At 48.3% G+C, this 64,225-nt stretch overlaps 2 protein-coding genes and 1 long non-coding RNA gene across 7 annotated transcripts; 1 reads left to right on the top strand and 2 right to left on the bottom strand.

The window, feature by feature from the left end:
- Window positions 1-4,679: 4,679 nt before the first annotated feature.
- LOC123638842 (putative tripartite motif-containing protein 75) lies at window positions 4,680-6,086 on the top strand. The gene has a single exon (XM_045552651.1). The coding sequence runs from the start codon at window positions 4,680-4,682 to the stop codon at window positions 6,084-6,086; it is 1,407 nt and encodes a 468-aa protein (XP_045408607.1).
- Window positions 6,087-13,654: 7,568 nt separating this feature from the next.
- On the bottom strand, window positions 13,655-15,244 carry LOC123637727. The gene is made up of 3 exons (XR_006735038.1): window positions 15,211-15,244; window positions 14,046-14,110; window positions 13,655-13,692 (listed from the first exon to the last, which is right to left on the bottom strand). It is a non-coding gene; the product is annotated as an uncharacterized LOC123637727 (long non-coding RNA).
- A 15,251-nt stretch (window positions 15,245-30,495) lies between these two features.
- LOC123638720 (tripartite motif-containing protein 60-like) lies at window positions 30,496-53,992 on the bottom strand. 5 transcript variants are annotated; one of them, XR_006735470.1, is made up of 5 exons: window positions 44,655-45,191; window positions 44,078-44,204; window positions 43,883-43,994; window positions 38,460-38,541; window positions 30,496-30,702 (listed from the first exon to the last, which is right to left on the bottom strand). XR_006735470.1 is itself a non-coding variant. In XM_045552555.1 (3 exons), the coding sequence occupies exon 3, from the start codon at window positions 47,886-47,888 to the stop codon at window positions 46,473-46,475; it is 1,416 nt and encodes a 471-aa protein (XP_045408511.1). In that variant the 5' UTR covers window positions 47,889-47,892; window positions 49,169-49,228; window positions 53,967-53,992; the 3' UTR covers window positions 45,987-46,472. The 5 variants fall into 5 exon arrangements, 1 of the variants encoding a protein (XP_045408511.1); XR_006735468.1 differs by having other exon boundaries at window positions 43,883-44,204; XR_006735469.1 differs by lacking the exon at window positions 30,496-30,702 and adding an exon at window positions 31,175-31,311 and having other exon boundaries at window positions 43,883-44,204.
- Window positions 53,993-64,225: the final 10,233 nt, after the last annotated feature.

The following is a 64,225-nucleotide window of genomic DNA, read 5'->3' as shown; positions in this document are numbered from 1 at the left end:
AGCTTGGGACCAGGGCTTTGAGACCAGCCTGAACAACACAGCCAGGCCCCATCTCTACAAAAACCAGAAGCAAAATTAGCTGGGTGTCGTGGTGTGGGCCTGTAGTCCCAGCTCTTTTTAAAATGTTATTATGCAAATTTTAAAACTTAAACAAAGTAGTGAGAATAGAATAATTAATCTTTATGCAGCCAACATCCAGTGTTATCAATATTCTGACTTAAAAGTCACTTTAGGGTTGGGTTCGGTGGCTCACACCTGTAATCCCAGCACTTTGGGAGGCCGAGCCGGGACCAGGCGTTCAGATTGTAGTGAGCTATGACCTCATCACTGCACTCCTGCATGAGTGACAGAGGCTGTCTCTAAAGAAATAAATAAAGAAGAATAAAAATCACTTTAGAATTATTTTTTATATATAGCAGACAGAAATGACAGATTATTTTTCAGATATGTCCTTGTGAAATCGCCGCGTGCGGGGGCCAGTGCTCAGTGCACAGGGCACGCTCCTCTGTCTCCTGTAGGGAGGGCCTCTCAGCAGGCGGCCCACCTGCGGGCTACAGGTGGAAATCTCCGTAAGGCTGGGAGCGGGCACCCCTCCCCTCCCTAATGAAAAAAAAGAAAAAGCCCAGGAGACCTGCTGAGAACAATGCCTGCTAGGCCCAGCTGAGTTAAAAGGATAACCACACCTGGATGGTGCTCCTGGAGTCCCTCACGGTTCCTGGGGTCCACCCATACCACCAGCCCCTCCTATTTCTGCACACCTGCCCTAAAACTGCAATGGCAAATTCCTTGCTCTCCCCACCATAAATCTTTCTGCCAAAGAAACCTCCACTCCCCAGCCCTAAAACATATATAAACCCACTCAGACTTCTGGGGAGGGTGACTTCTCGGGTCTCTCTCTCTCTCTCTGCCCCCCGGGGCCTGGGAACCTTGCCCGGGCCCCCCTCTCTTGGGACCCGTTACCCTCACTTGGGAGCGCTCCGATACAGCCTCTTTACTTATGCCTTTCAGCTCTGCTCGTCTTTCTTTCTCTGGTGCTGGCCAGTCCAAAAAACCTTACAATCTCCTTTCCTCTTTTTCAATTTTTCTGTTCCTCAGTTCGCTCATCTAAAAAATGCAAGTAACTGCAGAACCTGCCCTACTCCGTTATTACAAAAAAAAAAAAAAAATCCGAAGTTCTCAGGTGAAGGCCAAGGACACTTAAGCACTTACAGAAGAAGACCTCCCCCCGCCCCCGCCCCTCCCACTTCCAGGTGGAGCCGCCTTGCTGGCTGCCGTGCTCACGGCCTCGCCTTCCCCACAGCCAGGGCCCAGCGCGTGGCCTCCTGCACCGACGGCGGTGGCTGCGGACGACCCCTGCTCCAGGTACGCGGGAGGCAGGACCCTGGGGGTGCGGGAGGCCGGGGCGCAGCGGGACCTGGGGCCTCCTGTGCACCTCGCCAGGGAGCCCGAACTCAGCATCAGCTTATTTTAAAACATAGGCTGCTTATTTATTAATGGTTCCTGGTTTCTCTAGTAGTCTTGTCCTAAGTCACCTCCATGCTGGCTAGGAATATGTAAAGCCAGACCCCACCCTGTCCTAAGGAGTCAGGAAAGGAGGTGACCAGTAGCCCTGTCTGGCATCGCATTGCAGAACGTGGCAGTGAGGGGCACAGCTTGGTGAGGAGGTGGGCAGAGGGGAAGGACGGGAGCCCTGATAGGGGCTCTAATGTCCCTGGTCCTCAGGCCCTTCACGGGTTTGATCTTCCTTAGCTGAGCGGTGAGCGTGCTCAGGGCAGCTGACCCAAAGCCAGTTTGTAAGGGAGCACCAGGGGCTTAACTCAACGGAGTGCAGGGACTGCCCATTAGGTCCTGGGCCCTGGGCACGCTCCTTAGGGACCCAGCTGTAAGAAAGGAGGGTACAGTCCTGCTACTTTGGTAGTTAGTGAGGAAGACAGCCGTGGACCTCAAAGATACTTACATTTTACAAAGGAGAGGCCGGGCGCAGTGGCTGACACCTGTGATCCCAGCACCCTGGGAGGCCGAGGCGGGAGGATTGATAGAGCTCAGGAGTTTGAGACCAGCCTGAGCAAGAGCGAGACCTCGTCTCTACTAAAAATAGAAAACGTAGCCAGGCACGGTGACACAGGCCTGTAGTCCCAGCTACTGGGGAGGCTGAGGCAGGAGGATCGCTTGAGCCCAGGAGTCTGAGGTTGCTGTGAGCGAGGCTGAGGCCACCGCACTCTAGCCCAGGGTGACAGAGGGAGACTCTGTCTCAAAAACAAACAAAACAAAACAAACAACAACAACAAAAACAAAGGAGAAAGAGAGGTGTCTGAACTGAACCTTGCAATCGGATGATGAGGGCGCAGCGAGTGGGAGATCTGAGAGGAGTGGAGACGGCTGAGGAAGGGAACTGGTGGCAGGACCAGGCTTTGCAGAGGCTTCAGGTCATGGCGTGGAGACCCACTGGGGCCAAGGAATACACAAGCACTGTGCCCCATAAATGGTTGCTTTTGTTGTGTTTTGTGTGTTTGCTTCAGAGACAGGGTCTCACTCTGTCCCCCAGGCTGTAGTGCAGTGGCCTCATCATAGCTTACGACAACCGGGAACTCCTGGGCTCCCACGATCCTCCTGCGTCAGCCTCCGAGGTAGCTGAGGCTACAGGCGCGCCACCACGCTGGGCTTAGTTTTTTTTTTGTAGAGTCAAGGTCTTGCTGTGTTGCTCAGGCTGTTTCCACTTTTTTGAAGTTCAAACTAGGGCTGAAGGGAACGTTTTTGTGCATATTTCTAAATATTTGCTCAAGTTATATGTGTTTTTATAGGATTAGTATTGTGGAATTACAAGGGCAACTCAAAGACTTTTAAATTTTTAATGGCTATTTCATTATTGCTTTCTTTAAAAAAAGGTATCGACTTCACGTCTCCCTCCTTAACACCCAAAACAAGGTATTGTGGATAGGCAGCTTGTAATTCTTAGATCATTAGCAATGTCTGTGCCTTCCCATAACTGTTTCTTCTATGCCCCTTTATCCCCATTGGCAGTATGTTCAGTTTTTGTCTGTTTATTTTACTTTCCTATCTTGTAGGTATTCTTTGTTTAGAGATAAGGACATTTTAATAGTAAATACTGAAAATAATTTCCGAGTTATTTATTTATTTACTTTTTATTATGTGTATTTTTTGGTGGGGCAGGGAGAAGAGAATTTTGGACACCAGGGAGCGGGGAGACCTAATTTATTTATTTTTGAGAAAGGTCTCACTCTGTCGCCCAAGCTGAAATGTAGTAGCACAATCATAGCTCGCTGCAGCCTCAAACTTCTGGGCTCAAGCAAACCTCCTGCTTTAGCCTCCAGAGAAGTTAGGACCATAGGCGTGAACCACCACACCCAGCTAATTTTTAAATATTTTGTAAAGACACGGTTTGGCCATGTTACCCAGGCTGCCCTTGAACTCCTGGCCTCAAGCAATCCTCCCACCTTGGCCTCCCAAAGTGCTGAGATTATAGCCAGGAGCCACCGCGCCCTGCCCCATTTATATTCAGTTCCTATGTTCTAAATGTTATCTCCTGAGTTTCTTTTCACAAATAGATAGGTCTTCTGTGGCATATTCAGCTATGTAGAGAAGCAAGGCTGAAAAATGCAAACTAAATTTGGAAAATGTGAATTCTGAGCCATCAGAAATTGGCCAGGCGCAGTGGCTCGCGCCTGTAATCCAAGCACTCTGGGAGGCCAAGGTGGGAGGATCACTTGAGGTCAGAAGTTTGAGACCAGCCTGAACAAGAGCGAAACCCCGTCTCTACTAAAAATAGAAAAAACTAGCCAGGCACAGTGGCGTAAGCCTGTAGTCCCAGCTACTCGGGAGGCTGAGGCAGGAGGATTGCTTAAGCCCAGGAGTCTGAGGTTGCTGTGCGCTAGGCTGATGTCACGGCACTCTAGCCCAGACAACGGAGGGAGACTCTGTCTCAAAAAAGAAAAAAAAGAAAAGACATAGCTTATTTTAAGGCCCCAAACTGAGGAGGGCTTTCCTTAAGTTCTTCTACAGTCTCACAAAACCAAAGTTGAAAGGGAGATTATTATCCTTATTTACCTGACTGCAAGAATTCAGGATGTGAAGTAAACTTCTCCAAGTTACGGAGATAGTGACGGGGGGGCTGACATGCCTCAGAGCCCCTGCCACTCCCAGGGCCCGGCTGCGGGGACTGGCAGGTGGTGGCATGTGGGGGTCCTGGTGCCAGGTGGGTGGGAGGCCAGAGCACAGGAGAAAAGAAAGGCCCGGAAGGATGGGAACGGAAGACCGGGGAAAGGGGAGGGTAACCTATGATTAACCAGGGTATGGCAGAGGGTAGGACCCCCTGAAATAAAGTCAGGATTTTGTTTCATTTCGTTTGGTTTGCTTTTTTAAAGGAAAGAAGCACCTTGCCACCCATAGCAACCGAGGCAGCAGCCGAGCAGCCAGGGCGACAGAGCAGGTGGCCCGCGCGGCCGCGGGTGCGACTCCCCGCAGCAGCCAGAATTAAGGCGCCTGAGGACTCAAGACTCAAGCGCTGCCACCACCGGGAGAAACCAGTGGGACCATAGCGAGATCGCCACTGTCTCCAAGAAGGACGGTGAGATCTGAGGGCGTTTCTGCCTCTCACGGGGACCCGGAGCGCCAGCGCCCGAGGAAAGCGCACCGCAGCCGCGACCTTCCCGCACAGCGCAATGGCAGCAGTGGCGGCAGCGGTGGCAGGGTTCCAAGCGGAAGCCAAGTGCCCCATCTGTCTGGACTACCTGAGGGACCCGGTCACCATCGAGTGCGGGCACAACTTCTGCCGCTCCTGCGTCCAGCAGTCCTGGGCAGACCTGCAGGACAGTTTCCCGTGTCCCGTCTGCCGCTACCGCTGCGAGGAGGGGCACTTCCGCAGCAACACCCAGCTGGGCAGGATGGTGGAAATCGCCAGGCTGCTGCACAGCCCCAGAGGCAATAAAAAGGGGCAGGAAGAGACGTCCTTGTGCGACAAGCACAGCCAGGTCCTGAGAGCTTTCTGTGAGGAGGACCTGGAGATGCTGTGTCCCCTGTGCACTCAGGCCCCGGAGCACCGCGGCCACCACGTGAGGCCCGTAGAGGAGGCTGCCTCTCATCACAGGAAGAGGCTCCGCGGTTACATGGAGGCCCTGAAGAGGCGATTGGCAGACCTTCAAAAATTAATAAGCATTCAAAGGAAAAAACCCTTGGAACTGAGAGAGAGGGTGGAAAACCAGAGGCAAGAATTATCCTCTGAATTTGAGCACCTGAACCAGTTTTTAGACCGTGAGGAAGATGCAATGCTCTCCAGGTTAGACGAAGAAGAGAAGGACATTGAACAGAAACTCAGCGCCAACATAACAGCATTTTCAAACTACCTTTCCACACTCAAAAGTCAATTAAGTAAGGTCGTAGAGCTCAGCGGGCTGTCTGAAGTGGAAATGCTATCACAAATTAAAGTTTTCTACAGGTCTGAAAATGAGGCTAGCCCATCAGTCTTCTCGATTCATTTGAGGAGAGAAGGCTGCAGTTTTCCTCCCCAGTATTCGGCCCTTGAGAGAATCATAAGGAGATTCAAAGTAGATGTGATGCTAGACCCCGAAACGGCACACCCGAACCTGATGGTCTCTGAGGATAAGAAATGCGTGAGATTTACAAAGAGAAAACAAAAGGTTCGTGCTCTTCCAAGAAGATTTACAGGCAGACTGGTTGTCCTCGGTTTTCCGTATTTTCACTCTGGCAGGCACTTCTGGGAAGTGGAAGTGGGAGACAAGTCTGAATGGGCCGTTGGCGTGTGCAAGGACTCTCTTCCCACGAAGGCCAGGAGGCCACCATCGCCCTGGCAGGGGTGCTGGGCGGTCCGGCTGCAGGACAGTGGCTACGACGCCCCCGGAGCTGTTCCAGCCCCTCTTCTAGACGTGAAGGACAGAGTCATTGGCGTTTTCCTGGACTACGAGCTGGGTGAGATCTCGTTCTATGACATGGCCGAGAAATCTCGCATCTGTACTTTCAGTGACACCTTCAGTGGACCTCTTCGGCCTTATTTCCGGGTAGGACCTGATTCAAAGCCTCTCAGGGTTTGTACAGGAGCAGATTGTGAATGAAAAGTCCCCTGAGGCTGAACCATTTTACTAGTTGTTGTTTTTAATGGAAGGTGCCTACGATAGTGTATTAATAAATCTGTAAATCTAATCCCTCCAATTTTTTCTTTCACCGTTTCAGCATTTCCAAGCAGAAATTTTGTTTGTTTTGTTTTGCTTTTGAGACTGAGTCTTGCTCTGTCACCCTGGCTAGAGTGCAGTGGCGTCATCACAGCTCACTGCAACCTCAGACTCCTGGGCTCGAGCGATCCTCCATCAGCCTCCCGAGTAGCTGGGACTACAGGTGCGCGCCACCATGCCCGGCTAATTCTTTCTATTTTTAGTAGACACAGGGTCTCCCTCTTGCTAAGGCTGATCTCAAACTCCTGACCTCAAGAGATCTGCCTGCCTCGGACTCCCAGAGTACTACGAATACAGGCGTGAGCCACAACACCCAGCCTAAGTTATTCTATTCTTAGAAATGTCCCTGCTAAACACTCACATTTTACTCTTCAAGGGTAAATGGTTTTTAAATTATGGTTTTTTAAAAACCTGTGCTCCAATATAAAAGATTCCTGGTTGTTCGTAACAAAATTCCCTTCCCAATAAACAGATGTAATACTTAGCATCCATTATTCCTTTCACAATCTAAATTACAAAACTAAAAGTATTAGAATATTTAATGGTGCTTTAAAAAAAACCAGTGATCCAAATCATAAAATGTATGCAGTAGCTTAGAACTTTTTACACTACTCTAAATGCTAAAACTATTCTAAACTGAATTCAAAAATAAGAGAGCTATGTGTTTTAGCCTTGAATAACAGGATTCAAATAATCACTTTAAATTGAAAAGCAACTGAGAGCATTGTTAACTATGAAGCCACCTATAACTATCTCTGACAAGTTGGGTTTTTTTTTTTTTTTTGAGACAGTCCCCCTCTGTTGCCCAGGCTAGAGTGCGGTGGCGTCAGCCTCGCTCACAGCAACCTCAGACTCCTGGGCTCAAGCAATCCTCCTGCCTCAGCCTCCCCAGTAGCTGGGACTACAGGTGCTTGCCACCATACCCGGGTCATTTTTTCTACTTTCAGTAGAGAGGGGGTCTCACTCTTTCTCAGGCTGCTCTCCAACTCCTGACTCTACTCTTACCACTTTCTAACCCATCGTCCACGCACGCTATAGCCAAAACGATCCAACACACCAGTGTTTACTTAAAAGTCTTCAGACTTTTCACTGCTTACAGGGTAAAATTTCAGCATCTCAGGACAGCATAAAAAGCCTTTTGTCCTCTGACCCCACCCAGCTGGGCCAGTCTCCTCGCCCTCATTGTCTACACCAGCAATAGCGGCCACCTCCTCTCGGGGAGGCTCTGCCACAGCAAGCTCGGCGGCGACCCGAGTGGCACGCGGTGCCCCGCGCCTGCCCACCCCCTCCGGCAGGCTCGGACTGAGCGCAGGTCCGCCGGCCGCAGCGCCGACAGGAGACGAGGCCGCCCCGCCGCGCCGGTCGCCCCGTCGGCTTCTCCTCCCGGGAGCCGCGCGCAGCCGGCCCGGCGGAGGGACCCGCGCGACCCGCACCCGCTCGGCTAATTTTTCCTATTTTTAGTAAAGACGGGTCTCACCTTGCTCAGGCTGGTCTCGAACTCCTGACCTCCAGCGATCCTCCCAGAGTGCTGGGATGACAGGCGTGAGCCACCGCGCCCGGCCCATTTTTAAACTTTTAAGTCTTTGCTATATCTGAAATGGATATGATTATTGAGGGTGATATATAGAGTTTAACTCTTTTATTGAATAACTTATATTTCCCCCAATTTGAAATTTCTATTTCTTTTTAAATTTTTCGTTTTTCATAGAGATGGGGTCTCCCTATGTTGTCCAGGTGGGTCTTGAACTCATGGCCTCAAGCCATTCTCCCACCGCAGCCTCCCAAATTGTGGGGATCACAGGTGTGACCCATTGTGTCCCAGCTAAACTTTCTATTTGAACATATTCTAGTTCCCCTATAATCACAGAAACATCTTCAAGATTTATTAATAGGAGATTGGATTATTAATGATAGCAGAGCTCTAGAAGACTAAAAAATATTGAATATTTTTTCATACATGATCATCAATGGTGCCTTTTCCCACTGTATTTAAAACTCGTTCTTGATGGTAAGATAGCTGCTGACCTGGATGTTTTACAGGTTGCCACTCTTGCTTTCTAATAGTTTAACAGTCAATTCTTAACTTTTCTAGATATAAAACCATCCCATACACATAGTATTAAATCTTCCCCTTTATCCAAGTGTATTCAATTGATGAGCACTTCAGGATAATAGTAAATACCACTGATTATAAAAAGTATCAGTCTTACCTCTTTTTGTCTTATAAAAACTATCAGTCTTTTATCTATTTCTGATATTGTTATTTTTTATTGTGTCCTAGAGGTGAACTTCTAAAAGAGACCTTTAAAATAATCTCTCAGTTCAGGATTTCCTAAAAAGGAAGTGAAAACTGAGCCCAGGTTAGGGCTGGATGACATAGACGACCTCGGAGCTTATGCAAGAGTCACTTTTCTACTAGATTCAGTGGTGAAATCACTAAAGTTAGTTACATTAATTCATGAGCAAATGTTTGAGTGCCTCCTTGTGCCAGGCACTGTTCCGGGTACGGGGATACAGTAATGAGCAAAGACGGAGCTTGCATCCTAGTCAGGGGAGAGAGACAAGGTTAGTAAGTAAATTACACACAGTAGCCCCCGTGATGGGCAAGGATTCGTTCCAAGACCCCCAGTGGACACCTGAACCCTTACAGTAAGGAACTCTACATACACTATGTTTTTTTCCTATACATACATATCAGGCACAGTAAGAGTTACTAATAATAATTGTAAAATAGAAAACTATAACAATATACTGTGATAAAAGTTACGGGAATGTGGTCTCTGCCTCTCTCACAAAATGTTATTGTGCTATAGGTTCTTAGCAACCTCAGCATAGCATTTTTTTTCTTTCCTTAAGTCAAGAACTGTCACCTTTCCACTTCAAGTAAGCATTTCACAGCTTCTCTGTGGTATATATGAATCACCAGCACCACTGCCGTTGTGCCTTGGGGCCATTACTGAGTAAAATAGGGGTCACTGGAACACAAGCACCTCGAAGCTGAGAAAGTCGACCTGATAACCCAAAGGGCTGCTCAGTGACCATGGGGCAGGGACCACCAACAGTGGGGGATACGCTGGACAAAGGGACCATTCACGTCCAGGGTGGGACAGTGTGGGAAGGCTCGAGATTTCATCATGCTACTCAGAACGGAATGCAATTTTAAACTGATGGATTGCTTATTTCTAGAATTTTCCATTTAATACTTTTGGTCCACAATTGACTCCAGGTAATTGAAAGCCATCCATGGCTAAAAGGGGGTCCGCAGGTGAGCCAGGGGCCGGGTCTGCCACTCACCTCGCGCTCTCCATGCAGGAACTGCTGTGGGACCCTGGTCCCCCTTCCCTGGGTGGGCTCTGGGCCCGGAAACCAGCTTGGGTTAGAGCTGGGCGTGAAAAAGTCATTTTCCACTTGCCCCCACCAAGGCCACCTCGGGCACAGGAGCGGTGACGTCCTTTTGTTCTCAGATGTGGGCCCCAGGGTGCCCTCACTCTCCCCAGCTCTGCACCACCTTTTCTTCCTTGTCTACGGCGGTACCACCCTGATTGCGCCCGGTCTTGGCTGAGCTCGGACGCTAAGCAGGGTCAGGCCTGGTTAGTACATGGTGACCCCACCAACCCCAGCCTTCTGTAAAGGCTGCAGTTGCCCCGCCCTATGGGCGGAAGTCCTGTGGCAACCCCACATGCACAGCCCTCGCTGCGCTCCCTGACTGCACCTGGACAGACCCGGGGCCGGTCCTGGGGCAGGACCCCAGGCACAGGCTCTCTGAATCAGCTCTGGGTGTCTGGAATAGGTTCTCTGCTCCGACCTGAAGGGCATTCACACCCTGCTTCCCGAGGTCCTGGGTGCTCCTTGCCCACAGGACTGGCAAATAGTGGCAAAATACTAAAATTGTCACCTACAGGTACATCTGTAGTCAAGTGTGGGAGGCGAGGAAGTAGCTGCTTCTAAGCGTGTTGCAGAACTTGGGGGGAAAGGGGAAAGCCCCCAGTTTAGCACCAAAGGTCCCGGGCAAACTGGGACAGTTGCCATACCAGATGGAGACACTGCTCCGAGACCAGGGAAGCAGGCTGGGAGCGCCCGAGTCCCAGCCCCTGTTGGTCTCCTGCACAGAGGTGCAAAGTCTCCGGGCCCCAAGCAGCCCGGGGGAAGGAAATCCCTGCACCTCCTCTGCAGCCAGGCCTCTGGCCCAGGCGGTGTGACCCTCAGTTCTCTGAGGCAAGGGACCTCCAGCCAGCCTGGGGCAGGGATCAGGCCAAAGCTCTGCCCACCCCGCTCCCCGCAAGGACTCATTTGGCCTCTGTCGCCTCACCGAACGCTGCAGATGGAGCAGCCTCTGCCAACCAGGGAGGGCTGCATGTTCCCGGGAGGGGAGGGCACTGTCCCAGGCCAGGGCCTGCCTCCCCACCTGAAGGACCGCAGGGCCAGCATGGATCCCATCCCCAGGGTACAGGGGTACCAACCTGGCCCTGACTCCGGCCCTGCAACGGGCACACACGTGGGCATTTAGGGCTGCCCTGGCTCTTGTCCCCAGCAGCGACAGAAGCTGTGATCGAAGCTCTCGCCAGACCCGTCCAAGGCACCCGAAGCCCGGGCTCAGTCTCAAGCTCTGGGTGGACTTGGCTGACCCTGAGCAGGCCGAGCCCCCGTCACTAGGAAATTTACCTAAAATCAGGAACTTGCTCACCACTTCGAGTCCCCTCGACGCTGGCTAAACTAATAGTAATTGCATTTAAAAACGTGTCTGTCTTTACTCTTACCTGAGACTTTGACATTCAAAGCGTCTGTCAGTTCAGTCGTCAAGAGTAGTTACTGCTGTGTCACATTTAGGTGGGTCTAAGCTGACATTCAGGCCAGACGAGGGTCAGGCGAGGGCTGGGTGAGGGCTCAGGCCCAGCTCTGGCTTGTGCTGTCCAGGGTTGGAGTCCCAGGCCTGCTCTGGCCTTTTCACTGGTTTGTGTGTCTCAGTTTCCCCACGAGGACGACCAGAATAGCTAGTGCGTGTTAGCGCTGTCCCCGCGGACCACGAGCACGCGCTGCACGATCTGTTTCCGCCAGCCACGTTCAGCGACTCATTACAACGACCGTCACGATGCTGCTCGCGGGGAGTGTCAGGCTTGGCCCGCCCGGGACCGCGGGGTGCCCCGGCCCCGACCCCACTCCTCTCCCCTGTCCGCCCCGGCCCCGCCCCTCCCGTTCGCGCCCACCCCCCAGCGCCGCGCCGCGGCTCCGCTCGTCCCCCCGCGGCCACACGGGGGCGCAGCCGGGCAGCGGGCGAGGGCGGGGCGGGGCGGGAGGACCGGGATGGGGAGAGGACGGAGAGGGGCGGGGAAGGGGGCGCCGGGGAGGCCGGGGTCTGGCGTGTGGCGGGGCAGGTGGGGGATGGGAGGGGAGGGGGATGGACGGGCAGGTGGAGGATGGGGCGGGAGGCGGGCCCAGGAGGTCGGGCCTCGGGCGAAACATGGGGAGAAGGCCTGAGGGGTCACCGGGAGCGGAGCCTTCAGCCCCGCGGCATTTCCCTGCCAGGGCTGGGGGTGCGCTGGGCCCCACGGCCCCCTGGAAGGGGTGCGGGGTCTCGGGCGCTCCTGCCAAGGCTGCCCCGCCCCGGGCCGCGGGCAGAGGGTCCCAGAGCCGGGCGTGCAGCTGGGGGCGCCCGGCCCACCTGGGAAAGCCCAGGCAGCGCTGGAAAGTGGGAGGCGGGGCCTTTCCCTCCTCCGCCTTTAAGGCTTCAGGTGGCCCTGTGGCCTGGCGGGCCGTGGAAGGCGGAGGAGGTGGGTGTGGTGGCCCCTGCCGGGCACCAGGTGCTCCTCCCAGGCCCAGCGCCTGGCCGGGTGCAGACGGGTGCGCTGCTGTCTGCCCAGCCCCCACCCCGCTAGGTCCGTGGCTCAGGGCACATTCCCAAACCTACCCCAGGATGAGGGCAGCTGCTGCCACACTGCACTGGCTGGTGAGAGGGCGGGGACGTAGGCTCCTTCCTGGGGACCGTCTCCAGCCTGTCTGCCCAGTGCACGCCCGGTGACGGATGCAACCCGGTGTCTCCCCCAGTGCCCCGTAAGCAGGGTGGGCCCCGTCGGGCTGGCACGGCGTCTCCGTCTGAGCCAACCCCGCAACGGCAGGAGCAGCCCCCTCCCCGCTATGACTCAGCACACACACCTGTGCGGCTCAGGCCAGCCCAACAGGTACAATCTTCTCTTCTCTCGACAAAGGATGAAGGTTTCCCTCTGCAGAGCGAGGCTTCCCAAGTCCCTCAGCAGACCTCAGAGTCACCCACATCTCGGACCCGGGGTCTGCGCCTTGGGCCAGGCCCTGCCCCGGGAGAGAAGGGGCAGGATGGCAGGACACGGCTGTGGCCCTGGTCAGCTCCCTGCCTGGCTGGGACAGTATGTTTCCCCAGCTGCACTGACCAATCAGACTCAACCGTATCGACCAATCAGGATGCAGGAGCACTGACCAATCAGAACGCAGCCTCACTGACCAATCGGGACTCACGTGCACTGACCAATCAGGACTCAGCCTCACTGACCAATCAGGCCCCAACTGCACTTACCAATGAGGAATCAGCTGCACTGACCAATCAGAATTCAGTCACACTGACCAATCAGGACACAACTGCACTGACCAATCAGGACTCAGCTGCACTGACCAATGAGGACTCAGCTGCAATGACCAATCAGAACTCAGCTGTATTGACCAATCAGGGCTCTGCTGCACTGACCAATCAGACTCAACTGTATTGTCCAATCAGGAAGCAGCAGCACTGACCAATCAGAACTCAGTCTTACTGACCAACCAGGACTCACGTGCTCTGACCAATCAGAACTCGGCCTCACTGACCAATCAGGACGCAGCAGCCTTGACCAATCAGAACTCAGTCTTACTGACCAATCAGGACTCACGTACTCTGACCAATCAGAACTCGGCCTCACTGACCAATCAGGACACCACTGCACTGACCAATCAGGACTCAGCTGCACTGACCAGTCAGAATTCAGCCACCCTGACCAATCAGGACTCAGCTGTACTGACCAATCAGGACTCAGCTGCACTGACCAATCACGACGCAGCTGTATTCACCAATCAGGACTCCGCTGCACTGACCAATCAGAACTCAGCCGCACTGACCAATCGGGGCACAGCTGCACTGAACAATCAGGACGCAGCTGCACTGTCCAGGTGCTCTGTCCAGCCCTCGCTCCCGTCTGCCCGGACCCCCCATCATGGTGTGGAGGGCGCCCCCCCTGCCCCCCGGGAGGGGAAGGGACCCGCAGTGCCGCCGGCCAGGGTGGCCTCTGCGCACCTGGCTGAGGCATCAGCACCCAGGCGGGCTCTGGGGAGGCCTCGGGAGGGGCCTCCCATACCCTGACCTTCGTTCCTATGTCACCGAGGCCGCACAGGAAAGGAGCAGACACATGACGCCAGAGGTGAACAGGCCAGTCACCCTTCCAATGTCACAGAGCACATGATGGGGACTCCTGGGACTGCAGGACACGGTCTGCCATAAGTGTCCAGGGTGACAGGGTCAGACAGTCGGGGGAAGGCATCTTATTTCCAAACTCCTTTTACTTGGGGGACCAGAGAGCAGGCTGTCAACACCCCGATACATTATTAAGAATGTGTCACCCCCACCAGGAGGCTGCCCGGGCCTTCAGAAGGGGTGGCAGGTCCTTCAGGCGTGGGGAGGCGGCGTGGGTGCCCGTGCTCATGGCCCATTTGCTATTTTAAAAACTACCCGTGACAGGAGCCCCCACAGCAGAGCTGCACCCCTCCCACCGCTCTCCTGCAGAGAGACTCGCCCAGGGCCCACGGGGGTCCGCAGCTGATCCAGGGGCCGGGTCTGCCACTCACCTCGCGCTCTCCATGCAGGAACTGCTGCGGGACCCTGGTCCCCCTTCCCTGGGTGGGCTCTGGGTCTGGAAACCAGCTTGGGTTAGAACTGGGCGTGAAAAAGTCATTTTCCACTTGCCCCCACCAAGGCCACCTCGGGCAGAAGAGCGGTGACGTCCTTTTGTTCTCAGATGTGGGCCCCAGGGTGCCCTCACTCTCCCCAGCTCTGCACCACCTTTTCTTCCTTGTCTACGGCGGTACCACCCTGAATGCACCTGGTCTTGGCTCATCTCGGACGCTAAGCAGGGTCAGGCCTGCTTAGCACTTGGCGACCCCACCAACCCCAGCCTTCTGTAAAGGCTGCAGTTGCCCCGCCCTATGGGCGGAAGTCCTGTGCCAACCCCACATGCACAGCCCTCGCTGCGCTCCCTGACTGCACCTGGACAGACCCGGGGCCGGTCCTGGGGCAGGACCCCAGGCACAGGCTCTCTGAATCATCTCTGGGTGTCTGGAATAGGTTCTCTGCTCCGACCTGCAGGGCATTCACACCCTGCTTCCCGAGGTCCTGGGTGCTCCTTGCCCACAGGACTGGCAAATAGTGGCAAAATACTAAAATTGTCACCTACAGGTACATCTGTAGTCAAGTGTGGGAGGTGAGTACGTAGCTGCTTCTAAGCGTGTTGCAGAACTTGGGGGGAAAGGGGAAAGCCCCCAGTTTAGCACCAAAGGTCCCGGGCAAACTGGGACAGTTGCCATAACAGATGGAGACACTGCTCCGAGACCAGGGAAGCAGGCTGGGAGCGCCCGAGTCCCAGCCCCTGTTGGTCTCCTGCACAGAGGTGCAAAGTCTCCGGGCCCCAAGCAGCCCGGGGAAGGAAATCCCTGCACCTCCTCTGCAGCCAGGCCTCTGGCCCAGGGGGTGTGACCCTCAGTTCTCTTAGGCAAGGGACCTCCAGCCAGCCTGGGGCAGGGATCAGGCCAAAGCTCTGCCCACCCCGCTCCCCGCAAGGACTCATTTGGCCTCTGTCGCCTCACCGAACGCTGCAGATGGAGCAGCCTCTGCCAACCAGGGAGGGCTGCATGTTCCCGGGAGGGGAGGGCACTGTCCCAGGCCAGGGCCTGCCTCCCCACCTGAAGGACCGCAGGGCCAGCACGGATCCCATCCCCAGGGTACAGGGGTACCAACCTGGCCCTGACTCCAGCCCTGCAACGGGCACACACGTGGGCATTTAGGGCTGCACTGGCTCTTGTCCCCAGCAGCGACAGAAGCTGTGATCGAAGCTCTCGCCAGACCCGTCCAAGGCACCCGAAGCCCGGGCTCAGTCTCAAGCTCTGGGTGGACTTGGCTGACCCTGAGCAGGCCGAGCCCCCGTCACTAGGAAATTTACCTAAAATCAGGAACTTGCTCACCACTTTGAGTCCCCTCGACGTTGGCTAAACTAATAGTAATTGCATTGAAAAACGTGTCTGCCTTTACTCTTACCTGAGACTTTGACATTCGAAGTGTCCGCCAGTCAGTTCAGTCGTCAATAGTAGTTACTGCTGTGTCACATTTAGGTGGGTCTAAGCTGACATTCAGGCCAGACGAGGGTCAGGCGAGGGCTGGGTGAGGGCTCAGGCCCAGCTCTGGCTTGTGCTGTGCAGGGTTGGAGTCCCAGGCCTGCTTTGGCCTTTTCACTGGTTTGTGTGCCTCAATTTCCCCACGAGGATGACCAGAATAGCTAGTGCGTGTTAGCGCTGTCCCCACGGACCACGAGCAGGCACTGCATGATCTGTTTCTGCCAGCCACGTTCAGCGACTCATTACAACGACCGTCACGATGCTGCTCGCGGGGAGTGTCAGACTTGGCCGGCCCGGGACCACGGGGTGCCCCGGCCCCGGCCCCCAGTCCCCTCCGCTCTCCGCCCCGTCCCCGCCCCCACCCCTCCCGTCCGACCCACCCCCCAGCCCTGCGCCACGGCTCCACTCGTCACCCCGTGGCCACACGGGGGCGCAGCCGGACAGTGGGCGAGGGCGGGACGGGGCGGGAGGACAGGGATTGGGAGAGAATGGAGAGGGGCGGGGAAGTGGGGGCGCCGGGAAAGCGGGGGTCTGGCGTGTGGAGGGGCAGGTCGGGGATGGGAGGGGTGGAGGTTGGACCGGCCAATCAGAACTCAGCCACACTGACCAATCAGGACAGAACTGCACTGACCCATCAGACTAAGCTGCACTGACCTATAAGAACTCAGCCTCACTGACCAGTCAGGACACAAATCCACTGACCAATCAGGACTCAGCTGCACTGACCAATCAGGACCCAGCTGCAGTGACCAATCCGAACTCAGCCTTATTGTCCAATCAGGACTCAGGTGTACTGACGAATCAGAATGCAGCCTCACTGACCAATCAGGACGAAACTTTACTGACCAATCAGGACTCAGCTGCATTGACCAATCAGAACTCAGCTGTATTGACCAATCAGGACTCAGCTGCACTGACCAATCAGAACTCAGCATTACTGACCAATGAGGACTCACCTGCACGGACCAATCAGAACTCTGCTTCACTGACCAATCAGGACACAACTGCACTGACCAATCAAGACTCAGCTAAACAGACCAATCAGAATTCAGCCTCTCTGACTAATCGGGACACAACTGCAGAGACCAATCAGGACTCAGCTCTATTGACCAATCAGGTCTCAGCTCCACTGACCAATCAGAACTCAGCTGTATTTACCAATCAGGACTCAGTGGCACTGACAAATCAGAATGAAGCTGCAGTGACCAATCAGGACACAACTACACTGACCAATCAGGAGTCAGCTGCACTGACATATCAGAATTTAGCCCCACTGATCAATCAGGACACAACTGCACTGACCAATCAGGACTCAGCTGTATTGACCATTCAGAACTCGGCTCTATTGACCAATCAGGACTCAGCTGCACTGACCAATCAGAATTCAGCCGCACTGACCAATCAGGACACAACTGCACTGACCAATCAGGACTCAGGTGTATTGACCAATCAGGATGCCGCAGCACTGACCAATCAGGAAACAGTTGCACTGACCAATCAGGACTCAGTTACACTTACCAATCAGAATTCAGCCACACTGACCTATCAGGACAGAGCTGCACTGACCAATCAGGTCTCAGCTGTATTGACCTATCAGGACGTAGCTGCACTAACCAATCACAACTCAGTCTTACTGACCAATCAGGACTCAGCTGCACTGACCAATCAGAATTCAGCCACACTGACCAATCAGGACAGAACTGCACTGACCTATCAGGACTCAGGTGTATTGACCTATGAGGACTCAGCTGCACTGACCAATCAGAACTCAGCTGTATCGACCAATCAGGACTCAGCTGCACCACCAGTTTGGCACCAAAACTCACTCCAGCCCAACCTCTGCAAGGTGTGAGCTGCCTCCTGCTTTCTGTGGCTTTTATGCCGTTTTGTCATCGGGGCTTGACGAGTGTCACAGGCAGCCCTGTGCACAGCGCTCCTGACGAGGAGGGCAAGCGTCTGCGAGTGCTCAGCCAGTGGGGGGCGGCAGGATGAGCCCTGACGAGTTCCCGTCCCAAAGGAGGAACGGGTGACACCGCCATGACCTGTCAGCTGAAGCGGAAACAGAGACGGGAGCCCTGACCGGGACACCTGCGTGCGTCGCATGGGGGACACCTGGGGAGAACGCTGGGGACGGGGTGGCCGCCAACACGGGTCACCAGTGGGGCGACCACTTGCTGGGCACACGCACAGCTACGAGCTCAGTGAGACTTTGCTTCAGCACCGTCCAGTGGAAGTTTCCAGATGACGGAATGTTCTACCTCCACACAGCCCAGTGGGCAGCCTCCAGCCATGGTAGCTGCAGAGCCTGTGGACATGGAGCATGCCGGAGGAACCGAACCTCTAACTTTATTTAAGTGTGACTGACAAGCACATTGAAGCCGCCTGGTGCTGGTGGCTGGTCACTGGGGCAGGCCCCCTCATGGTCGGCCCCCCAGCACCATCCCCTCCCCCTGAAACCGGCTGTTCACAGCTCGCTGCCTCGGACAGGGGGTGGTGACGGCCTCCCGGGCTTTGCAGGCCCCACTGTGGGTTACTTCTTTCCTGGCACCCGAGGAAGCCAGGCTCCCCCCACACACCTGGCCCCAGGAGCTCCCTGCCCTGTCCTCCTTCCCCTGTCTCGTGTCCAGGAAGTTGGACACATTCGACTGTATCACCCAGAACAGCAAAAAAGAAAAACAAAAACAAAAAACAATTGGAGAGCAGCAGTGCACATGGAGGAAGGACTTCACCAGGTACTGCTGTCCCTCTGCCTCAAGTCTGTCAAGGGCTGGGGACCCCACAGTCACACTCCTTTGCTTCCCTCCTGGTATGGCCCTAGGACTCTGTGATGTGTGTGCACCTGTCTCTGTGTGAGGCTGCGTGTGTGTCTGTACGGTGTGTGTGGTGTGTGAGGTTACGTGTGTGGCTACAGCAGTTGGGTGTGTGGTCACAGGGAAGACTGAAAGCTTCTCCTGGGACTGGGGACAGCGAGAGCATGCCCTCCCACCACTTTGATGCTGCACTAACATTTCAGCCAGCACAACAGAGCAGGAAAAATGAAGGCATACAGAACACAAAGTAAAACTATGTTTATTTTCAGGCAATAAAATCCTGAAAAATAAATTTGAAAACTAGTTGAAATAATAAATTAGCTTAACAAGGTGCAGGGCACAATATCATGATACAACACTTAGTCATTTCTATACACTGGCAATGGAAAATCTAAGTTCTATTTAAAAGCTGTTCTATTCATAATATTACCAAAAGAATAAATTTAACAGAATTGGTGGAAATATATACCCTGAAAGCTGTAAACCATGGCTAAGAGAAGTTGAAGACAGTCTATTAAATGGAAAGATCTACAGTATTCACAGATTGCAAAAAAATATTGTTAAGAAGCAGTTTTCCCCTAAACTGATCTACAGACTAACCAGGATCCTTACTGAACCCTGGCAACGCCTTTTTTTAGTGGAAATGACAAGCTGATCCTCACATGTGTATGGAAATTCAGAGCATCTAGACAATATGCCAGCCAAAACAATTTTGAAAGAGAACAAAATTGAAGAACTTACACAACCAGACATCCAATTTTACTACAAAGCTATGGCAATAAAGACAGTGTGACGCTGACATAAAGATGGACCTACAGACAAGTGGAACAGAATAGAGGTCCAGACTTAAACCTTTCATTTATGGTCAATCAATTTTAAACAAGGATATCAAGATAATTGGATGGGGAGAAATGACATCTTCAACAAACAGGACTGTCTACAAAGGTCTGTTTGTATATCGCCTATAGTACCAAATTGGCTTATAAATAAATGAGTATTCGTAAATTATGCAAATAAGCCCAGATGCTTTTCAAATGGACAGGACTTAGTAATCTTTTGGCAGATGAGACTGGTCTAATATTGGTTTGATGGGAACGGCTAGGTCTTCAGCTAAATATGCATATATTTAAGGTTCTGACTTTTATGATGCTTTCTTGGCATGAAAATTTAGCCCGGGATGATGGCTATATTTGTCTGATGCCTCATGAAATTTTCCAGGCACAATTTTTAAGAATGAATAAATTGGGTAGATGTGGCTAGGAAAAAAATTTGGAAATAAATTTTTTATAATGGTTACATTTTGTAATATGTTTACTTGGGGAGGTTTCTCAAATATTTTAAGTAAATATACCCTTAGAGTTTTACTAAGTGAAGTTAAATGATGAATATTCATTGAATATATAGATATTATCCAAATAAGAGAATTCTAAAACAGTAATTGAACATTAATTGAATAAGAGTTTAGACTCATATACTTTTGACTTCTTATTTCAAAGAAACAAAAGTTATTTGAGTCTGTTAGTGACCTATGACTCTGTTTAGTGAAGTACTTCAAACCTTTTAACATCTTTAGTATCTTTGGCAGTCCTGACCAATCAGGACTGAGCCGCACTGACCAATCAGACTCAGCAACATTGACCACTCAGGACGCAACTGCACTGAGCAATCAGATTCAGCCGCACTGACCAATCTGGACTCAGCTGCATTGACCAATCAGGTTCAGCCACACTGACCAAGCAGACTCAGCTGCACTGACCAATCAGGACTCAGCCCCACCAACCAATCAGATTCAGCCACATTGACCAGTCAGGACTCAGTCTCACTGACCAATCAGACTCAGCCACACTGCCCTATCAGGACTCAGCTGCACTGACCAATCAGGACTCAGCCACACCGACCAATCAGATTCAGCCACACTGACCAATCAGGACTCAGCCTCACTGAGCAATCACAGTCAGCTGCACTGACCAATCAGACACAGCCGAATTGACCAATCAGACTGAGCCGCATTGACCAATCAGGACTCAGCCTCACTGACCAATCACAACTCAGCCTCACTGACAAATCCGGACTCAGCTGCACTGACCAATCAGGACTCAGCCGCACCGACCAATCAGATTCAGCCACAATGACCAATCAGGACTCAGTCTCACTGACCTATCAGACTCAGCCACACTGACCTATCAGGACGCAGCTGCACTGACCAATCAGGAAGCAGCTTCACTGACCAGTCAAATTCAGCTGCACTGGCCAATCAGGACTCAGCCTCACTGTCCAATCAGACTCAGCTGCATTGAGCAATTAGAAGTAAGCCATACTGACCAATCAGACCAAGCCAGTGAACCCCTCATTTGTATAATGAACCTGAAATTCCTATACGATCAACGCGGACAAAGAAAATCATGCTTCTAAGGAAAACTAAAGCACACCTGCTAGTAGACTGAGGCCCTGTGCACTGTGTTCAAGTCCTTGTTATCTACCTGTGTCCTGGAATGGATCCTAAATCCCCTGAATTCCTCCAATGTTTGGCTACAGCTAAATCCTGGTAAAGTCCCTGGGACTTCTCCCAACAGCAAAGCAGGGATACTCCAGGGACATTCATGGAACACGACCCCTACCCAGATTAACCAACTAAGAGAATTAAATATTAAGATCGGAGAGGAGTTAGATATGACGATTGGAGATGTGGGTGACCCTGGGGCTACTCTGTCTATCCTCAGCCCCGGCACACTGTCTCTGTGCCCTCCGTGGGGTTCTGAGTTCATCTAGATGGTCGGAGTGGCCAACGAATCTATGACAGTTCCTAAATCTCTACCTGTCCTGCAACTAGGACCCCTCGTGACAGCCGTGGCCTTTTGCTTGTCCCGTCAGCCCCCATACATCTCCTGGACAGGGACTTCTTAAAAACCTACCAGGCCCATGCGTCCTTCTCCCAACTAGGGGAAATAATGCTTGAGTTATTTTCACCACGAGACTTTGCCACACAATGGCTTTTACCCAAATTCCCATCCATTCAGTTAGCCTCGCCACCACTACCCACCCTGCTCCGGAAGAGCCACGCGGGAGGCGGGGCACAATCCAACACCGACGATGACCCTCAGGTTGTGAAGATGACAGTTGTGTACAATCCCGAGGACGCGATTCACCCCAGGAGTCGACCCCAGTGAAGGAGCGAGATGGGGAAGGTTTCTGCTGTCCTGCGTTGGACGAGGTTCTGCTTGGGATGACCGTGCGGTCAGAAACCTTTCCCGTGCAGTGAACAGAGCTGCCGAAGGCACCAGGGCGCAGCGGCGGTCCCCAGACGCCCTAGCGGGTCGTCGCAGCCCAGCCGCTGCGTGCGTCAGACCAGCCCCCCCACTGCCCCCCCCCCCGCAGGTGACGTCGTTTTCGCTGCCCGCACTCCCGCCGCACCTGGCTCGCGGGAGAAACCTAAGATCTTGCAGCGGCGACGCTCTGACAGACGCGTCTTCAGAAAGCCTCCCGGCCCGGCCCGAGGCACTGCACTCAATTTCCCGTTCTCAGCTGTTTCCAGGTCCCGTCCGCGCCCCATCCCTCGGGCCCTAAGGAGCCTCCTCGCATCCGGGCTGGGCTGGGCGTCCTCCCCACCCTGCCTCAGCCGTTCTCACGGGCATCTGCGGGAGGCCCCGGACCGCGCCGGCTGACTCTCCGCAGCCGGACCCGCAGCCCACGCGACCCGGAACCGATCCGTCTTTCACAGGCGCTTGGGCGCTTCCCAGGCACACGGCTCGTGGCGCTGCTCGGCCCCTGCGCTGCCGCTGGGGTCCCGAGTGGACTAGGGGGACCGGGCCAGCTGCAGCCGCTGCCCCGGACGGGTCCGGCTCAGAGGCAGAATGCAGACCAATGTGTACCTGAAAGCCCATCCTTCAAGACGGATCCCGAGCAGTCGCCGGGTCTGAATTTAACATGGAACCTGGGGCCATTTGCTGATTGCAGGCTGCGCCCGCACCCGGAGTTCCCCAGAAACCTGAGCCTCGGATCAGCTTTAGCACGTCTGGAGCTAACCTGCATTAAGCAACTAGCACTCTGCTTCACTGACCAATCAGACTCAGCCACACTGACCAATCACACTCAACTGCATTAACCAATCACACTCAGCTGCATTGATCAAACAGGACTCAGGCACACTGACCAATCGGACTCAGCTGCATTGACCAATCAAACGCAGCCACATTGACCAATCAGGACTCAGCTGCACTGACAAATCAGGACTCAGCCACATTGACCAATCAGGACTCAGCTGCACTGACAAATCAGGACTCAGCCACACCAATCAAACTCAGCTGCACTGACCAATCAGATTCAGCCACACTGACCAATCACGAGTCAGCTGCATTGACCAATCAGGTTCAGCCGCACTGACCAATCAGGACTCAGTCACATTGACCAATCAGGACTCAGCAACACCGACCAATCAGATTGAGCCACATTGACCAATCAGGAGTCAGTCTCAATGACCAATCAGACTCAGCCACACTGACCTATCAGGACTAAGCCGCACTGACCAATCAGAGTCAGCCGCACTGACCAATCAGGACTCAGCTGCAACGGCCAATCAGATACAGCTGCATTGACCAATCAGGACTAAGCCTCACTGACCAATCAGAGTCAGCTGTACTGACCAATCAGACTAAGCTGCATTGACTAATCAGAACTCAGCCTTACTGACCACACAGCACTCAGTGTCACTGACCAATCAGAGTCAGCTGCACTGACCAATCAGGACTCAGCCTCACTGACCAATCAGGTTTCAGCTGCATTGACCAATCAGGACTCATCCTCACTGACCAATCAGAGTCAGCTGCATTGACCAATCAGGACTGAACCACATTGACTAATGAGGACTCAGCCTCACTGACCAATCAGGATTCAGCCTCACTGACCAATCAGATTCAGCTTCGGTGACGAATCAGGAGTAAGCCTCACTGACCAATCGGAGTTGGCAGTACTGACCAATCAGGACTCAGCCTAACTGACCAATCAGGACAAAACTGCACTGACCAATCAGGAATTCAGCTGTACTAACCAATCAGAATTCAGCCTACTGACCAATTCGGACACAACTAAACTGACCAATCAGGACTCAGCTGCAATGACCAATCAGAACTCAGCTGCAGTGACCAATCAGGGCACAACTGCACCGACCAATCAGATCTCAGCCACACTGACAAATAAGGACACAACTGCACTGACCAATCAGAACTCAGCCGCACTGACCAATCTGGACACAACCACATTGACCAATCAGGACGCAGCTGCACTGTCCAGGTGCTCTGTCCAGCCCTCGCTCCCGTCTGCCCGGACCCCCATCATGGTGTGGAGGGCGCCCCCCCCTGCCTGCCGGGAGGGGAAGGGACCCGCAGTGCCGCCGGCCAGGGTGGCCTCTGCGCACCTAGCTGAGGCATCAGCACCCTGGCGGGCTCTCGGGAGGCCTCGGGAGGGGTCCTGCCATACCCTGACCTTCGTCCCTATGTCACCGAGGCTGCACAGGAAAGGAGCAGACACATGACGCCAGAGGTGAACAGGCCAGTCACCCTTCCAATGTCACAGAGCACATGATGGGGACTCCTGGGACTGCAGGACACGGTCTGCCATAAGTGTCCAGGGTGACAGGGTCAGACAGTCGGGGGAAGGCATCTTATTTCCAAACTCCTTTTACTTGGGGGACCAGAGAGCAGGCTGTCAACACCCCGATACATTATTAAGACTGTGTCACCCCCACCAGGAGGCTGCCAGGGCCTTCAGAAGGGGTGGCAGGTCCTTCAGGCGTGGGGAGGCGGCGTGGGTGCCCGTGCTCATGGCCCATTTGCTATTTTAAAAACTACCCGTGAGAGGAGCCCCCACAGCAGAGCTGCACCCCTCCCACCGCTCTCCTGCAGAGAGACTCGCCCAGGGCCCACGGGGCTCCGCAGGTGAGCCAGGGGCCGGGTCTGCCAGTCACCCCGCGCTCTCCATGCAGGAACTGCTGCGGGACCCTGGTCCCCCTTCCCTGGGTGGGCTCTGGGTCTGGAAACCAGCTTGGGTTAGAACTGGGCGTCAAAAAGTCATTTTCCACTTGCCCCCACCAAGGCCACCTCGGGCAGAAGAGCGGTGACGTCCTTTTGTTCTCAGATGTGGGCCCCAGGGTGCCCTCACTCTCCCCAGCTCTGCACCACCTTTTCTTCCTTGTCTACGGCGGTACCACCCTGAACGCGCCCGGTCTTGGCTGATCTCGGACGCTAAGCAGGGTCAGGCCTGGTTACTATTTGGTGACCCCAGCAACCCCAGCCTGCTGTAAAGGCTGCAGTTGCCCCACCCTGTGGGCGGAAGTCCTGTGCCAACCCCACATCCACAGCCCTCGCTGCGCTCCCTGACTGCACCTGGACAGACCCGGGGCCGGTCCTGGGGCAGGACCCCAGGCACAGGCTCTCTGAATCATCTCTGGGTGTCTGGAATAGGTTCTCTGCTCCGACCTGCAGGGCATTCACACCCTGCTTCCCGAGGTCCTGGGTGCTCGTTGCCCACAGGACTGGCAAATACTGGCAAAATACTAAAATTGTCACCTACAGGTACATCTGTAGTCAAGTGTGGGAGGCGAGTAAGTAGCTCTTTCTAAACGTGTTGCAGAACTTGGGGGACCAGGGGAAAGCCCCCAGTTTAGCACCAAAGGTCCCGGGCAAACTGGGACAGTTGCCATAACAGACGGAGACACTGCTCCGAGACCAGGGAAGCAGGCTGGGAGCGCCCGAGTCCCAGCCCCTGTTGGTCTCCTGCACAGAGGTGCAAAGTCTCCGGGCCCCAAGCAGCCCGGGGAAGGAAATCCCTGCACCTCCTCTGCAGCCAGGCCTCTGGCCCAGGGGGTGTGACCCTCAGTTCTCTTAGGCAAGGGACCTCCAGCCAGCCTGGGGCAGGGATCAGGCCACAGCTCTGCCCACCCCTTCTCCCCCGCAAGGACTTATTTGGCCTCTGCCCCCTCACCGAACGCTGCAGATGGAGCAGCCTCTGCCAACCAGGGAGGGCTGCATGTTCCCAGGAGGGGAGGGCACTGTCCCAGGCCAGTGCCTGCCTCCCCACCTGAAGGACCGCACGGCCAGCACGGATCCCATCCCCAGGGTACAGGGGTACCAACCTGGCCCTGACTCCAGCCCTGCAACGGGCACACACGTGGGCATTTAGGGCTGCACTGGCTCTTGTCCCCAGCAGCGACAGAAGCTGTGATCGAAGCTCTCGCCAGACCCGTCCAAGGCACCCAAAGCCCGGGCTCAGTCTCAAGCTCTGGGTGGACTTGGCTGACCCTGAGCAGGCCGAGCCCCCGTCACTAGGAAATTTACCTAAAATCAGGAACTTGCTCACCACTTCGAGTCCCCTCAACGTTGGCTAAACTAATAGTAATTGCATTTAAAAACGTGTCTGCCTTTACTCTTACCTGAGACTTTGACATTCAAAGCGTCTGTCAGTTCAGTCGTCAAGAGTAGTTACTGCTGTGTCACATTTAGGTGGGTCTAAGCTGACATTCAGGCCAGACGAGGGTCTGGCGAGGGCTGGGTGAGGGCTCAGGCCCAGCTTTGGCTTGTGCTGTCCAGGGTTTGAGTCCCAGGCCTGCTTTGGCCTTTTCACTGGTTTGTGTGCCTCAGTTTCCCCACGAGGATGACCAGAATAGCTAGTGCGTGTTAGCGCTGTCCCCGCGGACCACGAGCACGCGCTGCATGATCTGTTTCCGCCAGCCACGTTCAGCGACTCATTACAACCACCGTCACGATGCTGCTCGCGGGGAGTGTCAGGCTTGGCCGGCCTGGGACCTCGGGGTGCCCCGGCCCCGACCCCACTCCTCTCCCCTGTCCGCCCCGGCCCCGCCCCTCCCGTCCGCGCCCACCCCCCCAGCCCCGCGCCGCGGCTCCGCTCGTCACCCCGCGGCCACACGGGGGCGCAGCCGGACAGCGGGCGAGGGCGGGGCGGGGCGCGAGGACCGCGATTGGGGGAGAGGACGGAGAGGGGCGGGGCGGGAGGACCGCGATTGGGGGAGGACGGAGAGGGGCGGGGAAGGGGGCGCCGGGGAAGCGGGGGTCTGGCGTGTGGCGGGGCAGGTGGCGGATGGGAGGGGTGGGGGAGTGCATGGGCAGGTGGAGGATGGCGCGGGAGGTGGGCCCAGGAGGTCGGCCCTGGGGCGAAACTTGGGGGGGAAGCCCTGAGGGGTCCCCAGGAGCGAAGCCTTCAGCCCGCGGCCTTTCCCTCCCAGGGCTGGGGGTGCGCTGGGCCCCACGGCCCCCCGGAAGGGGTGCGGGGTCTCGGGAGCTCCTGCAAAGGCTGCTCCGCTCCGGGCTGACCTAGGAAAGCCCAGGAAGCGCTGGAAAGTGGGAGGCGGGGCCTTTCCCTCCTCCGTGTTTAAGGCTTCAGGTGGCCCTGTGGCCTGGTGGGCCGTGGAAGGCGAAGGAGGTGGGTGTGGTGGCCCCTGCCGGGCACCAGGTGCTCCTCCCAGGCCCAGCGCGCGCCAGGCCCCCACCCCAGCGCCTGGCCCGGTGCAGACGGGTGCGCTGCTGTCTGCTCAGCCCCCACCCCGCTAGGTCCGTGGCTCAGGGCACATTCCCAAACCTACCCCAGAATGAGGGCAGCTGCTGCCACACTGCACTGGCTGGTGAGAGGGCGGGGACGTAGGCTCCTTCCTGGGGACCGTCTCCAGCCTGTCTGCCCAGTGCACGCCCGGTGAGGGATGCAACCCGGTGTCTCCCCCAGTGCCCCGTAAGCAGGGTGGGCCCCGTCGGGCTGGCAAGGTGTCTCCATCTGAGCCAGCCCTGCAATGGCAGGAGCAGCCCCCTCCCCGCTGTGACTCAGCACACACACGTGTGGGGTTCAGGCCAGCCCAACAGGTAGAATCTTCTCTTCTCTCGACAAAGGATGAAGGTTTCCCTCTGCAGAGCGAGGCTTCCCAAGTCCCTCAGCAGACCTCAAGGTCACCCGCATCTCGGACCCGGGGTCTGCGCCTTGGGGCAGGCCCTGCCCCGGGAGAGAAGGGACAGGGTGGCAGGACATGGCTGTGGCTCTGGTCAGGTCCCTGCCTGGCTGGGACAGTATGTTTCCCCAGCCGCACTGACCAATCAGAACTAAGCTGCACTGATCAATCGGGACACAACTGCACTGTCCAATCAGACTCAGCTGCACTGAGAAATCAGACTCAGCTGTATTGACCAATCAGGCCTCAGTTACACTGACCAATCAGAATTCAGCCACACTGACCAATGAGGACACAACTCCACTGACCAATCAGGACTCAGCTGTATTGACCAATCAGGACTCAGCTGCAATGACCAATCAGAACTCGGCTGCACTGACCAATCAGACTTAACTGTATTGACAAATCAGGATGCAGGAGCAATGACCAATCAGAACTCAGCTGCACTGACCAATCAGGACACAACTGCACTGACCAATCAGGACTCAGCTGCACTGACCAATCAGAACTCAGCCTTACTGACCAATGAGGACTCTCCTGCACTGACCAATTAGAACTCAGCCTCACTGACCAATCAGGACACAACTGAATGGACCAATCAGGACTCAGCTGCATTGACCAATCAGGACTCAGCCACACTAACCATTGACACTCAGCTGTATTGAGCAATTAGATGTAAGCCGCAGTGACCAATCAGACTCGTCTGTATTGACGAATCAGGACTCAGGCACACTGACCAATCAGACCAAGCCAGTGAATCCCTCATTTGTATAATGAACCTGACCAGAGCCTGGGCGGGAACTTTCGCTGTGTGACCTGAGCCTTCCCTGTGTTCTCTGCAACGGCCACCCTAACAGCTGTCTGCCCTGAGGCCAGCCAATTTTCACAAAGTCCCCGTCTGCCAGGGTCAGAGGCCCCCACGTGTGTCTCGAGCGTCTCCTGAGTTTGGCTGTTGTGTCCCTGGTGGATTCTGAGGTGCTTCGCAAGGTGCTCACAAGTGCTCACAAGCAGGAGCTTTGATCACTGCCGTATTGCCTCAGCCCCCCGACCCCCAGCAGCTGCCCACTCCAAACAAAATGATGGGGCACGTTGGGGAGGCCCAGGAACACAGACAGGGCTGGGACCAGGCAGGTGAGGTGCTGAGCTGGGTGGTTCTCTGCCCAAAACAGGAACCAGGTCGAGGCCCCTGTTCTGGCATCCGGCTGCTCGATCCCCACGTGGCTCCAGTGAGGGCCTTGGCACTGCCGCTTGAGGACAGAGCCTGCCCTGGGCCAGGTCCTGGGAGGGGCCCAGCAGGCCCGAGACTGCGGGCAGCCAAACCCCAGGGCCAGGAGCCAGGTGTGCTGTGGGCTGGGTGGTGTCTGACGGGGCTGGTCCTGCCTTGCCTCTGCGGAGGGGGAGGGTGTGAACGTTGCTGTCTCTCCAGGGAGAGGCTGAACAGACGTCCAGGAGTTGCTGTGGCCAAGGATGACCGACCACCCACTGCCAGCAGCCCCAAGGCCACCTGGAATGAAACTCCAAAACCCGGAGCCCCCCGGTGGGGGTGGGGGGTGAATGCTGAGGGAGGAGTCACACCATGCAGGAGGGACAGAGAGGGGCCTGCACGGCCCCGGGGGCGGGCAGAAGCCCCTTAGCCCCTGCACAGTCCCGCACCTGTGGATTGGGCACAGGGAGCTGTCCAGGAGCCCTGTGTCCCCGAGACTTCTGCACCCCACAGCCACATGACACCCCGCTGCCAAGTCAGCGTCCTGACACCCTCCTGCCCCAAAGCAGTAGCCCAGGGCCTGGTCAGCCAGAGAGGCTTCCGGGAGGGAGAGCTGCCCCCCGTCCCCACCCCACTGCTGCAGAGGACAGAGGGGTAGGACAGGTGTGGACACAGATCCCCCAGCTCCCCTCTCTGGGCTTCCCTGGGAGGCTTGGTCCCACCAGGGCCTGCCCCACACCTGGCTGTGTAGATGCCACTGGTTCAGGAAGGCCCTGGGACTTTCTACCAGGTTCACATGGTTGGGGAGAACAGGGGGGCTCTGTGACCATCCTTCAGTAAAACTGAGTCAGTTCCATCCACGGAGCTCCAGGGCAGGTGGCACTCCCAAGATGTTATGTGGTGTTGCTGTGCCACCCAGGTGGCCACACCTCCTACTTGCTCCCTCCCTCCTCTGCGTGTGTCCATCTCTGCCTCTTTGTCTCCCCTGCTCTCTGTCTCTGTCTCTGTCTCCCTCACTCTCTTGTCTCTGTCTCTCTCAGGAGGTGCAAGGCCAGCCGCAGAGTCCAGAATCTGACAGGCAGGGAGTGGGCACAGCCCAGCCAGCTCAGGCATGAGCAGAGGGCAGGGGAATGCGCACCCTTGAGAGCCGGCCTCCTGCGGGGACCTCTGAGCTCCCAGCTGTGCACAGGATCCCTGGGCAGGGAGCGGAGCAGGGCCACTGGGGACCTGGCCCTCTGGTGAACACCCCTGGCAACTACTCATGCCACTGGTAGAGCTGCTGTGATAGCACCCCCCCCCAAATTCGCATCCACCAGGAACCTCAGAATAGGAGCTTATTTTTTTTTTTTTTTTTTTTTTGAGACAGAGTCTCACTTTGTTGCCCGGGATAGAGTGAGTGCTGTGGCATCAACCTAGCTCACAGCAACCTCAGACTCCTGGGCTTAAGCAATCCTACTGCCTCAGCCTCCCTAGTAGCTGGGACTACAGGCATGCGCCACCACGCCCAGCTAATTTTTCCTATATATATTTTTAGTTGTCCAGATAATTTTTATTTCTATTTTTACTAGAGACGGGGTCTCACTCAGGCTGGTCTCGAACTCCTGACCTCCAGCGATCCACTCGCCTCGGCCTCCCAGAGGGCTAGGATTACAGGCGTGAGCCACCACGCCCGGCCAGGAACTTATTTTAAAATAGGGTCTTTGTAGAAGTAATTAAGGATCTTGAGATGGGGGCCCCTAAATCCAGTGACAAGTGTCCTTATAACAGACACTCCAGGAGGAGGCCCCATGAGGACAGAGCAGAGGAGGAGCTGGCGGCCACAAGCCCAGGGTGCAGGGAGCCACCAGATGCTGGAGACGAGGAAGGGTCCTTCCCTGGAGCCTCCAGGGGGCACATGGCCCTGGACGTCTGGCCTGCCGGCCGGAAGACAGGAAGCTCCTGTTGCTTAAGCCGCCCGGTTTTCCAAACACAACTTCTGTGAAGAAGTTCGTTCACTGATGGCGAATCGGTCCTTAAAAACTGGAAGGTAAATCCGTGGAAGTTGTCCAGGTCTTGTCAATGGACCAAGAGCTCAGAGCAGGGTGGTGGCGCTTGCATGTAATTCTAGCTACTTGGATGCCGAGGGAGGGGAATCATTTGAGCCCAGGAGGTTGAGTCTACCTGTGCAATACAGAGATTTCAAAAGATTAATTTTTGAAGAGCAGTCATCTCTAGAATTTTCAATTGTCCCATCTGGGAACATAGTGTACCTCTCATGTTTAAGTGTTACAGCTTTTTAGAAAAATTTTCTATTCCCAGTTTGTTTGCTATTTATTATAAACAGGATCTTTTCCATTTTCTTTCTGATTGGTTATAGCTGATATATAGGAAAGCTATACTAATTTTACATCTATCCACTTTTGCTTGAGAAAACTTACCATAAGGATTGGAATTTTCATTTCTTTGTTGAGTTATGGCTTTGTGCTTACAGATAAATTTTTTGCTTTGTCAATGAGTAAAAAAATTCCACCTATTCTTATTATCATGTGCTTTTTGGACACTGTACTGATGTTGAAAAAATGCAACTACAGGCAAAATATAATAAGAACCAGCTTAAACACAATTTGATGCAAATCTTAATTTTAATGTTCTGAATCAGATGTTATATAAACTATGTTCCCCCAGCTTCAAATCTTCAGTGAAGAACTCTTCCCTACATGCTTCTTAAATCTGAGTCTTCTGCCAAAAGATTGTTTCATAAAGTCCTGCTGGGCCTCCAAACCTAGATATCTGCAATTAGAATTCATACACCTCACTTTCATTAGATTGCAATAGTCACAGCAAAATGTTAGATTTCAGCAACTCTCTGTAGGAACATGGGAAGCTTTTAAGCAAACTAACTAAATAGAAAAGATTTAATTAAAGCTGGGTGCAGTGGCACATGCCTGTAGCTACTCAGGAGGCTGAGGCAGGAGGATTGCTTGAGCCCAGGAGTTCGAGGCCATAGCGCACTATGAGCCTATGCACAGCCACTGTGCTCCAGCCTGGGCAACACAGCAAGACCTCATCTCTAAAATAAATAAATAAGTACAATAAAAAAAAGATTAAACGTTGACATTGTACAAGAGAGAAGTTAGGTAGCTAGATAATCATCAACTTCAGTTTTTAGAAATGGTTTATAAAATAAACTCTATATAGGTATGGTAGTTTACTTTCTCATTCTTCGGTTTTCAACAGGCCAAGAACTCAGCAATTACTTTAAGTTATTTAATGAAACTATTAAATAACCATTTAAAATAAATTTGAAATATAAATAAATGCTATGTAAGAATAGAGTAAAAAATCTTTCATAGTTTTGTGACAGTCAAGCCTGTTGTTGATATGTTTATACACTTCATAGGAACTTTACTGAGTTATCTTACGGCATGTAAGTATTTTATTTACCTATCTGCATCTACATATATCTTAAAGAAAATCTATAAGCCAGTACCTTTAATAAAATAAACATGTGAAATATTAAATCTCTATTGCTACTGATGATAGCTAGTTTATAAAAAAAATCTGATGAGATATTTAAATTAATGTAAGTAAAGAATGGGACCAGGGAATTCAGGTTAAAGAAAAAAATCTGTGAACTTCTAAAAATGTTTAATATTGAAACAATATAGAATATATACTAAATTTAAATAATATCAGCCAACGTCCCTCAGAATACATAATACACACACTGAAACAGTAAGTCAGTGTATTTATACAGTGATTGTTCTGATGACTTTCAGCATTTTCTTATAAGGGCAAATTTCAAATTTGAAACAACTTACATTTTTCTCTAGGTATAATTTCTATTTTTATAATAAGAAATATAACTAAGAGATGAAAAATTATGTAGTGAATCTTTTGACATACATTCATTACACAGAACACTAACTGAGCTCCTCAAAATTATTAGGAGGCATTAAGGGGAGACTGTAGTTTAACGTCTCAATAATTCTGATAAGTTTTTGATCTAAAATTAAATTACTTCCAAACATGATATATCATACCCAGCAAGGATATACCAGTATGCTTTGACAACAAATAAAAAAGAAACAAGAAGAATATTAAATACGATTTTATGGTTCCTAGAATTAGACGGTAGAACGCCAACCCCTTTCTGCCCATCTCATCAGGGGCGGGACACGTGGAAGAAAAGAAGCCACTTACGTTTCACTGATTAAAACAAAGAGAATGGAGCCATAAATTACATTTTCACAATAAAATCTAACTTGGTCTACATACAGCCAATTCTAGTAAGGTCATATTATATAGATTGCTCAAGGGCCACTATTTCCTAAAAACTTTGGGATTTCTTTATTCCAAAGTGACCCTAGGAGATTTGATATTTTATTCCTCTATTTTCAGAAGACTGATAAAAAAATCTTTATAAGAACACAGAGATTCTATCTTTAAAAAGAAACTGTACAATTATTTGTTAGCTACAGAAATAATTCCAGTGCTTTAGGAAACAAAGGCTACCTTCTGTGGCGAACTGGTACACACGTGATTTTTTGACGAGTTGAAAATTTTAGGGACTAAATATCAATTTAATCTAATAATTTAAATCTAATAATTGCATTTCACATGAGAGAAAAACTCACCAACTTGTCAAAACACTGTATTCTCACATAGTTATTGTAAGCCCAAATATTAATTAAGGTCAAAGAGAAGTGAATGTATTTCTCTAAGCATTTATTTTACTTTATAAAGTTTGATTTTCAATGAAAAGGAAATGTCTTCTTGTCTATTTTCCTTTAGAAATACTTAACTATTTCTACACTTCTCAGCAATGTCCTTTTACCATGAAATTTAAATATGAAGCTGTTCTCTAATTCATTCATTTTCAACATGCCAGTTCAGAGAAAAATGTCTACATTTCCCAGACCTTTTGCCAGAGTTATATATTTTAAAGTTAAAAAGTACAAAGACTTGTCTTATCATAAAAAATTCACTGCTTCTGAGTTGGTGCATCACAATATGGCACATTTTCTATAAGAAGGTCTTTCCTAGGAACCAATTCTGAATGAAAAACAGTAAGAGAAAATAATATCATTAAAATTAAGATTAAATGCAACTACACTCATTTCCCTTTAAAACTTATAACAGTAAAATATCTAATTTTAAGGTGAATCTCCCAGGGATATTTTATTTCAATTGACATCTAAGGTGGAGTCTTTGATTCTAAATGGAAACAATTGGATTCTCATTTCCAATTATATAAAAACACATATGATCAACTCAACTCTTTATCATTTATTTATTAAATATAATGAATTAAATAACTGAACAGAATTCAGCTAAAACTTACATTATTGGACATCTACCAATTACTGATAATTAAAATGATGGCAAAATTTGTTTGTGCATTATTATTATAGAAAAAGCAAGAATGCTGTCCTAATTTAAAGATCCCAAATTGTATAGCTGGGGTCCCCAACCCCAGGCTGCAGACTGGGATCGAACCTGGCCACATGGCAGGAGGTGGGTTGGGAGGTGAGCAGGGCATGAAGCTTTTTTACAACCGCTCTCCGTCACTTGTCATCCCTGCACACTACCCTCCTCCCCACCGTGGAAAAATTGTCTTCCATGAAACCGGTCCCTGGTTCCAAAAAGATTGGAGACTGCTGTTTTATAGAATAATGGTTCTTAACCAAAGACGTTTGGGTTGTCATACCAAGTGGAGAATGCTACTGGAATTTAGTGGGCAGGAGCCAGGGATGCCAAACCTCCTGCATGTGTAGGACAGTTTGACACCGTGAAGAACGGTCCTATCCAATATTGCCCCCACTGAGAAACATCATTAAACAACAAGAAAAAACTGTTGAGTCCTAGGTAACAACTGCTGGAGTTAAGATAAAAGCTCTTTACAGTAACCAAAACAGCATGGCACTGGCATAAAAACAGACACATATACCAATAAAACAGAATGGAGAACCCAGAAATAAATCCACACATCCATAGCGAACTAATCTTTGACAAAGGTGCCAAGAATGTGCCGTAGGGAAAGGACAGTCTCTTCGATAAATGATGCTGAGAAAACTGGGTATCTGTATGCAGAAGAATGAAACTAGACCCATATCTCTCGCCACACACAACAATCACATCTAAATGTATTAAAGACTAAATCTAAGACCTGAAACTATGAAACTACAAAAGAAAACATTGGGGAAATGCTTCGGGACATCAGTCTGGGCAAGGACTTCTTGAGTAATACCCCCCAAAGCACAGGCAACCAAAGCAAAATTGGATAAATGGGATCACAACAAACTAAAAAGCTTCTGTACAGCAAAGGAAAACAGTCAACGAAGTGAAGAGATAACCCAGAGAATGGGAGAAAATATTTGCAAACTACCCATCTGACAAGGGATTAATAACTAGACTATAAAAGGAGCTCCAACAACTGTCAAGTGACAGGAAAAAAATAAAAAATCTGATTAACAAATGGGCAAAGTATCTGAATAGACATTTCTAAAAAGAAGACATACAAATGGCCAACAGGTATATGAAAAAATGCTCAACATCATTAGTCATCAGAGAAATGTAAACCAAAACTATAAGATATCATTTCACCTTAGTTAAAACGGCTTTTATCAAAAAGACAGGCAATAACTGGCAAGAATGTGGAGAAAGAACTCCGATGCTTTGTTGGGAGGAATGTATATTAGTGCAACCACTATGGAGAACAGTATGGAGTTTCCTCAAAAAACTAAAGCTACAACTACCACACTACCCAGCAATCCCACTGCTGGCTATGTATCCAAAGCAGGGGAATTCAGTGTATCAAAAAGATATCTGCACTGCCATGTTTATTGCAGCACTATTCACAATAGCCAAGACTTGGAATCAACTTAAGTATCTATCTATGGATGTATGGATAAAGAAATTGTGGTATATATACATAATGGAATATCACATAGCCACAAAAAGAATGAAATCCTGCCATTTGTAACAACATAGATGGAACTGGAGAGCATGATGTTAGGTGAAATAAGCCAAGCACAGAAAGACAAATCTTCCATGTTCTCACTCATATGTGGGAGCTAATTATTAAAAACAATTGATCTCACTGAGACAGAAAATAGAATGATGGTTACCAGGGACTGGGAAGGGTAGAGGGAGGGGGAGATAAAGTGAGGATGGTTAACGGGTACAAAAATATAGTTAGATAGAATGAACAATATTGATGGCACAACAAAGTAACTATAATCAACAATCAGTTAGGGTATACTTTAAAATAACTAAGAGTGGGAGTGGAATGTTCCTAGCACAAAGAAATGATAAATGCCCCTATTACCCTGATTTGATCAAGTCACATTGTATGCTTGTATCAAAACATCACATGTACCCTATAAAGATATACAACCATTATGTACCCATAATTATTAAAACTTTTAAAAAAGAGGAAAAAAAGATAAAGCTCTTAAGATACAAATTTTTGAAGGGATGCATAATTTCTGCCTCTTTTTTCCAGAAAAACTGAATCCGGATGAGCTATCATGATGAAAAAATGCTTACACAGCATTCTATAAAACAACCTGCCTATATTCTTCAAAACGTTATGGTCATGAAAGACAAAGACAGACTGAGGGACTGCTCCAGATTAAGGAAGACTAAAGAGACATGACTACAGCAATGTGTGAGCCCTGGTAGGACGCTGGACCAGAGGGAAAGTTTTTATTCTTCTGCCATAAGGGGCATTGTTAGGACAAATGGGAAGATTTAAATGACAGAATTACATTAATGTTCATGTCTTGGTTTCGATAATTATACTGTGGTTACATGAGGGAATGTCCTTGGATATTTATGCAATACACACTGAAGTACTTTTAAAGAAATATACCCGAAAGTATTTCTCCAGAAGATCTAAACCCAAACGGACTATCATAATTTTTTAAATGTTCATTTTGGGATAAAGAGGTATTATATCTGCAACTTGCGTTCAGAGTTCAGGAAAAAAATGAGGGAATGATGATACAGCAAATGTGGTAAAATCTTAGCATTTGTAGAATACGGGGTAAAGGAAATTTTCATACCCTTCAACTTTTGTACTTTTTCTGTAAATCTGAATTACTTTTTTAAAAAAAGTTTTTTTAAAAAAAGATATCACTAAAACAAATTTAACCCAAAAATAAAACTGAAATTTTCACTTAAAAAAAGAACTGGTCTGACTGAAAAAATGCTGTTAGCCAGAGGGTAAATCTAGCTTACCTAAATGAAAACCAGTTAAATAAATAATATTTAACCATTGTTTATATTTCACTTGCTTTTACCAAATCTTTGGATGTTTCCTCAGAGAATAAATTATAATGTAGGTTTTAACCTATGAACAATAGCAATAATTTCACTTATCAAACATATGTGCCTATTTTATGTCAGATATTACATCAAAAAGTGAAGATACAAAGGTGAATATATAATAGTCTCTTCGGCTTCAAGGAATTCATAATCTAATGGAAAAGACACACAGACAAACATCAAATTATAGCATAATAGAATGTGATACAAAAATGGTATAATACTTTTATGGGAGAATGGAAGAATAAATGGCTAAATCTACCTATGTTGTTCTAGAATTTGTTCAGCTCTGAATAACCGAAAGTCCAACAAAGCGTGGCTTAAATAAGTAAGGAATTTAAATTTCTCACATATTAAGAAATACAGATTAAGGCAGTCTTGAGCTAGTACAAGTCCTTAGTATCACTAAGGACCCAGGCTCTTCTTTCTTCCTGTTCTGCTACCCTCCTATGTGTGGTTTCATCTTCACCGTTGTTGTACATCACACCTGCACTCCAGGCAGAAAGAAGAGGGGAGGGAAGAGCGCAAAATGAGAGCGCCAGCTCAGCCCACTCCTTTTTAACAGAAAAACAATGGCTTTCTTGGAAGAAACACCCAGTAGATGCTTATGTAGGCCAGAAAGGTGTCGTGTGGATTATGTTTCCAGTAACTTCCATGTGCAAGTAGCCACAGCAAACATCTTGAAACAGTTTTTAACCATGACGACTGTCATCCTTTGGTAACAGCCTCTACGTTCTGCTCATCTCCCTAACCCTGACCTTTCAACAGTTTTGAATGTCATCTTTTTTTTTTTTTTTCCCCTGAGACAAGGTCTTGCTCTGTCGCCCGAGCTAGAGTGCAGAGCGGCAATCTCAAACTCCTGGGCTCAAGCGATCCTCCTGCCTCAGCTTCCCGAGTAGCTGGGACTACAGGCGTGCACCACCATGGCTGGCTAATTTTTCTATTTTCAGTAGAGATGGGGTCTCGCTCTTGCTCAGGTTGGTCTTAAACTCCTGAGCTCAAGCGAATCTCCTGCCTCAGCCGCTTGGAGTGCTAGGATTATAGGCGTGAGCCACTGTGCCTGGCCTATCAAACCTAGTCTTTTGTTGTTGTGCCCAAAGACACATTCTGTGTTTGCAGAATAAAAACAAAATATAATGTGAAATGAGATTCTGCTGAAGCCCCACCAGGAGTCTGGATGTATAATGAAGGATTGTTAACTATATTTCAATTTCCTAAAATCCAAAACCTCCTGAATTAACTAATTATAGAATAAAAGGTAAACAAATAGACAGTCTAGGTGGCTGATAAATGATGCCAGAAAAATTTAGAACCACAAATTAATGATAAAAATACATAGTTGTACCATCTTCATAACTGCAGTTTTGCAATATAACCAGGGGTTAAGATTAAAAAAAAGAAAAAAAATAAGTTAATTTAGAAAAATCTGGTAAAACTGAGTTTCATAAATCAGCATTATAAACTGTTGTCTTACAAATATACACAATATATACCATGATGCCTGGCAGAATGAAGCTGTTTTATTACCCAGCATTAAAACTGCTGTGATTGTTCACTATTTTAAAACACATGGCAGTCAGAAACCATTTTTCTTTAGTTTTACTTACGCAGTGTATTGTGGTCTGTGTAAATATCTTGTATAACAGATGTTCTGAGCAACAATTCAACATCGGAACCTACTTTCATGAGCTGTTAAGAAAACCAAACAAATAGAATAAATCCTTTGTGTATTCATATGAATGTACCGTTTTTGAAAACTATAGTTTCACTATAATTTATTTTTAGGTAACACAGTAGTCCCCCCTTATCCATGGTTTCAGTTACCCATAGTCAACTGCAGTCCAAAAATATTAAATGGAAAATTCCAACAATAAACAATTTATAAGTTTGCGATTGCGTGCCATTCTGAATAGCATAACACACACTCGTGCTGTCTCGTTCCATCTTCCCTGGGATGTGAATCACTGTTTGTCTGGGGTGTCCACGCTGCATACGCTGCCTACCCCTCAGTCGCTTAGTAGCCGTCTCGGTTACCAGATCAATCGTTGCTGTGTTGCAGAGGTTTATGTTCAAGCAACTCTTATTTTACTTAATAATGGCCTCAAAGCACAAGAGTATTGTGCCTAATTTATGAATTAAACTTTACCATAGGTATGTATGTATAGGAAAAACATAGTATCTATAGGGCTCGGCACTATCAGTGGTTTCAGGCATCCACCGGGAGCCTTGGAACATATACCCCAAGGATAAGGGGGAACGACTTTTAACTTTTTATGACCATTCCAAGAGGTACAGAAAGCTTAGACAGAAAGCTTATATACGTATACTTTTAACGTTTATCTCTCCATTCCACGTTTTGTTCCAAAACAGATTTACAGTATTTTTTTGGTTACAATTTATATTTTAAAATGTGTTTAAAATGCACATTTTTGGTGGAGGGGGTGAATCTTTCTTTTATAGAGTTAGATGTTCTGAACACTAGAAAGATTATTGGTTTAGGAGTCAGAACACCTGAATTCCAACTCTGTCTCTGTCATTAAGTGTGTGGCCTTGGGTTAATCTCCTACTCTGAGTTTCAGACCTAATCAAATGCTGTGGACCCCCGAGGGACCTTGAGACCCTTTCAGGAATCTGTGAGGTCAAAATTATTTTCCTAACATTATAGCCTTCTGCATTGTTTGGGTTGCAAGCAGATAAGTAGAGCTTTCTCCATGGAAATCCCATTTTTACTGGAAAGAACCACTGACAAACCAAGATTATTCAGACTTAGCTACTTGGCAGACATTATCTTGAAAAAGCAGAGTGTGTTGTTTCAATGAAAACAACTGACAGTATTTGCTGACAATGACAAGATTGAAGATTTCAAGCAAAAACCATAATTCTGTAGAGTCTGTATCCATCGTGGTGAGCTTAATAGCCTTGCAATACTTTTCTGATAAGATGGATATTGATATTAATAGATGTAATTTAAAAATATTATATAATGAACTATGTCAACATTTCTGTATTACTTAGTAAACCTGTATTTTCTAAATCATCAGTGCATGGAGTTACAAAATCATGCATGGGTGAAAAATCCATTCAAAGGGAAATGTTGATGAAAATCCACTGGTCTGCCTTGAGGGCATGTGAGAGAAGAACATCCCATGAAGAGACAATGGCCTAAAGACTCTGAGACAGGAAAGTTCTTAGAAAGTTCAAGGAGGTTCAAAGGCAGCACTGAGACTGGAAGAGTTAAGGGGGATATGGTTCACGTTGGGGCGGTAACAGGAGTCAGATGACACATAACCCTGTAGACCACGGTGGGCCCTTTAGATTTTTCTTTGAATGAGATGAGAAGCCATGGGGGTTGTGAGTAGAAGAGTAAAGGCAAACGCCTTTTTTTAAGAGACAGGGTCTTGCTCTCTTGCCTAGGCTAGAGTGCAGTGGCACAATCATAGCTCACTGCAACCTCCAACTCCTGGGCTTAAGCAATCTTCCTGCCTCGGCCTCCTGAGTAGCTGGGACTACAGGTGTGTGCCATCATAACCAGCTAATTTAAAAAAATTTTTTCCAGATGGGGTCTCTCTGTGTTGTTCAGGCTGATCTTGAACTCCCCACTTCAAGGGATCCTCCTGCCTTGGCCTCCCAAAGTGCTAGGATTACAGGTGTGAGCCACCATGCCCAGCCAGATATGCCCTTTTTAAAAGGCTCACTCTGTCTTTAAAAGTATTGAGAACAGGCTGTAGGGAGTGAGGGTGGAGGCAGGGAGGCCCCTTAGGAGGCTGTTGTAACAGTCCAGAGAAAAATGATGGTGGCTTGGACTGGGAGATAACAAAGTGGAGGTTGAGAACTGTTCAAATTCTGGATATATTTTGAGTGTTAAACCAATAGCATTTACTGACAGATTAATCTAACTCTGAGAGGAAAGCAATCTAGAAAGTACCAAGGTTTTTGGTCTGAGCATTCAAAGGACGGAACTGCCATTACTTGACATGGAAAACGATGTGGGAGAGCAAAGCCTCACCTTCTGACACCTGGGAAGGGGCTTGGCAGGGTAGAGAAAGCAGAAAAAATGGGCCTCCTTTCCCACTGGAGGGACACAAACTGAGTTGAGACGTGTATCTAAGGCTGGAAACAGGGCTAGATAAGGAACAAGGGATTAAGGGAGACCAGAGGGGATGAGCAGGAGTTGGTCTGTATGAATCCTGGGGCCAGAAAAAAAATCCATTGCTCTAACATACAACAGAGTTCTATATTACAATTAACCTTGAAGAAATTACCACATGTTGAAGTGTAGTATCAAAGAATATTCACAATTATCTCAAAAGCTATTATATACTTCTACCCTTTTCCAACTACACATCTGTATGAGGCTGAATTTTCATACACTTCAACCTAAAAACATATTGCACTAGACTAAATGAAGGAGATACGAGAATTTAGCTGACTTCTATTAAGCCAGCAGATATTAAAGAGATCTGCAAAAATGTAAACCAATGCCACTCTTCTAAGTCTTTTTTGAAAAGTTTTTTTTATAAACATTATTTAACATGCAATGAGTTTATTATTATCTTAAGATGAATTAATCAATATATATTTTTTAAATTTCTAAGTTTAAAATTTCTAATATGGTAAATATTGATATAATAAAGCATTTTGGGGGCCTCAATTTATAAGAGGGTAAATATATCTTGAGACCACCAAGTTTGAGAACTGCTAGACTAGCAGATGCCTAAGACTGCTTTTGGTACCAAGAGTTTGTGAACCCTCTAATAATGACAATGTAATTATCTAAAAACTACTAAAAATATTTGCAGAGTTGCAGAAAGAACAAAATATACATTTGTATGTAACAAATATCTAACTCCTTGATTGCTTGATGTTAAATTAATGCTAAGTAAAATGAATTTGGGAGCGTACGGTTCATTTTCCCAGTTTAGGTGATATAAACAGAACTCAAAAAATCTTTAATCATAATTTCAAAATTTAAAAATAATTACCATATTGTTATTAATCAGTCTACTAAGTATTTATTAATAGCAAATAGTACAATCTTCCTCATGTACCTTTTAGCCTCTCTTCAAGTCATGACTTGATTATACTGTCATCTTAACTTCTGCCATGAATAAAAATTATATATTTCCTATTTGCTCTAGCATGTTTCAACAAAATCTTTCCCTTTTTTCTTTCTGTTATAGAGATGGAATACTTAGGCTATCTCCTTTTGTCTCATTAGCTTGATTATTACAGGTATATAGTATTTCAAAAATAGTATTTTTCTCTAAATAAACATAAATGCATTTTTATCAGATTTTTTTACTTGTGGAAATTCTGTCAAATATGGAAGAATTCCTCTAATTTGTATTTTACTTTTTACCAAACCAGTTCTTAGAATCACAACTACCCTACAAATAATTTTCCATTTTTTGTTTTCTCCCTAAGAGTCCTTTCCTTTATACTAAGTTAGACACAGGAAGCTCAGAACAGAGATAATGTGTATGTGCCAGAATACACGTGATACAGGAAAAGAATCACTTTGCATTTCTTCAATGAACCTGTACTGGGTGGACTAGGGAGCTCACAGAAGACTAGTGTCAGTAGATTGTCTTCAACCAGAGCAAGTGACCACAATGCAAATAGAGACGGCAAGCAAGAATAGTTCAGAAGCTGTTTGTGGCTATTTATGTCACTGCCAAGATGGGAATTAAAAAATCTAACTGCCTAGTTGAGCTACAAGAGCAGAAGTTCCCCCTGTAGTTCTGAGTTAATACAACACTCGCTCTCCTTATTTTAGTCACTTGCCTTAGGCGAAGATAGAATTTCTGGGGTTTCTGGATTGGTTCAGCTGCTCTTGCTTTGACCATGGCTACTTCCATATTCTTTTCATGGGACAACTTAATGTGTTTTGGGTGCAGGTAGGCAAGTAACCCTGAGGAGGTGAGCCATACCAAATAAGTGAAGGTTATCCATGGTTGCGATGGCTTTAACCATCAAGTCATGATTTTTGTTTCACATGACTCCTCTATTTTCATCATTTCCTTCCTTTTTGCCAAGAAAATTTTATGCATTTTATTGTAATTGAAAAACTCAATTACTGTACCTCTTCTATTTTCTTAGAAGCCTCGTTTTTTATTACTTTTGAATTCTTCATTTGTCTTTATTTTGGCTGCTAGAGAGAGAAAAAATATATAGTTATTTGCTTTTCTAATCTATAATTCCTATCTCAATAATTTATGTTATTCATTATATTACTCTATTAAAAACTACTTTTCTAGAATAAGAAATGGTTTTGTGCCCATAAAAAACAAAACAAAGCATAGGAATAAGAAATCTTGGCCGGGCGCAGTGGCTCACACCTGTAATCCTACACTCTGGGAGGCTGAGGCAGGATTGCTTGAGCCCAGGAGTTTGAGGTTGCTGTGAGCTAGGCTGACACTACGGCACTCTAGCCTGGGCAACAGAGTGAGACTCTGTCTCAAAAAAAAAAAAAAAAAGGCAGGACAAAAGAAAGGTTTACTTGGAATGCTAAGCTCTAGGTTGGTTTGGGATACTCAGTTTACTAAACAAATTATTCCTTAGATTATATTTAAAAATGAAAGGTAATGTTAGAACTGGGATTGGCTTTGGACTTAATTCATTGTGGATTGGTTTTGCTCTCAGATCACCTTAAGATATTTTTGAATATTAGTATGTTCAGGAAAGATTTTAAAATTTAAAGAAGTAAATTTTTAGGTTATTTTCCCTTCTGTTTTACCACAGTAAATGTCTGAAATTGTTTATAATGTCTAACTTGGAGACTTGAGTTTCAATTTTGTTCTTAGTCATTGCAGATACTGACAAAATGCCATTCAGAATTATTTTGTATTTTTTGTAGGACAAGGAAACAGAAAATCATGACTAGTATTGTTTTCAATGCCATTTGCCTGGACAGGTGTTGATATATGACCTGTGTTTTCATGTGTATCATTCCAAGTGTTTGTCTGATGAACTCAGGCTAAGAGACAGCAGCAGTCCCTGGCAGTGCCCAGTGTGCAGGGTGAGTACCTACGAGCTTTCTCATGCTGAGTCGAGGGTTGGAGGGGACTCAATAGCCTCACAAGGGTGTCCCAGGTGGTCTTGCCAGGTGAATGGATGAAGGATGGAGGGTGGGGGTTTCCTTTCTGAAATGGTGACACCATATTCAGGGTGGGGCTTTAGAAAGCTTTAATCACACGGAAATATCTTCTCTTCCCCCGCTTCACACCTGCCTCTGGCCGGGCAACCCCTCCATTGCATGGCCTTTGGGAGTCAGAGACACTATGCCACACGACATCTGTTCGCCACACGACATCTGTTCACCATGCACTTCATGATAAACTGCACAATTCATGCTGTTCAGAAAACACAGCTAGTGAGAGGCATGTTGTTGGATACACTCTTTATCTGCCTGTTAGGTAAAATAAGTAATTTCCACAATTATTTTCATTCTCTTTCTCTTCGCTCACTCTACTCCAGTCACCAGCCTCGGCGCCGTCCCAGCTTGGTAAGCCCTTTCCCGCAGATTTGGTCTGGCCGCTCCCTTTGAAACGCCCCCCTCCTCGGCCCCACCCAGGCTCCCTGCAAACCTACCCCTCACCTCCAACGTCTGCTCAGGTTCCACAAACCCCACGACGCCTACCCTGCCCACCCACAGCACCCCCACATGCATGACACCGACCTAATGTCCCCTGTCACCACAGCATCTAACACACTGTAGCCATTAGTTATCACTTTATTGAATACGTTCTGTTCTCCCCTCTAGGAAACAGAGGGGAGAGGATAGAAAGCTTTGTTTTGCTCACCTTGTACAATTCCAGATTGAAGGCACAGGTTGAGCCATTATCCAAAAATATGAAACCTGAAATGAAATCTGAAACATCTGCAGCAGCAAAATGATAGTGGAAAATGTCACAGCTAATTCCCTTGCTTTTTGATGGTTCAATTTACAGACAGTTTCAGGCACAAAATTAAAAATATTGTATAAAACTATCTTCAGCCTTTGTGTCATAAGATATATGAAATATAAATGAATTTCATGTTTAGACTTGGGTCTCATCCCCACGATACCTCATTATGCACATGCAAATATTGCAGAATCTGAAAAAATCTGAAAGCTGAAACATTTCTGGTTCCAAGCTTTTTGGATAAGGCATATTCAATCTATATCTGATTACTCAGTAAAATAAAGTTCAAAACACTAGGGATAAAAAAGATCTTAAAGGATTACAAAAAACAGTGGTATCCAAAGGATCAAAAATCAGACTAGTATCAGATTTATCAAAAACATCATGTCGTGGCCCAGCGCAGTGGCTCATGCTTATAATCCTAGCACTCTGGGAGGCTGACGCAGGAGAATCACTTGAGCCCAGGAGTCTGAGGTTGCTGTGAGCCAGGATGACACCACGGCACTCTAGCCCAGGTGACAGAACTAAATTCCGTCTCAAGGAAAAAAAGAAAAAAAAAAAAAATCTTGAAAATTAAAGTGATTTCAAATGTAGAAATGTTTACTTGGTTTGTCATCTAAATATGGGCAGAATAAAATTATTTCCAAACTTGCTAAGTCTTGCAAACTTTACAAAGATACAATTGGGGTGATAACACCCCAAAATGAACAGATTTAAAAAATAGGAAAATACAGGATTAAACAAAGAGAGTCCAAGAGCAGAGGTCAATTCCCAGAAAGGTGCTGACTGGAAGGCTGACTGCTGTACGGGCCCAGATTCTGTGATGTACAGAATGACAGGCATAAAGGAAGAAAGAAAAATGTTAGACAGGCTGGGCACAGTGGCTCACACCTGTAATCCTAGCACTCTGGGAGGCCGAGGCAGGAGGATCGCTCGAGGTCAGGAGTTCAAGACCAGCCTGAATAAGAGTGAGACCCCGTCTCTACTAAAAACAGAAAGAAATGATCTAGACAGCTAAAAATATATAGAAAAAAATTAGCCGGGCATGGTGGCACATGCCTGTAGTCCCAGCTACTCGGGAGGCTGAGGCAGGAGGATTGCTTGAGCCCAGGAGTCTGAGGTTGCTGTGAACGAGGCTGATGCCACGGCACTCTAGCCCGGGCAACAGAGCAAGAATCTGTCTCAAAAAGAAAAAAAAAAAAGAAAAAGAAAAAGAAAAATGTTAGACATTACCTATGTGTTGTGCATTTGTAAGTGTATATAGAGAAAAGATTTAAACAAAGTGAAATCCTCATTAGCCACAAAAACAAGTCAACTGTGTCAAATGATACAATAAAGAACAGAAAATTTGATAAATGAGAGATATGGAGGTAAACAGAAGAATCCACTACACAGAAAGGTAAGTACGTGGTAAACATGCCACTTAAATAATAATCTGCACAGCTTTAGGGGATTGACCTAACTAAAGGAAACAATTTATTGGAAATTTTACAATTTCATTGGACATGTTAAGTAATATAATTCTCAGCAAATATTTTATCTTAAAATGCAAAGCTCTTGACAATTGACCTTCATATCTATAAAAGTGGTATGATAAGCATGTTTGACAGTTGCTAACAATGAAGCAGAAAAATCTATTCTGGTTTTCAGTGGTAAAACTTAAACTACTGACCAAGTTGCCAATAAAAACTCAAACAGGTTTATTTACCAGGTTCTTTACCTTTCAGAATCTGATACTGAACAGATTTTAAGAGGTTCTGAATCTGTTCCAGTATAGAAATAAGGCCAAACAGCTTCTGTGAAGGAATCACTAAAAGTATAGAGAACAGACCTATCATTCATATTATAAAAGGAGACCTCACCCAAGTCACAGTCCAGAAAAATGCCAACCTTACTGGGCCTCACTGCCGGCAGCAGGTGGGCTCTCTTGGGGCCCGAGGCAACATAGCCGCCACGCATGTACCGGCCAACAGCCCAGAACCCACCCAGAACCGACGGCTGATCCTGCCAGCTGCGAGCAACCCCGTCCTGACACACGCCCAGGATCCACTTGGGCTTCCTTCCCACGTCCACCTCCCAGTAGTGTCTGCCAGCACTGAACCTCTGACAGCCCAGGACAGCAGGGCAAAGCTCGAATCTCCTTGCGTGACAGCCACCTTTTTGCTTCGTTCTTCCGTACCGCACAGCTCTTCTGTCCTCAGAGACAATCAGCTGAAGATGGGCCGTGTCCACATCCAGGATCACATCTGCTTGGAAGGCCTTGATGACTCTGTGCAAGCCGGAATACTGGGGAGGAAGTCTGAAACCGTATTTTGTTAAACTAAATGAAAAGGTTTCAGGGTGTTTTAGGGTTTGATACCTGCGGTAGATGCTCTTAACGCAGGCCAGTAATTCCACGTCTGACTGCACACACGTGCCCTCTATCTCCCTCAGAAGATGTTTTAATGTGGAAACAACATCTGAAAACATTACAAGGTTTTCATTTAGTTTTGTTAAAATGTCCGTCTCTTCATCTTGTATCTCCCTAAGAATAGTCTCTTGCTCATTCTGTAAAAACAGTCTAATTCCCTCAAATTCAGAACTGATTGCTTCTCTCTTACATTCTACCTGCTTCGTAAGCTCCACTGACTTGCTGCCCTGCAGAGCTATCACTTTTTCAACTCGTTCTATGTTATTCTTCAAGGGCTCAACGCTACGCTCCAGAGTTTCTCGGTGGTGAGAGGCGGCTTTGTCAAGGGGGCTAATGTAGTGCTTCTGGTGTTCAGCGGAGAGGCTGCACTGTGCACATAACATCTCCAGGTTCTTCACACAGAAAAGGGTCAGAAACTGGTCGTGCTTGTCACACACAGCCTTCTCTTTCTGCCTCTTCCTCTTGCTCCTTCTGACCTGCAGCAGCTTAGCGATTTCAGTCAAACTACGGAGCTGAGGGTTCCTCCTGAAGTTCCCGTAAGGAAAGCAAAAACGGCAGACAGGACAGGGAAAGGTATCATCTAGATCCTTCCAGGATACACTGAGGCAGGAGTGACAGAAGTTGTGCCCACAGCTGATAGTCACCGGGTCTTTCAAGTACTCCAGGCAGATGGGACAGCTGGATTCCTCCTGGAGGTCCACCAGGGCTGTCACAAGCTCCATTGGGCTGTGAACAAAGGCAGTGGGTGAGGTCAGCTTCCTGTGGCAAGGCCTGCCTCCCCAGAGCTCAGACCCAGTGAGACGTGGACACCCATCCTGGACCTCGCGGATCAGCCCGGTTTGGGTCGCGCTGTCCTAACACGCTGAGGGCACTCACTGGCATCTTCTTTAGTCCCCTGCCCCTTAGCTTGGAGACAATAATGAGTCAAAGCCCGTAGCTCTATCAGATTAGCCCATCTGAATCTAGGTTTAATGACTTTCTTTAAGAAACTAGCCACAGGCCAGGCGCGGTGGGTCACACCTGTAATCCTAGCACTCTGGGAGGCTGAGGCGGGAGGATCACTTGAGCTCAGGAGTTTGAGACCAGCCTGAGCAAGAGCAAGACCCCACCTCTAATAAAAATAGAAAAAGTAGCCGGGCGTGGTGGTGTGCTCCTGTAGTCCGAGCTCCTCGGAAGGATCACTTGAGTTTAGGAGTTCAAGACCAGCCAGAGAAAGAGTGAGACCCAGTCTCTACTAAAAATAGAAAAATTAGCCAGGCATCCTGTAGTCCCAGCTACTCGGAAGCGGAGGCAGGATTGCTTGAGCCCAGGAGTTTGAGGTTGCTGTAAGCTAGGCTGATGCCACGGCATTCTAGTTAGGGGAATGGAGTGAGACTCTGTCCCAGAAAAAGAGAAGCCAGTCACAGGTCTAATGGAACAATCATTCCTGTGGGTGAGAAACAATTTTTAATTTCAAAATCTATTGGATTTGAAATCACACTATAATAAATGGTTTGGGCAAGAGCATCAATAACTATAAAAACTATTGGGTAAAATTTTATGGGGCAATAAGCTATTCACATAGTTCTCAAAACATCACCCTAGGATGATATTTTAGTTATAAAGAGAAAAAAAACATGGGGCTAGGCGTGGTGGCTCACGCCTGTAATCCTAGCACTCTGGGAGGCCGAGGCGGGAGGACTGTTTGAGCTCAGGAGCTTTTGAGACCAGCCTGAGCAAGAGTAAGACCCCATCTCTACTAAAAATAGAAAGAAATTATATGGACAACTAAAAATATATACACAAAAAATTAGCCGGGCATGGTAGCGCATGTCTGTAGTCCCAGCTACTCGGGAGGCTGAGGCAGGAGGATCGCTTGAGCCCAGGAGTTTGAGGTTGCTGTGAGCGAGGCTGACGCCACGGCACTCTAGCCCGGGAAACAGAGTGAGACTCTGTCTCAAAAAAAAAAAAAAAGAAAATAAAAATAAATAAATAAATGAAATAAGAGAAAAAAACCAAGTACCTTTACAACGTGGAGATCCAGAGACCACCAGCTTCACCAGTGACGAGACAAAGCGATGACCTGCAATGGGAAGAAATTCGTTACCATCTGTGGAAAACGTCTGTAGAAAATATACATATTTTACCTCATTCTAATCATAGGCAGCAATCATGAACACCCAAATCATACCACACCTAACATAATAATGGCATCAGACTGCACCAATAAAAACAGCACTGAAAAGTAGCCAATTTGTTCTAAATTAAAGTAACAATAATACATAATCTTAGCTTGGATTCTAGACTGGGGAGAAAAGTTGCAATAAAGTGGATAATATAGGATAGTGGGAAAAATTTGAATACGTACTATTTATTAGATGACAGTGATACATAAAAGTTAGGCTTCCTAAATTTCATTAATTGTACCATAGCTGTATAAGAAAATGTCCTTCTTAGGAAATACATGTTGAATTATTTACTGGCTAAGGGGTCACGACCTTTGCAAATACCTCTTTTCCTTCAGGTCACATCACAAATCCCATCTTCTGCTCACCAACTTGGCGGCCTCCCACTCACTCCTGTCTCTGACATCCCATCTCTCTACTTACACTCATAGAACTCAATCGTAATCTGAAATGGTTTCTTCCCGTATTTCTTTTGTTTTTTGGGTTCTCTTTTGGCTTTAACTGGTGAATGAGGTAGACTAGAAGTAGACACTTAGTCTGCCCTATCCACTGAGAAGTAGCAGAAAATCAATGAAGACTTTAAAATAGGTGAATAATGAATAGATGGATACATGAATGAATAAAACCTTAGAAGAATGCAAACAGAATAAATGTCTGTTATAGCCGATAAAATTTAGGTGGGAGACTATTCAAAATGAAGAGATTAAAGAGAAAGGAGGCCGGGTGGTGGCTCACGCCTATAATCCTAGCACTCTGGGAGGCCGAGGCAGGAGGATCGCTCGAGGTCAAGAGTTCAAGACCAGCCTGAGTAAGAGTGAGACCCCGTTCTCTACTAAAAATAGAAACTATCTGGACAGCTAAAAATATATATAGAAAAAGTTAGCCGGGCATGGTGGTGCATGCCTGCAGTCCCAGCTACTCGGGAGGCTGAGGCAGGAGGATCGCCTGAGCCCAGGAGTTTGAGGTTGCTGTGAGCTAGGCTGACGCCACGGCACTCTAGCCCGGGCAACAGAGTGAGACTGTCTCAGAACAAAAAAAAGAGAAAGGAAAGCCAAAGGCAATGTGTGATATCTGAAATCCTCTGGCCTAGAAAGACAAAGTTATTAAGGACACTGTGGATACCACTGGAAATGTTTAGACATGGACTTATATTAGATAATTATAGTGTATTAGAACAAACTGGGTATAATAAAGATTTATAATGGAAAAGCAGAATGTCCATGTTCTAGAAGAGATACAAGCTTTTTAATAGACAAATGACAGGATATGTTTGTAACTTATTTTTAAACTGTTCAAAATAAAAAGTATATAATTTTACACATTATACATTCACATACAGAAATGCACACACACAGTGAGAAAACAGAGACAGTGGATCAGCCCAAATGTTAACAACTGGGGATTGTAGCCAAGAGTAAAGGGGTTATAGACACTATTCTTTCAGTATCATTGTAGGTTTGGGAAATTTCAAAATAAAAAGTTGTAAAACTACTGGCACCTGTTCCATATCCCCTTTCATGACTACTTTCCAGCCAGCTGGAGTTAGTTCCTCATACACGTGACCACTCAACCATCACTGTAGCATTCTCTCCCCTTCTCCCCAACCCTAACAGGCACATTCCTTCACCTGTTTCTGCTGCTCACCTTTCACAGAACACAATCCTTAAAGGTAACAGAATTGGCGTGATTTTGACATGTGATGATGACTTTGTCTTTGACCCAGAGGAAGTTACCTCTTTATTTCAGAATTATTCAAATGTGAATAAAACCATTCACTTTAGAATTGATGAAACAGGTTATGTGTAGTTGTCACACTTTTTAACATAACTCCTCACCCATTTCAATCCAACACTTTAGCAGAATAGAGTATCAAGCTCGGGGTCCTGACAAAACTTCGCACAGTGCTAAACGTCTTCCGTACAGTCAATGACCTCCATCTTTTTTTCTGAGACAGAGTCTCCCTCTGTCGCCCAGGCTAGAGTGCAGTGGCATGATCGTAGGTCACTGCGACCTCAAAATCCTGGGCCCAAGCCTCCAGAGTAGCTGAGACTATAGGTACACACCACACATCCGGCTAATTTTTTCTATTTTTAGTAGAGATGGGGTCTTGCTCAGGGTCTCAAACTCCTGAGCTCAAGCGATCCTCCTGCCTCGGCCTCTCAGTGCTGGGATTGCAGGCATGAGCCACCGCGCCCAGCACTGATCTCCTTAAACCCTTACAACTCTGTGAAGCAACCTGCCACCTGCCCTGAGCATCTCTGTTTGGTCTCCCGGGTATGCCAAAAACTCAAGGCCCTGTGACCACTCTCTACCCAGGATATATCTCATAGTTGTGTTTGCATCAGGTGTCCTTGAAAGAAGAGGTAAGGTGTCAGTGTGGGACAAAGAAAAGGCTTGCTGTGAAAATGGATTCCCAAGCTCAGGGTTCACTGGCTGTGATGCAAACCCCCATGTGCACAGCAGCTAAAACAGTCTGGTCTGTCCACATCACCTGTGGGGCCTGGAACGTAGAGGGAAACGGCACCAACGTGACGCTCAGGCTGCTGGTGGTGCCAGGTGTAACATGGTTCTTTGGGACCCAAGAGTGTTGTCTCCTGGTAACATCCATGAGATATTAATAGGCTAATTTATGAGCTTGCAAATAGAGCAAAACCCCAAGCCCTGATAATTTGACGCTATTATCTTCAATTATAAGGTGGCATTTCAATTTACAAAAGTTTGATAGGCTTATCCAAAGTCCTAATACTAACTGGTATAACCACACTATCCTTTCTTGGTATTTAGAAAACATAAGTTTATAGCCTCCAAAATCTACAGTGCTTCATAAAGTGTTCTGTTCAACTCATATTAATGGATATCCCACATTTGTTAGTATGTCCAAATAATCTAACAAGGAGAAAATTAAGATTTTTGTACGTTTTCCACCATACATGACGATGTAGACAGACAGCAACCAATTAGGTGGCAGTCTCTAATAAATGGTGTTTCCCAGAGATTATCAGGAATTTATGAGGAAATGGGTCCTGCCACTCCCCCATAAGAATGTCTCACTGCACCTCAAGTGTTTGTACAAACAATGAGGTTTATTTATGAACAGCTGCTTTCCTTCTGAGAATCTGGTATTTTGATATAAATTAGGGAGAGAAGCCTGCATGACCTGCTCCCAGCCAAGACCTTGGGCAGCAAGTCTCTAATGAGCTCTGCAGTCAGGCAACTTTTCACTCCTGTTATCACAACTTGTCACTGGAGCAATTAAGCAAGTCCTGTGTGACTTCACTGAGAGAGGACTTCTGGAAGCTTAGCTTGGTTTCCTCCAGACTTCACCTGTTTGCTGATTTTGGTTTGTATCCTTTCACTATAATGAATCATAACCAAAAGTCACACTTTACGCTGAATCCTGTTTACTTTAGCAAATCACCAAACCTGGGGGTGGTCTTGGGGCCCCCCAACACAGTTTATTGTTATACGATTTCCACGTGAAAAAAAAAAGAGCACTTAGAAATCTAGCCCAGGCCAGTCTCGGTGGCTCACGCCTGTAATCCTAGCACTCTGGGAGGCCGAGGCGGGTGGATTGTTTGAGCTCAGGAGTTCCAGACCAGCCTGAGCAAGAATGAGACCCCTGTCTCTACTAAAAATAGAAAGAAATTATATGGACAACTAAAAAAATATATATATATAAAATTAGCCAGGCATGGTGGCACATGCCTGTAGTCCCAGCTACTTGGGAGGCTGAGGCAGGAGGATTGCTTGAGCCCAGTATTGTGAGGTTGCTGTGAGCTAGGCTGATGCCATGGCACTCTAGCTCGGGCGACAGAGTGAGACTCTGTCTCAAAAAAAACAACAAAGAAAGAAATCTAGCCCAACTGCCTGTATTTACATTATGACATGTGCTGTTGCACTGTAGTATACATTACAGTACTATTTTAGAGTAAAACCCACTGCATCTCTCATTACTCCTAACTCTTTAATGATCAGAAAAGGTGTTAACTGCTCATGGCAGTAGTTGGGCAGAAAAAAAGTCATGTACATTCCAATTTTGAAGGGATAGTAAGGTTTTATTACACTTAAAAATTGTATCTTTCAATAATAAGCAATTATATAAAATAAATGATTATGCGTTCTTCAACTCTTCCCACCTTTCAATGGAACTTCTCATAAGTAACAACGTCATTGCATGGGCTCCTAATCCTTCTTTTAAAATAGATATTTAGGCCGGGCATGGTGGCTCACGCCTGTAATCCTAGCACTCTGGGAGGCCGAGGCGGGTGGATCGCTCGAGGTCAGGAGTTCGAGACCAGCCTGAGCGAGACCCCGTCTCTACTAAAAATAGAAAGAAATTATCTGGCCAACTAAAATATATATAGAAAAAAAAATTAGCCGGGCATGGTGGCGCATGCCTGTAGTCCCAGCTACTCGGGAGGCTGAGGCAGGAGGATCGCTTGAGCCCAGGAGTTTGAGGTTGCTGTGAGCTAGGCTGACGCCACGGCACTCACTCTAGCCCGGGCAACAAAGTGAGACTCTGTCTCAAAAAAATAAAATAAAATAAAATAAAATAGATATTTAATGGATGCTTTTGGGCTGGTTAAATATGAAGAAAAGTTTTACAAATTTTGAACAAAGCAGTACAGCCAGTACCTTGCAAAATATGACAGGAATTCTTTTTTTTCTTTTTTTCTCACGGGAAGGCCGTCACCACAGAAAAGGCAGGAATTCTTGAAACCAGAAGGAACAACTATATTGGTGTTTAAAAAAATGTGTTATTTCATTTAAAATAAAAGATAGGGGTGCATTTCTGCACAGATGCTGGTACCCAATGTGTCCTCCCTTCCCCAGATACTCTAATTTCCCCTCACCCACCTTCCAAACTCAGGCCATCAGGCCATGAAGTGAAAAGAGCAGCTTCATAAGCCCTTTTCCTAGTTCAAGCTACAAAGATCAGCCCACTATTTTAACTATCTTCTTGCTCTTGATAATGATTTTCTTCTTGACTAAACTTGAGCCAGGCTCTTCTGAATCCTCTTCTCAACTAGGCCCGTGAGGACTGAACTCTGATCTTTTCTTTTGCTCAAAATTCCTTCCTAAGGTGGCCAGATGAGTCACATTCACAAAGGTAAAATACCACCGGGCAGGTTTTGTTAACCAAATATAGCGTGGTTTACTTCCCAACCTGATTCTGGTATAGCATTAGCAGCACCTAAAAGATAGAATGCCCCTCCCCCCATCTTAACTCGAGCAGCCCGGCAGATCCTTAACTTGAAAGATTCTCCTGTCTGGACCTCCCAGGGTGCTCACACCTGTATCTTAAATTAAGCATTTCCTTTCTGGTCGTTTAGATAAAGCCAATTGTCAGCCAAAGAATCTTTAAACCCACCTATAACCTGCAAGCTCCCCGCTTCGAAATGGCCCACCTTTTTGGGCCAAACCAATGTGTGCCTCCCACGTATTGATTTATGACTTTACCTGTTACCCCTGTCTCTCTGAAATGTATAAAACCAAACTGTAACCCAGCCACAGCGAGTCCACTTGCTCAAGGCTTCCTGGGAGTGGCTCCAGGCCATGATCCTCAAATGTGGCTCAGAATAAACCTCTTTCAAATATTTCAGAGTTTGGATTTTTCCGTCCACACCCAACCTTGTTCTATGAAGACTTGAACAAAGTAGTAACATACTTCTATCAGCTCAAGCCTGCATCCCGAGGATGACACATCCCCCCCTGAAGTGCCTACCTGAGAAAACTCCAGACTGCCAAAAGAATGTACTGTTTATTCCAGCCCACATCCGAAGATGGGGCCTCTGTCTCCCAGCTCTGTGGGAGGGTAGGAACCTAATTTCAAAAAGGCCAGTGAGCAAACCCAGATGTCTTTCATGGGAGAACCAACGGGTTCCCATTTTTTGCAATTTTTCACTTCCCTGATTCTACTAAGCTCCCACTCACTCCGTCTGTGCCCTCATTCTCCCTTTTAAACATCCGGTCACCGCTGTACAAAGCAAAGCTGAGTTCCCTTCTCACTGGATTTATTTCCCTATTGCAACAGTATATTACTAATTAAAATCTGCCTCTATCACTTTACCTAGTGTCTGGCATTGTTTATCTTTCACACACCCCATCCCCTTAATCAATTCCATAATTCTATGGCTTTTCAAATACAAATCTAATCCTATTACCTTCTAGCTTCCAACTTTGCAATAACGTTTTCTTACTCTAAGAGTTACTAACTAACCAACATCTTGACTGTACTCTCTTTTCCTGGTTGCACTTATCATGCCAAAGATCACAGTTGCCATTTTACATTTATTTTGTCAGCCTTTGGTTAAAGGCACTGGAGTGTAAGGTTCATGATCTGAATTCTTTCCTATTTTTCTCAAAATTGTATTACCTATGTCAACGGAAAAAAAAAACCTGCAGGTGTGTCTTGAATACCCTTAGGCCTGTTAACGGGTTACAAAGGATGACCCCAAGAAGGGAGGGGGCACGATGAGGCCTGTCTGACCTCCCTTCTCCTGGCAGGCAATTTAGTTTTAGGATATTCTTTTGGCCACGAGGGGGTCCATTCAGTCAGCTGGTGGGGTGGGGACCGTAGGCCTTAAGATTTTTAGTTCACACCTACTGCTGCTGCTGCCACTGCATAGTATCGGCTAGTGTGAGTTCAATAAAAATTAGGCCAATGATAAAGATTCCCTGCTCTAAACATTCACTGTTATTATTTTATTTATTTATTTATTGACAGTGTCTCCCTCTGTTGCTCAGGCTGGAGAGCCCAATCACAGCTCTCAATAACCCCCAACTCATGGAGTCAAGATCCTTCTGGGCCAGGCGCAGTGGCTCATACCTGTAATCCTAGCACTCCAGGAGGCTGAGGTCAGGAGTTCGAGACCAGCCTGAGCAAAAGTGAGACCCCCGTCTCTACTAAAAATAGAAGGAAATTATCTAGACAACTAAACATATATAGAAAAACTTGGCCGGGCATGGTGGCACATGCCTGTAGTCCCAGCTACTCGGGAGGCTGAGGCAGGAGGATCGCTTGAGCCCAGGAGTCTGAGGTTGCTGTGAGTGAGGCTGACGCCACGGCACTCTAGCCCGGGCAACAGACCGAGACTCTGTCTCAAAAAAAATAAAAATAAAAATAAAAATAAAAAAGTAAAAGATACTTCTGGCTCAGCCTCCGCAAACTCGAACCATGACCCATGGCTAATTTGTCTTACAGTGTTGGTCAGGCTGGTCTAGACTTCCTGGCCTCAAGTGATCCTCCAGCCTCAGCCTCCCAAGGTGCTGGAATTGCAGGCTTGAGTTACCAAGCCTGGCCCCCTCTACTACATTAGATGAGGGGTCCCCAACCTATGGTGAGTTGTATAAATATTTCATTGTATATTACAATGTAGTAGCAGGAGAAATAAAGTGCATAATAAATGTAATGCGCTTGAATCATCCTTAAACCATCTGATACCTCTCCGGGCCTGGAAGACTTGCCTTCCATGAAAACGGTCCCTGGTGTCAAAAAGGTTGGGGACCACTGCTGTAGATGATACTTTACATAACTGAGCCTGAACTTTCTCGTCCGTAAACCTTCAGCATATAGTCATTTCCCACCTGCGAGATCCTTTTGAGCACGAAAGGGAGATTAAACCCTCCAGGGAGGCGCTCGCACTGTGGGGCTGGCAGATCCCTTCCTAACAGGCCGGCCCTGACTCTTTGGAGATCACGTGCTACCTCCTAAACCGGTGCTGAGGTCAGGCTATTCTTTAGAGTTCAGTATGACTACACACGTTCTAGAGGCCCAGGCTCCTGTACTTTCTTTCTCTCTTTTCCTTCTTTTTTAACAGGGTCTCTGTCTGTCACCCAGGCTGGGGTGCAGTGGTGCAATCACAGCTCCCTGCAGCCTCCAGCTCCTGGGCTCAATCGGTCCTCCCGCCTCGGCCTCCCGAGTAGCGGGACAAGGTGTGTACAACCATGCCCGGCCAGTTTTTTAAATGTTTTTGTAGAGACAGGGTCTGGCCATGTTGTCCAGGCTGGTCTCGAACTCCTGGGCTCAAGGGATCCTCCCGCCTCGGCCTCCCGAAGTGAGCGCTGGGCTTAGGGTTAGGGTTAGGAAAGAGGCCCCACAGAGCCTGAGGACCCCGCGTGGCCAGGCCGCGACCCCGGAGTTTGGGCCGATGTTCAGGAAGCCCCTGCCCAGGGAAGCCGCCCGCAGGCCCTCCGGGACCCTCCCCAGCTTACCGGGCGAAGCGGACCAGGGGCGCCGGCCCAGGCTGTGGTGGACTCGGAACCCGCGCGCACCCGACGCACCCGGCTCTCCCCAAGCGCCGATCCAGCGTCCGTGGTGCTCACGGCGCCTGCGCGGCGGTGGGCGGGCCGGGCCTGCGCATGCTCAGTGGCCCTGGGGCGTGGCGGTGCTGAGACCCGGGCGGAGGGGGAAGGTCCAGGCCCTGGGGGCTTCCCGTGATCGGCTGCGTCACAATGACTGTATTTTCAGAGTGTTTGTTCCCGTGAGCTCCTTGCCGCCTGGCCGTACTGATTTCAGGCTGGTTTACAGCTTTGCCCAGGGCGGGCGCGGTGGCTCACGCCTGTCATCCCAGCACTCTGGGAGGCCGAGGCTGGAGGATCGCTCGAGCTCGGGAGTTCGAGACCAGCCTGAGCAAGAGCGAGGCCCCGTCTCTACTAAAAATAGAAAGAAATTAGCCGAACAATTAAAAAATATATAGGTAGAAAAAATTAGCCGGGCATGGTAGCGCATGTCTGTAGTCCCAGCTACTCGGGAGGCTGAGGCAGGAGGATCGCTCGAGCCCAGGAGTGTGAGGTTGCTGTGAGCGAGGCTGACGCCACGGCACTCACTCTAGCCCCGGCGACAGAGCGAGACTCTGTCTCAAAACAACAACAACAACAGAGTGTGGCGTTTGAGGCGACCCAGGGCGAATACGAGTTCGCAGGGCAGACGTGACTTTAAAATCTTGAAGGCTGAAGCGTTCGTGATTGAAGAGCTTCTTAACTCTCACAGCTCGGCGCGTGAGGCCCCGAAAAGAGGCGACTGTTTGCAGAAGAAATCACAGCGTTGGCGCTTCGCCTTTCTATTGAAAACCTGGGGCAGCTTCCCAGGGCGCAGCCAACGGTGATGAGATCCGAGCCCCGGCGCGAGAGCAGGGCGCGGGAACGGGGGGCAGAGCCCGGCCTTCCACCCCCTCGGGCCGAAGGTGCAGCCTGAGAGGCGACAGCTCCGTGGTCGGGGCCTGCCGCATCTGGAGTGAGTCGGGGACGCAGGCAGGGAAACGCCCCAGAGGCTTGTAAGCCTGAACAGGGCCTGATTGCACCGCGTTGGTGAAGCAAGCAGCGGGGCTGCCTGCGAGGATCTTCTCTGCCAGGACAGGAGCCGCCGAGGGTTCCCAGCAACACGCGCCGGCGCACGCAGGGCAGCCCCGCAGCCTGCCCTCCGCGGGAAGTCCCCTCCCTCTCCGCTCGCGACATCCGGGCTTTCAGTGAGGGGATGGCCCGGTGTGATCTCTCATCTTCTCTCCGTCGGTCCCGGGACTCTCGCTCCCGTCAGGGCACCTTCCCGCAGGAGTGGGAGAGCGCCTGGGGGGGAGCGAGTTCCGACGGGGCTGCATGAAGACAGCAGGCAAAGCTTTCCAGAGTTTGACCCTGGGTTTCTGCTTTCCCCTGGAAAACTGGCTTCTCCCACAGGGTTTTGCAGAATGAGAGCCGCCCACCCGCATCCCCGTCCTCGGGCTGCAGGGCCGCCTCCCGCGGGGCTCGGTTCCGAGGACCGGAGTGAGGGAAGTTGCCTGGGGGCAAAGAGGCGGGAGAGCCCGCAGGAATCTCAAAGCCTCCCATCCTGGCAACTCTGAGGAAAAGAAGAAATTACAAAGGAAAAGATAAAAACGTTTACCTGTCTCAGATTTTCAAACCCATGCAACAAATTTTTAAAAAAAAAAAATGAGAAGAAATGGGCCGGGCGCGGTGGCTCACGCCTGTAATCCCAGCCCTCTGGGAGGCCGAGGCGGGTGGATCGCTCGAGGTCAGGGGTTCGAGACCAGCCTGAGCGAGACCCCGTCTCTACTAAAAATAGAAATAAAAAATTATCTTGACAACTAAAAATATATATAGGAAAAATTAGCCGGGCATGGTGGCGCATGCCTGTAGTCCCAGCTACTCGGGAGGCTGAGGCAGGAGGATGCTCAAGCCCAGGAGTCTGAGGTTGCTGTGAGCGAGGCTGACCCCACGGCACTCACTCTAGCCCGGGCAACAAAGTGAGACTCTGTCTCAAAAAAAAAAAAAAATTTGAGAAGAAATGTTTCCTGCAAATATAAAGCCCCACATTTGTGGTTTGTTGGATTTCTCCTAGACAGGGACAATTCATGGAATGACAATACTGGTTTTATATTTATTTTTCCTCAAGTTATATGATGATAAACTCTCTATACTTCTAGTAGAATTACAATAAACAATAAGCCTTGGCTGTGACAATTGTAATGATACTCTTTTTCTCAGTAATAAACATGTTAATACTGGTACCTATGGATATTTTAATTTGAGATGTGATATTGCTGCCACCCAACAGGGTTGTATTGCCCACTGCACAGAGAAGAGCTAGTGTACCAAGACAGTCGGGATTGCAATGGAGAAAGTCTTTATTCCGCATAGCACCAAAAGGGGAGATGGGAGACGTTTCTCAAATCTGCCTCCCTGAGAATTTGGAAGGCAGGGTTTTTAAGGGTAGTTTGACAGGCAAGGGGTTAGGCAATTAGGTTTGTTAATTGGGGCAAAATTGTAGGAATGTAGAAATTATCTTCCTGTGTTGTTGCAGTCCCTGGGGTCACAATTCCAGTTGAGTCAGGTTCTCGGTATGGGCCACTGGTCTGGGTTGGCCAATGGATCCACTGGAATGTGGGGCCTGCAAGATATCTTCGAAACTACCTTTAGGTTCCAAAAAGGTGATGTTATCCACGGAGAAAGCTAAGACTCTTTTATGGGCACCAGCTACGGGGAGAAGTTAAGAATCTTTAGGACCACCAGCTGCATGGCTCTGGAGTGGCAATTAGAGGGGACACTTACTAATTATTATCATCATTTTTTGCTAGCCCCTTACCATAGTTCTCACCTTGCACCCATTATTGAAAGGTCGTTTCAATATTTTCCTATTGTAGTTTGGAATATGAGGATTTACCATAGTTCCTCTTCAGCTTCTGACCCACTCCCAAAGTAGTTATTTCCTTATTTAAATAATAATGTTGGCTGGGCGGGGCGGCTCATGCCTGTAATCCTAGCACTCTGGGAGGCTGAGGCAGGAGGATTGCTTGAGCTCAGGAGTTTGACACCAGCCTGAGCAAGAGTGAGAGCCCACCTCCACTATAAATAGAAAGAAATTCGCCAAACAACTAAAAATAAAAAAAATTAGCTGGGCATGGTGGCGAGTGCCTGTAGTCCCAGCTACCTGGGAGGCTGAGGTAGGAGGATCGCTTGAGCCCGGGAGTTTGAGGTTGCTGTGAGCTAGGCTGACGCCACAGCACTCTAGTCCAGGCAAGAGAGTGAGAGACTCTGTCTCAAAAAATAAATAAATAAATAACAATGTCACTATTGTCATTATATTTGTATTTCAACACTGTTTAACTCTGAGTCATGTGAAATGCCTTGATTACTTTTCTATTCTTTGCACAACTTTAGTTTCCCATTATTAATTGTCCCAAGTTTTTATTTTCTTTGTTCTCCATGTTTTCATGCTTACTTTATGATAAAATATATTATGCCATATGCAACACATAAAATATATGAGCATATACAGTGGCTATAAATTGTATTTCAATCACAGGGAAGGTTGGTTAGTAACCCTACTTGGCAATTCCCACCACAGGTGATCAGTTAGCATTCCAATCAGACAGCTTAGCCCCCAGAAACTGTCACAAGCGCTTCAGTAATCTTCACTTTCCATCAATAGTGGAGTTTATAATTTTCACACTGGATGAATAAAATGAAATGTCATTGGCAAAATTAGTGTTATTTCAATGTGTGAATAAGCTAACATATTACATACCCCAAACCAAGTCAAAACGCGGCAAAGTCTAAAGGACCTGGGAGTACAGAGCTGAGCAAGTCATCAGTCTGATGTCAAGATCAGTGACCTGCGCAGCCATGGGATCCGGGTGCCGACTACATTTGAGCTGAATCCTGTCTCCCTACCATGGTCTCTTCAGGCCAGCAGCATCAGTGTCATCTGGGAATGTGACAGAAATGCCAGTTCTAGGATTCCAACTCAGACCTACTGAGTGCAGGCTCTGTGCTCCCAACACTGGGTGTGTCACTAGGCCTCCACTTGAATCTGATTCATGATCAAGTCACCATTAGCATTTTTCAGGGCCGCACAGTGTTGCATCGTGTGAGCATGCATGATTTACTTACCCAACAGTTGATGGGAAGGTCTCCATGACATCTTAAGTTGTCCTGTGTGTCCTTTTACTTCACTGTGCAAAAGGGAATTTTCATCATTAAAGGTCTTTTTTTGTTTTTGTCTTTCCCGAGACAGGGTCTCGCTGTGTCACCCAGGCAGGAATGCAGTGGTGCAATCATAGCTCATTACAACCTCAAATTCCTGGGCTCAAGTGATCCTCCTTCCTCAGCCTCCCGAGTAGGTGGAGTAACAGGAGTCCTCACCCAGCTAACTTTTTTATTTTTTTGTAGAGAAAGGGTGTCACTACGTTTCCCACACTGGTCTTGAACTTCTGGCCCCAAGCAGTCCTCCCACCTTGGCCTCCCGAAGTGTGGGGATTATAGGTGTAAGCCACCATGCACAGCCTAAAGATCTTTTACATTAGAAATATTGGCAAGGAAAAACACCTTTACTAAAAATCATAGAAAGAAATAAATTAATTAGAAAGAGGAAAGCACTAATTGCCCCAATAACAAAAGAAAATAAAATTTGCCATTGTTTTAAAAATGACGGAAAATAAGACATCGTTGGAAATGGTTAGCAGGTGAGTAATGGGGTGGTGGTGAGGGTGACAACTTTAACTAGAGTCTCCACAGACGACCTCATTACAAACTGACACGTGAGCAAAGCCTTGAAGCGGGAGAGATCCCGGCAGACGCCAAGAGAAGTGCGGTCCAGCAGAGGGAAGAGCGAGGGCACAGCCCTGAGCCTGGGGCCTGGGTGGCTGTTAGAGGAAGAGGAAGGAAGACTCAGGCGACAGCAGAGCAACCCAGGGAGAGAGACAGAGATGGGGTGGAGAGGTTGGGGCCACAGTGTAGGGCCCGGGAGACCCCCTTGCTCTACATCCTTGGAGACATTTGGTGCTGGGATGAACTGAATTGTGCCCCTCCACCCGAATGCGTATGTGGACACCCTGTGGCCAGCACCTTAGCCTGTGCCTGTGCCACGCTGGAGACAGGCCCCTAGAAAAGCAGGTAAGGTTGCAGGATGTCTGGGATGGAGACCTAGGGCACCAGGACAGTGTCATCATAAGGTCAGAACGTGTTTCATCATAGAGCTAAGAAAAGAAAAATAGAAGAAGGGACACCAGGGATGTGAGGACACAGTGAGGAAGTGGCCATCTGAGGCCAAGGAAAAAGACTTCAGGAGAATCCGTACCTGCAGACACCTGGAACGTGGGTCTTCTGGCCTCCAGAACTATGAGGAAAACATCTTTCTTTTTCTTTCTTTCTTTTTTTTTTTTTTTTTTGGTGCCAGGCTGGAGTGCTGTGGCGTCAGCCTAGCTCACAGCAACCTCAAACTCCTGGGCTCAAGCGATCCTCCTGCCTCAGCCTCCCCAATAGCTGGGACTACAGGCATGCACCACCATGCCCGGCTAATTTTTTTCTATATATATATTTTTTAGCTGTCCATATAATTTCTTTCTATTTTTAGTAGAGACGGGGTCTTGCTCTTGCTTAGGCTGGTCTTGAACTCTTGACCTCGAGCGATCCTCCTGCCTCGGCCTCCCGGAGTGCTAGGATTACAGGCGTGAGCCACTGTGCCCGGCCTTGCATTGGCTTTTATAACATTAAGATAAATCCATTTCATAAAAATAAAGATTATAGGAGAGAAAAGAGTACTACTTGCATATTAGAGGAACAAATATGTGCAATATAATATCCAATTATGCTATTATAAATACAGACGTCACCACTGTCAAAGATAAACACCTCCAGTCATGAGCTAAGGTGTGAAAACACTTTATTCAATAACTGCTGGCAGTGGGGGAAAGAGCAGAGAACGATTCCAATTTTTGCACAAAGGTGACCAGGCGTTTTAGAGGCAAAATGAGGGAGTCTAGAGGGACAATGAGCTGGGGGCTCACGTGAGTCTGGGAAGTGACAAGTCGCAGGTGTCCATGGTCAGTGTGCAGGCGATGAGGCCACCTGCGTCTGGAGAGCAGCCAGTGACAGAAGTTGGGGTTCTCTCCTCCCATAGAGACTGGGAGCCAGAACCCTGGTCCTTCCTGACAATTATGTTTCAAAGGAATGGCTTTCAGGTTCTTGAAAAGGCACTTCTTTCTCCTATACTCCTGGGTTGTAGGAGATACATATACATATTTACAAGGATTTATAATTGTAAACTATCTTAAGTAAATGCTCTAAGAAGGGGGGCCAGAGGCCTATGGTCAGATGTTGGCAGGAACAAACCCCAAAGTTTTATGATAGTCTTGAGCTTTTCCAGACAGAAATGTCAAAGGGGGCTGGGTGGTCCCAGGGACAAGGTCTTTGGCTGCTAGAAGCCATGTGACGGTTTGGCCAAGTCTGCAGCGCAGGGGTTTGAATGCGGTGTTCCTTCAGAGGGTTTTTGCAATTCTCACCACGTAGAGAAAAATGTCTCAATGCACATACTTCAGAATGGGATTGCAGTTATCCCTGAATATCCTCCAGGGATTGGTTCTGGGACCCTTACAGAGACCAAGTCCTTACACCCCGTCGTC

This window comes from Lemur catta, chromosome 5 (assembly GCF_020740605.2).
Source record: "Lemur catta isolate mLemCat1 chromosome 5, mLemCat1.pri, whole genome shotgun sequence".
Lineage (NCBI taxonomy): Eukaryota > Metazoa > Chordata > Mammalia > Primates > Lemuridae > Lemur > Lemur catta.
Note: the sequence above shows the minus strand (reverse complement) of the source record. Positions and strands in the feature narration are given on the sequence as shown.

What these genes read in the sequence shown, in the direction of transcription:
- LOC123638842 (XM_045552651.1), top strand. Translation starts at nt 4,680, where the DNA reads ATGGCAGCAGTGGCGGCAGCGGTGGCAGGGTTCCAAGCGGAAGCCAAG.
- LOC123638720 (XM_045552555.1), bottom strand. Translation starts at nt 47,888, where the DNA reads ATGGAGCTTGTGACAGCCCTGGTGGACCTCCAGGAGGAATCCAGCTGT.